Here is a 72,089-nt window from a genome sequence, read left to right as displayed (position 1 = left end):
CAAATCTGGTTAACAGGGAGCCTGGAAGCGCTGCAGTGCAACACAGTCTTCAGGGATCCCCGCAGCCTGGTGCCAGCCCTATGGGAGAGGTCACATCCGCAAACTCTGACCTATGTGTCCGAAACCCGCAATTCCCCCTCTCACTAGGGTCTCTTCTGTGGCTGTGTCACCAATTCGACTTCAGGACACCTCCCACCCTGCAAGCCCCCGAAACAGCCAGTTGGGGGCGCCTCTATATTGCAGCCAATTTAAGGATGCTGCAGATCTGCAGCCAGGCCTAGGGGGCAGGGCTCTAGCTGGAAGTGCTGTATCAGTGTCTGAAACTGAAAATCCCACGCCTCACAAAAGATTCCCCTAATCGGCTTCCAGACACCTCCCACCCTGCAAGCCCCTGAAACAGCCTCCTGGTGACATCTCTTCACTGTAAGCGATCCAAGGCCACTGCAGTTCAGCAACTAGCCTTGGGGGCGGCACTCTAGCTGGAAGCGCTATTATTCATGTCAGAAATCAAAAATTCCCCGCCTCGCAAAAAACTCCCATCTGTCTCACCAAATCAGTTTGTGAAGGCCTCCTGCCCTATTAGCCCCTTAATAGCCCTCTCAGGGCTTATGAATTCCCCAGCACCACAGAGCCTCCAGGAATTGCTGCCGCGGTGCCAGTGCCACAGTTCCACCTGCCCCAGAGGGAGCATCCCACATGCAACCCCTAACTCCATGTAAGAGAGCCTGAATTTTATCTTTTACATGAATTTTCTCTGTTACCTTCCCACGAAATCAATGCCCAGACACCTCCTGCCCCGCAAAATCCTGAAACAGCCTGGTCCTGAAGAATTTCTAACACTGCCCTGCTGCTTCTTTGCAGGAGTGACTATCAGGTGCGCTCACTCAACCACCACCTTTCCCTGCCCCCCCTCCTAATATATTTTTGTACCTGATCTAGAATAGAAAAGATAATGTTATAATTATTAGGCATATATTTAGTACAGGATAAAAGTACAGCACTTTAATATTAATTAATGTATTAGGATTCTGAGTTGCAATTAATAGTTTTAAATTTTAGGATTGTAATACTTTACATGTTATTTCTCCATGGGAGCAGGCCATAATGCCAGTTGTGTTTGAGTTTTACTTACATAATCCAGATATTATGGCTCTACATAGCATGTTTTTTACACAGTGAGCAAGTTGCAGCATCATTAATTTTAGAGAGACTTTCCAGTATTTTACTAGCCTGGTGCACAGTGCTCTCTGGCAGTATGGAACAGTGCCAGTCTGGAGGCAATATTTATTGTACACTTGGCTGTATTGAGTCATTATTAATTTGTTACAGGAGCTTGAAACTGCAACATAGTTTCCATTGACTTCAGGAGCAGAACCAGAGGCTGATATAGCAAATATTTTTAATTGAGGGGTCATGACCAGCGTAGCCAATAACTCACATGGAGAGGCAACTTGTAATGTATTCAAGGCCTGGTTTGAATGCACAAAAGAGTTTGACAATGTTAAAGTTTATTTCTTGTTTATATATATATATATTTTAAACAATTTAATGCAGCACATCATATATTAAATGACTGTTTACTTATACAATTTTATTATTAAGGTAATAGTAAGTATTTTACTTTAGTAAAAGAAGGAAAAAAACTATATTTCATTATTAATTTGAAAACAGAAGATTTCTAATAGAATCAAGATAACTTTTTAATACCATTTACTTAAATATGCACTTTGCTGGCCTTCAGACAGGTTTTATTACCACGAAGTTATTTTTTGCAACTAATATTAATTCAAGTTTTTAGTTAACAAAGACTTTTAGAACTAGAACTATTTAAACGTTTTAGTCCAGAAGAGGCTCTACTCTTTATAATTGATCATAACTACACTGACCAGTTATCTTATGTTTCAATAAACTTACTAAATTACAAACCAAAGAAATTCACTTTATTTATTTAAGAAAGCACATCTACAATCTTTCTTCTTTAGCTTAATTTTATTAACATAAACTTACAATTTTTATTACTCAAAAGAATTTGTACATACAATGCCAATATATTTAATGGGCACTTCATAAACTGAGGGAGATTACACCCAAGCTAAACAAAATCAAAACTATTATAGTTTATGCAAGGAATGCTCTTTTTTTTACAGGAAGCCTAAACTTCTTTTCTTTAAGTTATGAAAATGAATAATTTTCTAAAGCATACAGATTACCAGGTTTCAAAACACATTATACAATTACTTAATTTGTTTAATCATAATCCTGGAAAGATTTTTCCATAGTTTTTATGGACTTTTCTTTATTTACTGAAATTTGTTAACAGAACTACTAACTATTCTTATTTTATGGCTGTTAAAAGGTTTAAAATGGGAAATTATAGGACAAACTGATTCTTAATTTCCCAACTTAGTAGATAGGTTTAATCTGCCACACTTAGTCTTGCCTTCAAAGCTCTTGCAAAGATGAGGCCCTTTTTCAATAATTTCTATAATCAGATTTTATATGATTTTTCTACCCTGCTTAGTTTAATTTTGGCTTTAAGAATGTTTAATCACATGCATAACTGCATATTTAATTTTTAACAATTTGAATAGAACTTTTTAAAGAATTTTTATTTGTTAATTTAATATTATTATCCTGATGTATGAAGGTATGCACTGAGCAAATGGACAGACATAAATAGTTTGACACAGAAACACAACTCATTGATGTTACTTATAATTTGCATTACTTTATATACTGTTTAGCTTAATTTGGGGTCCAGAAATATATATTACTTATATAACTGCATATTTAACTTCAACAATTTGAGTAAATAGGCAGACATGAGTAGTTTGACACAAAAACATAACTTTAGTTACTTAAAACTTCCATTTTTCACAAAAAAAGTGTGACTGCAAAACATTTCAGACTCCTGAAACTTTTTAAATTTGCACTATAACTGTGCAGTTTTGCACAATAATTTTGTTTTTTTACTAATGGCTTGTAACCAAAATGTTCCCAATGCTTTAGCGCCATTTTCTTTTGTTTCCGAACTTTATATTTTACTTTGAATTTAGCAGAATTTTGGATAAGCAACAAGATGAATTCTATGTATATTTACCTAGGCTATTCAAAGCCTCAGAGAGACAGACTGGTTTCTCTCATGAATTGCCACTCTTAAGAACACTGACAGCTAAGGCAGGAGACTTTCTTCTTTTTTTCCCCAGTCCTTGAGATAATAAAACTCCAGTGGTTGTTTAAACCCAAGGGCTAAGAAATTCACCAGACAGTTATTTAGTTTACACTTGGATTCATAAGAGAAAGCAGGGTTACTAGTACCAGGACAGGAGACAGGGATATTCCAGCTCTTCTCTGAACTGTAGGGGCAGAAGTTATCATGAAACAACCGTAGGCAAAGACAAGGGGTGAGGTCAGGCTTGAAGCAATCATAAATGAAGGAAAGGTTAGTTTAGAATTTATACTTACAATAATAGTTTCAGGCTAAATTTACTCAGTTATAATTTCAGTTATTATTTTTCTGCTGTTTTATAATATAAATGCATTTATAAATGATTTTAACTCTTAGTTACAGTTTTTATTAATTTTTTAAACCTGTTAATTTTATAACACTTTTAAACACCTTTCATTCAACTTATAACATATTAAATGAACTTAACTATTACTTCTATTTTTCTTTTAAGGTAAAAGAACAAATCTCTTGCAGTTAGTTTGATATAAAAAGCTACTTTTCAGGATTTGATTTCTAGAACATTATGTTCTTTTAAAAGAGATAAGACCCTTTCTTTTTCAAACACTGAGGAAATGATGAGGTTAAAGCACAAGAAGCTATTTTGATAAAACAGACTTTCTTTGTATATTGATTATTCAGGAAACTTTTACTAAAAGAGACTAATGACTTGAGAGTCTTTGAGAAAGAACAAAATTTTAACTTTGCCTCAGTATACTACTTGATACTAAACTTTTTAAAACTTTATAGACATACCCATCAAATCTTACTCAATTTTAATCATAAAAATTTCTCTTCCACAAACCTTTCACACTTTCAGCACTCATTCAGGTTTTGTCTCACACTTTACTGTTCCCAATAATTAATCATTTTACCTTAGGGCAAAATCTTCTTTTGTTTCCCTAACAATAAACCACATTTTATACATCCCTCATACATAAGTTACCAGGCAAACCTCTTACAATGTATAATTACTATTAACATTAAGCTTTTTTTCACTCTAAACATAGTAGCATGCAATACCAAAAACAGTCTTCTAGGGAGCAAGTTGGCAGGGGAGGCTGACCACTGACAAGTTTTCCTGTTATAAAATTACTTTTTATCATTATTATTAATTCAGGTTTTGTTTAATAATGACATTTTGGAATTAGCCATTTAAACATTTTAATTTAAACAATGCTTTGTTAAACTTCTTATAATTATTTATACCCATATAGACTATAATTATACTACTTTAAGACAAATTTTATTTTCACAGAACACATTTTCTTACTTAAAATTACCACAATATCTTCTACAATTCACCACATGCATTTAAGTTTCATGAGTTTATGAAAATTAGTCATCCTATTTTAGGGCAAAACACACCTTTTTGAAAACTTATTAAATTTCAGTTAGCATTCCTACAAACTTTTTACTTTCTTTAATATTTATTTAAGTTTTACATCTTTAATTTTATTCTGAGGAAATAAACTATTCATTTCAATTTAGGTAAGAACTTTTTTTAAATGAAAAGACAGTAATTTTGTTAAGACTTACAATTTTTGTTACTGTATAAATCCATTAACATTCAAACTTATGTATTAATATAAGCACTTATTTAATATTTTGCTATTTGAATAGAGCTCTTATAAAAATCTTTATTTATTAATTTATATCACCATCTGGAAGTATCAAAACACACTGACATTGAACAAACACAAAACAATTACAACACATTAGCAGAAACAGTTTACAACTGATGCATAATTTTTCACAAATTACACAGAACAGAAATACAAAAAGACAAGACAGATGAAGAGACAAACCAGACAACCTGAACCAAGGTCAAGAGCAACACCTCGCTCTGAACAATGGGTGGGATCTATTTGCTGCATCCAGCAGATCCACTTTCCCACAATCCACAGACTCTGCAGAGGTTTTCCAGAAAACAGACTCACCTAGGGACACCCCATTTGCTGATCCTGGGCCCAGGAACTCCTGATGCTCTCCAGATAGAATTTAGGTGGAGACAAGTTCTAGGGCTGGGCGGTGTCCGGGGCAGAGGAACATCTCTCTCTCTGAGGCCTTCCCCTAGACAGCCGGTCCATCCCCGGAACGTACCAATCTCCCTGAGTCTGAGGAGATCAACCCTGCTGGAGTGGGAGATGTTCTCAATCTCGGAGGGACCTCCAAATGTTGTAGCCCAACAATATTGATCACACTCAAACTCAGAATTGGAAGCCAATTAGAGAGCTTTATTAGCTGTGCAGTGACTGCCTCTACTTGCATAGAGGAGAGAGCAGCCCCAAGTCTAAGGGAAGAGGTGGTTTTATAGCCCTTTATGAGGGGGTCGTCTACTAGTAAGTGAGCAAGCAAGCAGGCACAGAAGCAGAACACTGTGGTTAGCTGAATTTAGCATATGTACTTTTTTTAAGCCCTTTTTGTGAGCAGTCCCATGTTATTTATTGCTTCCTTTCTTGTGAGCAGCCCCGTGTTATTTATAGGTACCTTTCTTGGGAGCAGCCCCATGTTATTTATTGGTTCCTTTCTTGGGAACAGCCCCATGTTATTTATCTGAAGGCACTTGCAATTCCTATTTCCTAATGTAGTTCTATTCCTATTGTCCCAATGTGGCCTTACCCTTACAATATATTTATTCAATCAAGACTTGTTTTACCATATTTCCACTCTGATTTTATGAAAACAAACAAGCCATAGTATCTTAGGACAAAACACTTTGTTACAGACCAGTGATATTGACCAGACTCAGACTCTGAATAAAGTTCCAATGGAGAGCTTTATTAGCTGTGCGGTGACTGCCCCATCCTATGCAGAGGAGAGGGCAGCCCCGGGTCATGGGGGAAGTTTGCTTATATAGACCTTTAGGTTCAGGGAGGGGGGTGGCAATAGCTCAGCAAGCAAGCATGTATAGAAGCAGATGTTTGCAGTTAATTAAGTGCTGGGGATTCTATCGGGGAGACAAGCAGTTGGAGAGTTCTTGTTATTTACAAGGGTCTGGGTCAGGTTGGTCTTTTCACAGGGGTTGATGAGATTTTCTACAGGAGGAGGCCTTGAGATAAGGTTTTACAGTTGAGCAAGCTTGTTACAGAAGTGAAATATATGCGGTTAGGGGCCTGTGGAATTTTCCTCTCGGGTGGGGGTGGTCACAGGCTCCTACTTCTCCACAACTTTCCCTTAAACAAACATCAAATTTTAGTCAGCACTTCCACAAAACTTTACTTCTTTCCATATCCACTTTTTTTTAAAGATTTAGTTATTTATTTATTTCTCTCCCCTCCCCCCCAGTTGCCTGCTCTCTGTGTCCATTCACTGTGTGTTCTTCTGTGACTGCTTCTATCCTTATCAGCAGCACTGGGAATCTGTGTTACTTTTTGTTGTGTCATCTTGCTGTGTCAGCTCTCCGTGTGTGAGGCACCATTCTTGGGCAGGCTGCACGTTCTTCCATGCTGGGCAGCTCTCCTTATGGGGTGCACTCCTTGCATGTGGGGTTCCCCAACATGGGGGATACCCCTGCATGGCATGGCCCTCCTTGCGTGTATCAGCACTGCACATGGGCCAGCTCCACTTGGGTCAAGGAGGCCCAGAGTTTGAACCATGGACCTCCCATGTGGTAGGCGGATGTCCTATCCATTGGGCCAAGTCTGTTTCCCATATCCATTTAAGTCTCATATCCCTCATTCTGTTGTGGGGAAAAAAAACTATTTCTTTTCAGGTTAGGCAAAAAACAATTTTTAAAAGTAGATTTGAAATAATTTCTTCAGCCAAAAACTTACAATTTTCATCATCTTAAATGCAAATAATGCAAATTTATTTTATTAGTATCCATACTTGTTTACAAATAAAAGTGCTTATTTAATTTTTTGGCTGTTCGGATAGACCTCTTTTATGAATTTTCATTTGTTAATTTAACATTACCATCTGGAGATATCAAAATACTCATTGAAACAGATAAACACAAAAAGAGTTAAGACACAGCAACAGAAGCATAAAGCTCACTAATTTGATTCATAGTTCTTACTCCTTTGATAGGGCTTTTTCCAAGCTCTCCTTTGTTTCATATCTCTGATTTTTCCTGCTTTTAGGATCTCCTCTGGAATCAGTGTTGCCTATAATATGCAAGCCCATTCTTGAAAACACTTTAATTAGCAATCAGCAACCTGTAGGGATACATGAGCAGCATAAATACAGTCAAGCAATAATTTAGCAGTTTAAACAGACTGACATTTAACACACATATTTTGGATTACCACTTATTGGGATTACACTTAAGTTCAAAGTTCAGGTTTAAGCTATTGATTCAAAACTTTAATAAAAATTCTGATCAAAATATAATGTGACTAAATCTTAAAACATTGTCAAAGTAGCATTCCATTTAAACTTTTTTACAGTTCACACAAGTATTATGGGCATTCAGTTTTGTAATATATTTTTACTTACAGGCTTATAAAAGCTGTTAGCATTTTTCCTTTTTTTTTTTTTCTTTTTCATAGTGTTGTCCAGTTCAAAAGTTACTAAACTTTAACAGCATTAATTTTATTAATGTGGCTAGCCAGGCCCAATTAGAATTTTCATTGAAACAAAACAGAGAATATTAATGTTGCTAAGTTTTTCTACTTTTCCAGCAGCTAAACTAATTCTATCAGCTCTAATTAGCCCACAGTCTCTAAGCAGCAGGGGCTTTGCGGCATTGCTGCTGGAATGGTTTCCTTATCTCAGTTAACTCTTTGGTAGAATATTTTCTTACCTGCATGCTTGTGTCGAATGTTGCATCCATGATTTAGCCATGATTTAGCCTTCTTTGCACAAGCAACTTATTTATTAACATGATTTAAAAGTTCTTTTATAGTTTCTCTATATGAATTAGTATCTCTTTCTTATCTAGTTGCTCAGAGAGACCTGTCACTAAACAGAGATCCAATTCAATCTTAATTCTTCCCCTAATGCCATGCTTTAGCTATAGTGGCCAACTGTCTGTGCTGTGAGAAGTGGCCATACAACAGCAATAGCCAGAGCACATTCCTCCTTTTTCTTTATATAATTCCTCAATTTTCTTTTCCAGCTGAACCAGTCCCATGGGTATATACAGGGCATCCCCCAAGACTCTAATGAGTCTCCAATTATCTGAGTTAACCAGCTCATACCATATAGAGGAGTGGGGCCACCCTGGGATTTGCCCCACAGAATCACCAATAAAGGGTGGTATTTCCCCCCACTGATTTCCCAATAAAGAGCAAGAATTTCCCTGCATAATTCAGGGTTATCCATACTGACTTTCTAATACAGTCAAATATTTCCCCCATAGAATTTCCTGTGGCAGACATGTTCTCCACAGCACTACACTACTATTAGTAGTCTCTGGAATATCCTGCCAAACTACACCAACTGTAACACAGATGGTCAAGCACAGGGAACTTGGTCAAATATTTTGATATTTCAAAGAAACCACATGGGAGGCCAGCAGGAGTTGACATGTCTTTAATACTTACAGGACCCAGTGATGGCCAGTCAGGGACCATGTCACCTCTTGGGCACTACAGGTTTATATAGGGAAATACAACAGAAGGGGTGTGTCCATACAGAGAACAGAAGGCATAGGTAATGGGTATAATGTGAACAGGTACTGTTAATCAATCTGACTCTAGCCTATGCACATAAATACACATTAGACATCTTGTCACTCATTTTCACTGTTGTTCTACCTGAGAGTGTCAGGTTGCTGACCAATTCAACCCTACTATTCCCAGCCATCTACACAGATAACTGGTGGAAGGGAGAAGCAGACATTCCATCTCCCCACAGATGTCCACATTAAAAAAATAAAGCCTACAAAAAGTTCCAAAGCTAAAAAGCATTATTCATATGACAACAAAGCAATCTAATAGTCTAAATTCCAAAATATTTAAATGAAGTCCATTTGTATGTCTTGTTTTCTTTTCAAAGAAATATTGTATTTATTAGGTGAAATCACACTATTTTGGTTCTTCAGTCAAGTGTACACAAACGTTTTTATACAGTTACTATAATTAGGTGACCAAGATGAGTGAGCCAAAGAGATAGCACTCAGTTATATTTTGCAGATTTCTCAGAAAGAAATGTAGAGAAGGAAATTCTTAGATAACTGACATGTTTCCTTTTTCTTCCAACAACAGGACGTTGATTAACTCCATATTCACAACTTGATCCAGATCTTCATTAATGAGGTATGTTACATCTAGATCATCTTTATCTTCTAATATGGGTTTATCCATTTTCTTAGTGGCTTTCCTGACAATGGTTGTGTGGCTTTGGGAGGCAGTGGCTGCCCCAAAGCCAAGTACTGGGGTGGTCTGGTGATTTTTCTTGCTGGAGAAGTCTGGGGCCCCTTGCTGCTGATACCAATGGCAAGCAGTGGTCAGGTGTCCATTGAGAGGTACTGCATGTAGAGCTGGGCCTTCACATGTTTGCACTGCTTCCAGGGACAGAACATCATGTTGTTGATGATCAAGTCACTCTTCCACTTCTCTTTTGTCAGTACCAAGGGGTCTTCCAGGAACTCTCGCATCTCTGCAGGGTCTACACTTCTCCAATGCCTTCACAACCATCACTCACACAAATCTTGCTCTGCCTATTTGTGGTTGCTCATTATCCTACTTAGTGGGCATTGGGCAGCAGGCTGTGGCTGAGCATCCTGAAAGTGGCCACATGGACCCAAGTGGTGTCCCAAGACCCTGGCAATCAGGTCTATCTATGGCCAGCTAAGCAGCCAGATCCACTATCTTCACCCACCCAAGCCACATCTTGGGGCCTGGAGTTGTGGAAAGATTTTATTACTTGATTTTTATACATTGAGCCACTCCTGAATTCTTGGGGTAGATCCTACTGGTCATTCTGTATAACCATGTAAATAAACTATTGGTTTTGGTTTGCTAGTATGTTCAGGATTTTGCATACAAATTCAAAGTAGCTATTGATCTGTAGTATCTTGTGGAATCATTGATACAAGGAGAATGATGACATGAAATGAGTAAGGAAATTTCTCTCACCTTTTATATTTTTGGAAGAGTTAGGAATATATTAGTGTTAATTATTCTGTATATTTTCAGTATAATTCACCATGGAACCTATCTGCTCCTGGACTTTTATTTGTTGGGGAAATTTTGATTACCTGTTCAATCTCTTTTTATAGCTCTGATCTTATTCTGTTTATTCTTGACTCAGTTTGGGTAGTTTATATGCTTCTAGGAACTTATCTATTTTATCTAAGTTATGTAATTTGTTTTAGTGCTATTGTACATAATAATCTTTTACCATATCATTTTTTCTCTAAAGTCTGTAGTTTGAGTGTATTTTATAATTTTCACTTAGTTGTGACTTTTGCAGTTTTCTCTTCTTATTGGTTTCTAACTTAATTCCTTCCTGGATATAAATGATACTTTTTATACTTCAGTCTTTTTAAGTTTATTGAGTTGTGCCTTATATACCCTAATATATGTTCTATCCTGGAGAATGACCCTGTGCATTTGAGAAGAATGTGTATTTTATTCTATTTGGTTTAAGTGTTCTGTACATGATGTGAGGTCTAATTGGTTTAAAGTGTTGATTAAGCCCTGTATTTCCCTGTTGATCTTCTGTCTAGTAGCCCTAACCCTAATCAAACATAGTTTATTGAGTTTGATAAGCTTTATTGTAGAAATATATTTCTGCTTTCATTCTATCAGTTATTCCTTCATATTTTTTTCTGGCTCTTGGTTTTGTGCATATGTCTTCCTAATTGTTAGATATTCTTGATGCTTTGACCTTTTCTCCATCTGTAATGTCTTTTTCCCTCTTGTAAATATATTGTTCTTAAAGTGCACATTATCTGATATTTGCATTTGCCACACCAGCTCTCTTCTATTTCCTATTTCCCAGGACAATAATTTTCCATTTATTCACTCTCAACTTATGAGTATGTTTGAATCTACAAACAAATCTCTTTTAGGAAACAGAGTTGGACCATGTTTTATTTTTTATCACCTCTGCCAACCTCTGTTTTTAAATGGAGAGTTACCACTTTTACATTTAAATTAATTGCTGTCATTTCTTATTTTTATATGTCATCTATTATTATCCTCATTCTCCATTTTTCCTTCCTTTGTATTTAATTCATTTTGTTAATAATTCCTTATTTCCTTTTCTTTTTTTATCTTTTCTTCATGGTTATCCTGTGGATTGCAATGATATCTTTAGTTTAAGAGAAATCAGTTTGAATTAAAACCAACTTAACTTTAGTAGTATACAAATTCTCTGCTTTTATACATCTCCACCCTTCTCATTTATGTTGTTATTGACATAAATTGCATCATTATACTTAATGTGCTATTTAACATGATTTATAAAACTGGTTTTATGAATTTGTCTTTCAATTCAATAGGAATAAAAGAGGAGTTACAAACTAAAAATATAATAGTGCTACTGGTTTTCATTCATGCCTATGTACTTATCATTACTGCTGTTCAGTATTTATTCATATGTCTTGAGTTACTATTGCGTCCTTTTATGTCAACCTGAAAGACACTCTTTAGCCTTTCTTGGAGAGCAGAATGACTAGCAACATACTTATTCTGGTTTATAAATGGGATTGTGACTGAAAAGGGTGGTCTAGAGATGTAAATTTCAATTGAAAGAAAGCTATTGAATAATGTAGGGACTGAATAACACAATGAAGTGAGAGGTTTGAGAATTGTGGTTGATGGTACTGATGGAAGAGTGTTCATCTGTGAGTTAGAACACATGTAAGTTACTATTGCATGGTGGTGGGATTGTGGAGAATTATGAGAAAAGTACAATTGGTGTAATCTATGGACTGTGTATAATTCTTTTAATGTGCTTTTGGACTCAGCAATTATTTTGTTGAGGAATTTTGCATCGATATTTATTAGAAAAATTGACCCATAATTTTCATTTTTTGTAATATCTGTTTATGATTTTGGTATATTGGGCTCATATGATTTTGGGATATTGGGCTCATAGAATTAGTTTTTTAGAGTTCCTCCTGTATGCATTTTTGGAAACGTTTGGGCAAGATTGGTATGATTCCTTCTTTGAATGGTTGGTAGATTTCCTCTGCAAATCCATCTCATCCTGGGCTTTTCATTTTGGGGAGGTTTTTTTTTTTTTAACAAGGTAATTTTCTTTTTTTTAATGTTACATTCAAAAAATATAAGAGGTCTTTGGTAGGTTTTTGATAAGTGTTTAAATCTCTTCATTTGTTATTGTTTTTTTTTAACATTTTCTATTTACTCTATTATCAGTGTAGGTTTTTCATGTGTTTCTGGGAATTTGCTAAACTGTCTATGTTGATTAGTGGATACAGTTGTTCATAATATCCTTTTATGATTTCTTTTGTTTCTGCAGTGTCAGTGGTAATGTTCTTCCTTTCATTTCTGATTTTCTTTATTTTCATCTTGTCTCATTCTTTCTTTGTTAGCCCACCTGTTTGTTTTTATTGAACTTCTCAAAGAACCAACTTTCTTGTTTAAAAAATTCTATTTATTCTTTCTTCTCAATTTCATTTATTTCTGCTTTGTTATTTCTTTCCCTTTTCTTGCTTTATGTATAGATTGCTGTTTTTTTTTCTTGTTTGACAAAGTATGCAGTTAAGTCTTTGATTTCGTCTTTTCTTTTTCTTGAAAACATTGAGGATTATAAATTTCCCTTTCAGCAATATCTTTATGATATGTATCCCATGTATCCCATGATATGTTGTAGCCCATGACATGTTGTATCCCCTGATATGTTGCATTCTCATTTTCCCATTTGTTGTATCCCATGATATGTTGTATTCTCATTTTCATTCATCTCAAGATATTTACTGATTTATCCTGCAATTTCTTCTTTCAGTAACTGATTGTTCAAGAATATGTTGTTTAATCTCTCTGTGTTTTGTGAATTTTCCCTTGTCTGCCTGTTACTGATTTCCAATTTCATTCCATGGTGATCAGAGAAAGTGTTTTGTATAATTTCAATCATTTTTCATTTATTGAGATCTGTCTCATCACTCAAATTATGGTCTATCCTAGAGAAAGATTCATGAGCACTTGAAAAGAATTTATATCCAGCTTTTTCAGGGTTCAATGTTCAATAAATGCCCATTAGGTCCAGTTTATTTATCATATTACCCAAGCTTGTTGATCTTCTGTCCACATGTTCTATCCAATGATAAGAATGGTATATCGAAGTCTCCAACAATTAATGTAGATACTTTTATTTCTCCCTTCAGTTTTCCTAGCATGTGCCTCATGTATTTCGGGACATGCTGGTTATATGCATAAATATTTATTATTGTTTTTTATTCTTGTTATAGTGCCCCTTTTATTAACATGCAATAACCTTCATCTTAACAATTTTACATTTTAAATCTGTCTAAGATAAGTATCATTGTGCCTGATCTATGTTTACTATTCACATTGAATATTTTTTCCAACCTTTTACTTTTAGTCTGATTGTGTCCTTGAATCTAAATTGAGTCTTTTGTAGACAGTATATAGATGGCTTGTATGTTTTTATCCATTCTGACAGACTATGTCTTTTGATTGGGAAGTTCATTCCATTAACACTCAATGTTATTATTGAAAAGACTTTATTTATTTAATCCATTTTATCCTTTTGTTTTCCACTGTCATATCTTACTACTGTCTGTCTTTTTACATTTTTAATTACCATTACTTAAAATCTTCACTTCTACACTCCCTGCCAGGGTTCTCCCACTTGACTTTTCCATTCCAGCTGTAGAACTCCCTATTATATCTCTTGTAAATCCATTCTCTTGTTTACAAACTCTCTCAGTTTTCATTTGTCTTCAAACTTTAAATTCACCATCATTTTTGAAAGACACATTTTCAATATACAGAATTCTTGCCTTGCTGTTTTTCTCTATCAATACCTTTAATATATCATACCATGTTCTTCTTTCCTCCATGTTTTCTAATGAGAGATTGGCACTTAGTGTTATTAAGGTTCCCTTGTGTGATGCATTTCTTTTCTCTTGCTGCTTTCAGAATCCTCTGATTATTTTTGGCATTTGGTATTCTGTATAGAAGGTTTCTCTCAGTGTAAGTGTATACAGATTTATTTTGCTTGGAATGAATTGTCTTTCTTGGATATTGATACTTATGTCATTCGAAATTTTCAGTCATTATTTCCACAAATACTTTCTGCCCTTTTCCATATGCTCATTCTGGGGCATGTATAACACATACATTTTTGCATTTTGCACTGTCATTCAAGTCACTGAGACTCTTCAATTTTTCCATTCTTTTCTCTTTCTGTTCAATCTTCCAAATCAAATGCTCTGTCTTCTAATTCACTAATTCTGTTCTCAGGCAATTCAAATCTGCTTTTATATGCCTCTAAAGTATTTCTAATATTACATAGTGTCTTTCATCCTATAATCTCTACTAAATTTCTTTTCTGGCTTTCAAATTGTTCTTTAGGCTCACAAAATGTCTTTTTATATCCTTTATCTCTTTAGTCATATTTTCCTTCAAATTCTTGAATTGATTTGGGAGATTTGTGTGAACATTGTTGATTCATTATCTTACATTCTATATCTCAATCAGATTCTGGTTTGATCATTTGCCTGGGCAATCTATTCTTGTTTCTTAGTATGGCTTGTAATTTTGCTGATGTCTAGGCATCTGATTATGTTGGTTATTAAATTCTGTTGGTAAACTTGTCTCTCTTGCCTGGTGGTTTTGTTTCATGGCTCTTCATTAATTTTTCTACAACTTTTTCTTTTTTTTAAGATTTATTTTTTATTTCTCTCCCCTTCCCCTTCCCATCCCTCACCCCACCTCTGCTGTCTGCTCTCTCGTGTCCATTTGCTGTGTGTTCTTCTGTGTCCTCTTGCTTTCTTGGCACAACTGGGAATCTGTCTCTTTTTGTTGTGTTATCTTGCTGTGTCAGTTTTCCATGTGTGTGGTACCACTCCTGGGTGGGCTGTGTTTTTTCCCCCACATGGGGTGGCTCTCCTTGTAGGGCACACTCCTTGCACATGGGGCTCCCCTACATGGGGGACACCTCTGTGTACCATGGCACTCCTTGCACACAGCAACACTGTGCATGGGCCAGCTCACCACATGGGTCAGGAGGTTCTGGGTTTGAACCCTGGACCTCCTATATGGTAGGTGGATACTCTATCAATTGAACCACATCTGTTTCCCATACAACTTTTTCTAAACATTAAGATTGCCATTTAAATTATCAAAACAGGGCCAGTGATCCACTAATGGGAGCCTGGGATTAAGGACAAGACAAATATGCTTAGTCTTTATTCACTTACCCAGCCTCCCATCAGATGATAATCTTTACCAAAACATTGCATGAAGTTGATTCTTTCAATTTCCACTGGCTAGATATTCTTTGCCTGCAATTCAAAGCCAGGTCTTATTGTTTGAATTCACTAAAGAGAAACCACACTGTCCTCTGAAGCATCATCCCTTTTCCTAGGCCTGAAGATGCCCATTCCCCTCTCAGTTGGCCACCACCAGCCACAGGTTTTTCTGATACTCTTTGCCTTGAGGGTGAGTTATGGGCATGGTTCACACCTGTGGGAGCAATTAACTCAAATTTCCTTTTGGCCTCTTTGTCTCTCTGTCTCTAATCCACCTTGGACTATGTGTGTGTCTCTCTTCTTGTCTGCACATCCACAAAGTGGCTCCATTGGACAGCTTCTGACTTTCCTTCCCTGCTTTGTAAGAGTGCTATAACCTGCCTGACCTACTTAAATGCCATTTTCCTATAACTCCTGCTATAAACTTTGAGTGATATTCAGAGTTCTTTGAAAGTTGGAACTGGTTCTTCTTATATAGAGAGAAGGAGGAGGTTGGGACCTGCCTATTCCATCATCTTGCAGATGTGTCTCATCTTTTTTGGCATCTGAAATTCTAATTTGAGTTATTGTTTTCTTCAGCTAAGCTCTTATATCTTGTTAAGGAAAATTCTTATGGTTTGAAAACTCTTATGGTAATGAATTATACTTTATTGGAGAATTAATTCAAGAAATAAGGTTGAAAATTGACTATTCTTCAAAATTAAGGTTGGTGGTAATGGATTTTTCAAGAGACAACATAAAATAAATTAGATTTTACTTTGTGACTTAAGACCTAATTTTGCTGACATCAGGGGGCCTCTATAGCATAGCCCAGGCAGAACACACATGAGTGAAATTCATACACTGAATATTTTTAATATTTAAAGCTCTAATTCATCTTTATATTACCACTCCTGAGTATGAAACAATATTCAGGGTTCACCAAAAATCTGTGTAATGTCTCTGAAAAATAAAAAAGAGTTCAAAACACAAAAATATGGAAACATTTAATTTGCCAGAGGGGTTTGGTACCAAAGAGAGAAAGACAAAACATGCACATCAACTAGAAGTATGAAAATATGCACACAATTTAATCAGCTGCTGAAGTTGGAAGTGTATAATTCTGGGGGGAAAAAGAGAATATAAGCAGAATATTGCTGTTTCTGAAAACAAATACTATATTTCTTCTCATTACATATATACCTTGTTTATAATTTAAAACAAGAAATGAAAATCATACTGAATCAAATTATAAAGAGTAGGTTTCTTGATTAATGATAATGATTTGTATTTATAACATTGTACACATAAAGAAAGTAAAACAGAGAGATGTAACTCCTTCTAGGGGTCACAGGAATCAGATGATGCAGCTGCAGCACTTTCTTCCACCTAGGGTGGGCAGGTCAGGTATCATGGTGCACCACCTGCTACTTCTGCTTCCTCTTACGGTCCTTGACCACCTGGCACAGTTGAGCTCCTGGGATGGGAAGGATGGCCTGGGAGCTCATACACTGATGGAGCCCATGGTGGGTGCCAACATTATCAACATAGTGGTCCCAAGATCATCACCATCCCAGAGCTATGAGTTAGTGGTGTTACATGGGCCCTCTCTGGTCAAGTTACTTTGGAATCTGCTACTTTCTCCAATTCATGATGAATACCTCTAACCTCGCCCACCTCTCTGAATCCTGTGTGCATTTCTTGGGGTCCCTTTCTGCAGAAAAATTTGCAGAAATGTTGGTTGTGATACTCTTAAATAAGATGTAAGGTGACCTGCTGTGTTACATGACCTGGAAGGAGATAAATTATTCATCAGGCTGTGCAACATCATTGCCTGTGCCAAGCAGGACATCATCACAGCAGAAATCAGTGACCCCAAAAACACCAGCTTGGTTTGGGTTCTGTGCTATCTCCAGAATATCCACAAATCAACAGATGACAAGAGAGAAAAAGTGGCTGACTTACTCTGTGTAGAAGGGGCAGGGGACAGCATTGTTTGCCCTCCAGTCATCTGTCCTTGTAGTGGCAGAATGGCCCAGCACCAGTCCTAGAGACAGCATTCTCTGCTGAGGTAGAGTGTCAGATAAACTGAGGCACACAGAGCACAGGATCCAGACATCTGGCCTCTGCATAACAACACCTAAAAAGAATGTCCCCAGAAGACTATCCCCAGGACTGGGAGAGGGGTTGAGGCAGAGAGAACAAGCCTTGTCAGGGCCACCAATGGGAGATACTAGGATTTGCCCACTCCACGCTGGGAAACCACTCCAAGCTCTTTCTGCCACACTGACTGTGTGTTCCCCACAAAAGACAGAAGCAGATAATGGAAGTGTCAAAGTAAGATAGAAATATTTGCAAGCACCTCTGTGGGCTTGTTTACTTGCTGAAAGTTTCCTGAGCTCCCCCATGCACCAGCCCCTGGTCTGGGTCAGCTCATTAAGCAGCAGATCAGAGAAGCACAGGAAAGTGTTGACAAGCACTCCTCAGGAGGCCTCTGCACCTGGGAGGATCACAAGTGAGCATTCCAGGGTCTCTATTGTGGCCTGTCATTTTGGCTGGGGCAGTTTACACAAAAAAGCCTTTTCTGTATCCTGGGACTGCCATAACAAACTATCACAACCTGGGTGGCTTAGAACAATCTAAATTTCTCTCATAGTTTCAGAGGCCAGAAGTCCAAAGTCAAGGTGTCAACCATCTGCTTCCTTCTGGAGGCTCTGAGGGAGGACCCATTCCACACTCCTCTTCTGGCTTCAGGTTGTGACCAGCAGTTGGTTTTCCATGGCTTATAGCTTGTAGAACATCAGGCTCTGCCTCATTGTCACATAGTCATCTCCTGTGTATTTCTCTGTCCTCTCCTCATAAAGACATCAGTCATTGGGTTTAGTGTCCTCCCTGAACTCAGGATGATTTCTTCTTCAGCAATTCTTTTTCCAAGTGAGTCCATAGGCTCTGGAGGTTTGAACTTGGGCATGTCCCTTAGGGCCACCATTTAACGCTCTACAACAGGACAACACACCCTCTACTCTTGGATTTTGAGTTTTCTAGAAATGGCTGAATTTGTCTTCTCTGGTCAGGTTCCTTCAGTCACTCAAGATGTTCAGGCTACTGCTTCTCCTCACAGAGTTTCCAGAAAGGATGGCTCAGGGTCTGGGTCTCCCAACATTTCTGACTGGCCAGTTAGCCATGGTGAACTTTCTTCAAATGGTGATTCATAGATGATGTTTGGAAATAAATCTTTGCACATCCTACAGTTTGACATGGGCTCAAATTCCTTCACTTCCCAGTTGAAGTGATGCACCTCATACTACAACTTTTTGGGAAAGTTTTGTGTTGACTCTTTGAGAGGACAGCTGGTATCACAGATGGTTGCCCCTTCTCAGATACACTGTGTCAGTGATTAAATGCCACAAAACGCACTGCATACACAGTATCCAGCAGCCATAGAGGTACTTTTTTAAAAATTTACTTATTTCTCTCCCCTCCCTCCCCAGTTGTCTGCTCTCTGTGTCTCTTCACTGTGTTCTTCTGTGACCACTTCTATCCTTATCAGCAGCACCAGGAATCTGTATTTCTTTTTGTTGCATCATCTTGTTGTGTCAGCTCTCTGTGTGTGCAGCACCATTCTTGGGCAGGTTGCACTTTCTTTTATGCTGGGCAGCTCTCCTTATGGGGTGCACTCCTTGCATGTGGGGCTCCCTATGTGGGGGACATCCCTGCATGGCAGGGCACTCCTTGCATGCATTAGCACTGCACATGGGCCAGCTCCACATGGGTCAAGGAGGCTCAGGGTTTGAACCACGGACCTCCCATGTGGTAGGCGGATGCCCTATCCATTGGGCCAAGTCCACTTCCCTAGAGGTACTTGATATCAGCCCCACCTCCAGGGTACTTCAGGAGATTTCACAGATAATTTGTGATCCAAATTAATTGGCTTGCAGATGTTCCCCAATTCCAGGTGACTTTAATAAAGCCTGGTTGAAATAGCCTAGTTCTAGAAGAATCTTTTTAAAATCAATTTTCATCACACTTCAGCTAAGGGCTGCCCTCAACAGATTTCCAATATATATGAAGCAAAAATTGATGGAAGTGAAGGAAGAAATAGAGAGGTCTACAATAATAGTTGGAGACTTCAGTAAACTACTGTCAATAACTGATAGACTATCTAAACAGACATTTAATAAGGAATCAGAGGACTTAGCAACAGAATTAACCTATTAGACCTAATGGACATACAGATAGCACACCACACAATGAGAGCAGAATACTCTCAATGTCACCAAAGAATCTATCAAGGATGTCAAATTAGTACATAAAATGATTTCCAACAGCATTGGCTATTAGTGGTCTGCAATTTCAAATCATAAGATTATTTGACATAACTACTAGAATGACTAAAATTTTTAAAAATTAAGAAGTGACAACACCAACTTCTGGAGAGAATGTAGAACAACCAGGTCCTTTAAACACTGCTGGTGGGAATGAAAAATGGTACAGTCACTTTGGGAACAGATTGGTAGTTACCAACAAATTTAAATATGCACACTATATGACACAGCAATCTCATTCTTAGGTACAAAAGTTTATGTTTCCACAACCTGTAAACAGCTCTCATGGTGGTACTAATGATAATTACCCAAAATTGGAAATGATACAAATATACTTCCAAAGGTGATTGGGAAAATACTTACACATCTATATGATGGACTACTGCTCAGCAGTGAAAAAAGAGAACATGTGATCTTCCCAGCAACAGATAAATCTTAAAGGCATTATGGTGAGTGTGAGAAGCCAAACTCAAAGGTTAGGTTTTAAGAGTCCACTGATGGGACATTCTGGCAAAGACAGAACAGATAGGTGGTGGCCAGGAGTTAGGGACGGAGAGAGGGTTTGTTTCCAAAGGAGAAGCATGAGGGAGAGTTTTCTGTTAAATGAGTTTATGCGAGGGGCACTGTCACTTCATCTATATTATTTTATTAAATCCTCAAAAATACATTATGAAACTCATATTTTTATCTTCACTTTACATGTTAAAAAAAACAAACCATGGCGACGGACTTGGCCCAGTGGTTAGGGCGTCTGTCTACCACATGGGAGGTCCGCGGTTCAAACCCTGGACCTTCTTGACCTGTATAGAGCTGGGCCATGTGCAGTGCTGATGCATGCAAGGAGTACCCTGCCATGCAGGGGTGTCCCCCATGTAGGGGAGTCCCAAGCACAAGGAGTGCACCCCGTAAGGAAAGACACCCAGTGCGAAAGAAAGTGCAGCCTGCCCAGGAATGGTGCTGCACACACGGAGAGCTGACACAACAAGATGATGCAACATAGAGAAACACAGATTCCCATGCCGCTGACAACAACAGAAGTGGACAAAGAAGACACAGCAAATAGACACAGAGAACAGACAATCGGGGTGGGGAGGAAGGGGAAAGAAAGAAAGAAATCTTTAAAAAAACAAAAAACAAAAAACCATGGTTTAGAAATAATACATATATTTACAAAGGGATGAAACAAGAATTTGAATCCAAACTACTGTATTTAACCATTTGATATGTAAAGCCTATCTCCTCCTTTGTCTCTCTCTCCTCTTCCTCCTCCTCCACCTCTCTCTCTCTCTTTTTCTCTCAATTGCTTGTAACATAGTAATCAAAAGTGAAGGACCAAAAAAGAAGTTGAAAGACTGGAGAATCAGTGAACTACTTTGACCCCGCTTCCTCTTCAAACATTCCTCCACATGGCAAAATTCTCCTTGGAGACCCAGATTCCAATCTCTGCTCCAACACAATCTATGGTTTGATTTGGAATTATGTAAGTTTTGTGGCTTTGTTTTAGTTTCCTAGCTGCCAAAAAAATTACCAAAAGTAACGTACTGCCTTATACAATGGGAATTTATTGACTCACAGTTTTGAGGCTAGAAAGTGATACTTTCTCCCAGAAGACTGGAGCATTCTGGCACACACACAGGAATGTGTTGAGTTTAACAACATGCTTTTTCTCATACATACAGCTCCAAACCACCACAGTCCTCTTCTGCAAAAGTAGAGGGTAACTGTATGTCAGAAATGCTCTGAATGTCAGATATCACGTATATAAAGGAACTGGAAAGTGTCTGGCTTTTCATAATTAGCAACCCTACATAAGGCCTTTCTTATTTTTAACCTTAATCCAATCAATCACTGACACCAATGCAATTTTGTGTGGTTACATCCAGAGTGAACAAAATTTTAATTTAACATCATGAGGTCCCACCTTCTGAAGCAATTTGCTCCAAAAAAGTAATGTTACTACCCAACCCAATCACCCTAGTTTGTGACAGAGCAAGAGCCACATAGTATAAATCTCCATGCTGAGCAACTGCTAAACCATTTTCCCCCTCTTATCTCACAGACTCCGTTTCTCTTGTTCTAGAGGCTAAATGCACAGCTGAGCTTTTTTGTACCTGTGTGAAGCAGGCATGAGGTTCTACACAGAAGGTTCCAGTGCTTGAACTGCCTTTATTTCTGACTTCAGAAGATTTGAGGCTATGGTCCCACCCACTCTACCCTAAGCTGGAGGAGCCCTTTGGGCACAACCCACATTTCAACTGCCAACTACTTTACAGTCCTTGTGGACTAATGCACTGGGCTTGCCTTTGACACACAAATATGCCTAGGACCCACAGCATATCAGAACCAGACCCAGATCTGCTTGCCTGGGGCCCAACGCCCATGACCCAGACAGAGCCACTCAGGCTCAAGAGAGGGAGGCACTGCAAAGCAACAGACACCTACCCCAGCATGCTTTTTCCACCAGCCATACACAGCTGCCTACCCAGAACCACCAGGACTTCTCAAAGGATGCACCACTTTCACCAACCCTGATTCCCACTGAAAAGCTTCCCTTTTCTCTAAAGGAAAAGACAGACAAGAATGTGTGTGTTGTACTTACATTTGAATCTCTGGGCCTGATGACTGTTTTAGGATTTCTGAGCTTTCAATCTGGGAGTCTTTATTTGTTGTTCCTCATCTAGAAAAAACTAAAACATCATTTACCCAATATTAAGGCAATAAATGTTTTTTTGTAGTCCTTTGTAAATATTTGTTTCTCTTTCTCAATTGCAGACATAAGAGAAAAGGGGGGGGGGGTGGAAGGAGAGAGAGCAGGCTTTGGTGGGCAAGGAAAGTAGGCAGTCCTGGGCATTGGGTTGGGAGAGGAATTGGGCGTCCAGAGTGGGAAATGGCAAAGAAGCTACATTTGTTGGTCTCAAACAAAACCTGCCTAAGAAGCTGAGCAAGTCAGAGCAGGAGTAGGAGGGGGTGGGATAGGGGAAGCTTTTCATTCTCCCATTTCTCTGTTGTCTCCACCACCACCACTACTCACAACCACTAACCATTTTCAAACTACTGATGCCCAAATCCCAGTGCCCAGTAGTGATTAGGGGAATCCTGGGAATTGGTGCTCCTGGCTACTGTCTTGGGATCTGTGTTAAAGAAGTGAACACATATAGAAGGGATCAGAATATTTAAATATCTTATTTATTTCTCCATGAGAAGGCACATAAGAAAGGATAATAGTAAAATTTCAAGAAGCCCAAGTGGAAATTTTTTTTGTATTTGATCTTTTTTCTCATCTAAAAATTATGATCAGCATAAAACACTCTCAAAATAAGCATATAGAAACCTCTTTTACTAAGGAAATCTAGATTCATTTTTTAAAATTTTGTCAAAAAGCAAAAAGACATAATAAGCCAGGAAAAAAAAAAGTTGAATATGATGTTATGGTTCTATTTCCTTTCATGTTTTTTAGGAACAGAAACAGAACACATTCAAATACTTTCAGCATAAAAGGATTTATTCAGTGATTTTAAAAAAACCATAGTATCTCAGAGAGAGCTAAAGACAGATGTTTTTTATTGTGGTAACATATATATCACATAAAATTTGCCATTTTAGTCATTTTTAGAATACAATTCAGTGGAATTAATTACATTTACACTGTTGTGCTACCATCACAACTATCCATTATCAGAACTTTCTCATTACCCAAAACAGAAACTCTGTGCCAATTACAGAATAGATCTGCATTCCTCCTGTCCTCAGTTCTTGTTAACTTCTAATCTACTTATAACATATAACAAATTTGCTTATTCTAGATATTTTGTTTCAGTGCAAACATACAATATTTGTCCTTTTGAAAAGATACAGATTATAGGAAAGTGGAATTGGTTCAACTGATAGAGTATCTGCTTACCACATGGGAGGTCCAGAGTTCAAACCCAGGGCCTCCTGACCTATGTGGTGAGCTGGCCCACACACAGTGCTGATGTGCACAAGGAGTGCCATGCCATGCAGGGGTGTCCCCTACATAGAGAACCCTTATGTGCAAGAAGTGCACCCCATTAGGAGAGGCACCTCACATGAAAAAAAGCACAGCCTGCCCAGGAGTGGTGCCACACACATGGAGAGCTGATGCAGCAAAATGATGCAACAACAAAGAGACAGATTCCCTGTGCCACTGATAAGAATGCAAGTGAACACAAAAGAACACACAGTGAATGGACATTGGGGAGCAGACAATGGGGGGAAGGGGAAAGAAAAAAAATTAAAAATAAATCTTTTAAAAATAATACAGATTATGGACTGAATTTCAAGAATGTCTCTCAGACTGCAAAACTGGCTCAGCAAGGGTGATTCTTCAAACCACACTGCACTTGTGATGTTGGTGAAACTAACAATGGTTAGAGTACTGGGTCATTCCAAGTGTCTGTGAAGGATGCATGCCTAGAGTAGATCCTATGCACTTTTGCTGAAGGGTGAATGCCACATTCATCCTAAAATGCAATCTGACAAATTCAGTAAGATATGGTGCAATTCTGCTCTAGGGTATATGTCCTAAAGGAATTCTCTCAGATGACTGCAAGGGACTATTAGGTGTGAGGATGGTGAGTGAGGGACAATCTGGGTGGCCACCAGGGGACAATGGATAGGTGAGGTGTGAAGAGATTCATCAGAGGAGACTATGCCAAAGATGGAAGCAGCAGATGAAATATATACATATATTTGCAAACATATATAAATGTATATTATATATAAGTCATATAATTATGTACATATAAATGCACATATTTATATGAAACAGGGTAGAGGTCTTGAAAGAAACACTGTTGAAAAAGTGATGCTAACTCAACCCATTTGACCATTAGGTATGAAAACATTCAGCTGATCTAGTAGGGACAAAAATAGAAGAAAATTCAATTCTAACTAAATCATGGGCTTCTCCATTTCCCTCCCCAATCTAATTATTTCTTTACTCATTTTCCTACCTGATATACTTGATGAGGTTCAGCATGAATTAGATCTGTGCTTTTGCAGGGCATCTAATATCACTTAGTCTATCTCCAAAATTAATAAGTACCTCTCTGATGCCTAAGAGAATTAGGCACATAAAGTTTAATACCCAGTGCCTGACACATGAAGAGACTGTCTATAGTGACCAGAAACTGCCAGCAATAGACCTTATCCCATCCCACCATGGAGTTCCTTCCTTTGCCTGACCACTGCCTGATTCAATCATCACAATTCGGACTACCAATAGAGCCATCCAGAATGATATAATTTTCACCTTAGTCATATCAGCTCCAAAGCAATTTGCAAGCCACCTCACTGTCAATCCCCATGCATACTTTAGAAGTTGGCTTCTGTCTACATAGACTAGATAGGACACTATAAAAACCCAGTCAGTACCCAATTGAATCATTTGCTCCTTTTCCTAGACCAGCCACATGTCTTGGCCTGGTCCAGAGGCTGAAACTGTGGATCTCTGACCTTCTACCTTGGAAGAGGTGCCTTATGAGTAGGCAAGTCCAGAGCCCCATGTGCAACCCTGCCTGACCTGAGAACTGGCCTGGGCTTGGGCAATGGGACAACTTTGAAGTACTTTGCCATCACTGCAGGGAAGGTCCTGAGTTTTTCTCATATATGAAATACCATGTGTGTGGGTGGCAGTGATGTGCTTTCCCTGCACATGGGATGTTTTGAAGTTCAGTGGGGCCCAAAATGCTGTTAAGACCTGTCTGTCATATATATATATATTTTTAATGTAATATTATAACAAAATCAATAAAATAAAAAAAAAAAGACCTGTCTGTCCAGAGAAAGACTGTCACCATGAAGGAGCTATAGTCACCTCTGGAAGAAGTGAAAATGGCAGATAGTACTGCCCAATGGGGCTGGAAACAGCAGAAGATGCTGACACCTTCTGAGGTCAGCAGGCACAGATCCAGAACATTCCCTTTAACCCAGGCCACCCCCAAAAGCTGCTGAAAACCAAGGCTTAAATCAGGGAGGAATCCAGAAAGGAGAGGAACCCCAACTTTGCTCATGGCCCACAGCATCACCGCTTTGGCTGATGCCCAAAAAGGAGACTGAGACACCACTGTGGGGACCCCTGAGCTGCCCCTATGGACTGTAATGCAGGAACTGTGCCCTACACACCTAGGCAACTTGAGCTCTGTGCAGTGGAGAATATTTCATATTTTGTTGTGGGATCAGGATTGAGAGGGGTGTATGGGTGGGCCTGGAGCTGGAAGGAGAGCAGGGATCCAGGTCAGAGCTGGAGTCAGGACTTAAGGGGCATTTGACAAGGTGTGGAATTTACTGGAATGAGGAGTAGCTGGGTCAGTTTCAGTTTGCCTTGAAACTGAGTGCAGCTCCATAGGTGAGGAAGCCCATTAGGGGCAGACACCACCAAATGTCCCATGAATGGTCTAAAGGTTACATTAAACAATGGGTGGGGTGGAAGAAGAACTCTAGTCCTTTGTGGCCTCTGAGTGGACAACTGTGGAGTTCCAGGGCATCAGCTCCTTGTCAGACAAATCAAGGCAGCTACAGATTTCTTCTCTGCTACAGCCTGCCTAGTGCATAATCAGCTTGAATTGTCCTTCAAGATCCAGCAAAACTGAAGGCTCATGGGTACTGTCACTTGGCCCAGTAAGGATATGTATTGTCAGCTTCTGGCCATCTCAGGGCCTGCAGCATCTGAGACTCAGTACTTCCTGCAGCTGTCCCAGGGTAAGATGTATATATCCCCATTGTTTCAGCTCCAGCTGGCCTAAAAGACATATAAAAAGCAAAAAGTATCCACCACATTCTGGATTTTTAAACATTTTCTTCCATATATACTAGAAATCAAAACCAAAAACTAGGTGTTGACATTTGGTCTACTGTCAGAATATTTTCTCTTTCACACAATGACAGGTCTTCATTTCAAAATGGAGTTGATTAGGGATTGGAATGTAGGGCATAGATTGTCTTCCTACCCCTGTTTACTAGACTGATGAAATGTCAATTATCCCTATCAGAGAATGGAAATGGATGGTGAAAGAGGAATTGAAGTGTTTTTGTCAGTTTGCATCTAGGGTGGACTGACCATCAGATAAGATTTACTTCCTGTTCAGAAGTCTCATAGTCTGCTTTTCTTTCTTTCCCTCTCTTCATTAGCTTTTTCTAACAACAAAGTCATGCAGTAGTTTAGCTTATACATGGTCAGGGTTATCTTTCCACCATGGCAGAAGAGGGGTCAGGAAAAGCTTGGCTAGAATTCCAGTCACCACAGGGAACTGAGCTTACATCTCCCATGTAGGCCATTATGGCAGAGCAGATTGAGGTTCCAGTGGAACTGGGCTGTGGAAAGCAATGCAAGAACTGCAGACAGAGTTAAAATGTGGGGGCCCTGCAAATAAGAAATCAGAAGAACAAGAAGTTGCATGGAAAATATAAGATAAAAAATGAGATCAGAGAAGAAATGATTCAGGGACAGAAATATTTGGGAATATAACAGAATGATTCTGTGAAAACAATATGAAATGAAGAAGAAAAGAAAAATGCTTTGGATGTAAATGGTAATGGAGCAAGAGTAATTTAATAACAGGAAATGAATATTATGTGTCTCTAAAAATTATAATAGCTGAATATTAGATTTTGTCGAGGTCCTAATTTTTCTTTTGAATGACAACCTTGACAGTGCTTAATCTAATCTTATAAACAAAAAAAAGTAAAATAGAAATGCATGAATTAATTAGGAAATTCTGTCCTTATCTAAGGATTATGATTAACCAATTAGTCAATGTTATGCTTCTAATAGCCAATTTTTAAAAATTAATTGATTGAAATATATCACCCACAAACATAAACAATATGTGTATAGTAATAGTTGTGAACTTACAAAACAAACATACATAGCATCATAAAGGATCTCACATCTCACCCTACCACCAACACCTTGCATTGTGAAACCTTTTTAACTAAAGATTAAAGAGCATTGTCAAAATATTACTACTAACCAAAGTATTTCCCAACCCTCATTATTATCTTTATATCATTTATATATGAACATATATAAACAATTAAGAGTATAGTAAAAGTTATGAACTTACAAAGTAAACATGCATAACATCATACAGGGGTCCCATACATCGACCTCCACCAACACCTTGCATTGCTATGAAAGGCTTGTTACAAATTATGAAATTGTCAAAATCTTACTATAATTATAGTCCTTATCTTACACTTGATGTGTTTTTCACCCAACCCACCCTGTTATTATTTAAAAAATATATTTATTATGACAGAAGTTGTAAACTTATAAAACATGATTATAAAACAATCATGCACATGTGCAGAATTCCCAAACAATACCCTTATATCGACACATCACACTGTGATGGAACATTTGTTATACATAATACCATCTGATTTTTACCATGTCCATAGTATACATTTGGCTGACATCTTCCATACTGCATCATTATCAACACTGTATATCTTTGGCATGGTGCAAAAGCACTATATTATTACTGCCAACCACAGTCCATAGGTCACTACAGTTATATTTTTCCCATGTGTTCCCAACACCCTACAGGAATGATGAACATCTGCTCCAACCTTCAAGAGACACTCTTGCATCTGTACCATCAACCACAATTCTCATCCATCTCTTGGTTTACTGGGCTATTCTGTTCCTAGACTATTCTCTAGCATTCTGTTAATTGGCATTTACATACCCAGATTGCCATTTTCAGCCACATCCCCATTCATAAACTAGCTGTTACTATTTGTTGCTATCCATTCTATACATTTCCACATCTTTACAGTAAAGCTAATTAAAACTTCTACATATATTAAACTTCAGCAGTCCACCTCAGTCCTCCTTTTATCTCCTTTAAGAATCCAGCACCTACAACCAGGGCTTGGAGATATTTTCCAACAATTTCTTCTAGAATTTTCATGGTTCTTGCTTTTATTTTTAGGTTTTTTATCCTTTTTGAGTTCATTCCTGGATAAGGTATGATAAAGAGGTCCTCTTTCCTTCTTTCAAGCTATGGATATCCAGTTCTTTCATTACTACTTTGGTGAATGGACTGTTCTGCCAGAGTTGTGTGGGTTTGACAGGCTAGTCAAAAATGACTCGACCATACATGGGAGGGTCTGTTTCTGAACCATCAATTTGGTTCCATTGGTTTATGTGTCTGTCTTTTTGCCAGTACCATGCTGTTTTTAACACTGTACCTAGGTAATATGATTTAAAGTCTGGAGATGAGGGTTCGCTTTTCCTTTTTATGATGTTTCTGGCTATTCAAGACCCCTCGCCCTTCCAAATAAATTTGATGATAATGTTTTCAATAATTTTTTAAATGCTGGTGGAATTTTTATCATGATTGCATTGAATCTGAATATCAACTTGAGTAGAATTGACATCTTAGTAATATTTAGTCTTCCAATCCATGAGCATGGAATGTTCTTCCAGTTATTTAGTTTTTTTAAAATTTGTTTTAATAGTGAACTGCAGTTTTCTTAATACAAGTGCTTTATATCATTGGTTAAGTTTATTCCTGACTATTTGAGTTTTATCTGTCATATTTTATTTTCATCACTCTTTTGACACTTTTAGTTACTTTTATTGACATAATCTTCATTTCTACACTCTTTTAGGCCCCTCTCTCCTGTCTTTTCTTTTCAGGCTCTAGCACATCCTTTAGTATTTCCTGAAATTCTGGTCTCTTGCTTACAAATTCTCCCAGTTTCTGTTTATCTATGAATATTCTAATCGTGCCCTCATTTCTGAAAGACAGTCTTGCTGGATATAAGATTCTTGGCTGGAAGTTTTTCTCTTGTAGTGTCTTAAATATATCAGACCACTGTCTTCTTGCCTCTGTGGTTTCTGGTGAGAAATCAGCATTTACTCTTATTGGGTATCCCTTATATGTTATGCATTGTTTTTCTCTTTCTGTTCTCAGAATTCTCTCTCTGTCTTTGGCATTTCACATTCTGATTAGTATGTGTCTCAGAGTTGGTCTATTTGCATTTTGGGAGTACATTGGGCTTCTTAGACACAGATGTGTCTAGGATCTATGTCCTTCAGTAGGGTTGGGAAATTTTCTACCATTATTTCTTCAAATATTCCTTCTGCCCCTTTTCCTATCTCTTCTCCATCTAGGACACCCATATCATGTATGTTTGCATGCCTTTTACTGTCATTTAGTTCCCTGAGACCTTGTTCAATTTTTTCCATTCTTTTCTTCATCTGTGCTTTTGTATGTTCACTTTCAGAGGCCATTTCTTCAAACTCACCAATCCTTTCTTCTGCCTCCTGAAATTTATTATACAATTCCAATCTTTTAAAATTTAATTTTTGCACCTTTCATTTCCATAAGATCTGCTATTTTTCTATGTATGCTTTCAAATTTTTCTTTGTCCTCATCCAGTGTGTTCTTAATATCCTTCATATCTCTAGCCAGCTCATTGAATTTATTAAGGAGATTTGTTTGAACATCTATGATTAGTTGTCTCAACTCCTTTATATCACCTGGAAGCTTATCTTTTCCTTTAACTGGGCCATATCTTCCTGTTTCTTGGTATGGGTTGTAATTTTATGTTGGTGTCTTGGCATCTGGCTTACTAGAGTATTTATTCTGGGTGCAGTTTTTCTCTTTATTTAGTGCTTCCTGCCCTTTCTCCCTTGCTGGTTGTGCAGTAGGAGCCAATGATGTAATTAGTTCTATAAGCTATGGGATCTCAAGTTACCTTTATTGCCCCAGGGACTGTTGAAGCTTCTCCCAACTTTCTCCTTTGCCAGGGGTAGGACAGAGTCACATCTGTGTGGAATAATCCAAGTCATGCAGGTCTAGACTGTAGTTGCCCAGAGAGAATGATGAAGCTTCATGCCCCTTTCTCCCCTGCCTGCGACAGGGATGGAGCTGCAGGAGGGAGCAGAATCTATGTAGTGCGATTCCACAATGAACACAGTTGCCCCAGTAGACTTCCGATTATTCAGTCTGCCAGACAAAGGTACCTGCAGTTACCTTGATATGGTGGTGCAGGGATTTCTAGCCTCCTCCCTGCCAGAGGCGGAACTGAAGCCTAGTCTAGGGCTACAGGCTAATCTGGGTGAAAAAAACTGGTTCCTAACATAACTGTGATTCTCAGCCCTGACTTTTTCTTAGGCTGGGGATGGAGTGAAAATGGCAGCCACTGGCCTCTTTCTGACTTGGACAGATTCACACCCCAGCTCTTCCTAGGGTTATACCTTAGACTGCCAAGTCTACCAATCAGTAGCCAAAATCTTTAGCCAGCCATCTCCTCCTCCTCTGTTCTATGGAAATGGAGCTTCCAATTCCAGCCACAGAACAGGTCCTGGGGCAACTTGTGCCACCAAATTAGGACAATTACCAACCTCTGCAGCTTGGCTGGTAATTTCCTGGAGAGACTGGCACAGTTTCCCCCAGCTTCCTCCCTGCTGGAGGTGGGTCTTGGGGCTAGGCTAGAGCTACAATCTGGCCTGGATGGAAAGAAGCCAGTCACAACTAACAGTATTGTGATTTCCAGTCTGCCCTGCTTCCCTTCATGCCAGGTGTGAAGTTAAGATGGAAGCTACCAGCCACTGTGCTTCCCAGAGCAGAGGCCAGATGTGCTTCCCAACCGGATGCTCAGCATTGCCCAACACGGGGCTGGTACCAGGAAAGTAGGCTGAAAAACAAATGAAGTGCCCACCATCCTAAATCCCTTACCATCACCTCTGCCCCGGGCCGGGTGAGGGTGCCTCCTCTGGGCTATGATCATCCTGGGTAATGACTGTGTCCAGGCCCGGATCTCCTCCTCCCCTAATCCCAGCCCTTGTTCACCTCCCTGTCCCTGGCACCCAGCACTGGAACCTCCAGTGCACACTCACGGCTGGCTCCCGTGTCTGTGGGTCACTTTTCCTTCTGATCATACCAGCCTGGGTTCCCAGGGCCGCATAGGTCCTGGGGACTTTCTGCCACTGGGCTCCATCGATTGGAGGTGCCTCCTCTGTGACGCCTCCCTGCAGACTCGGGGTGGGAGGCATAAGGGAGGGGTTCAGAGCCTAATCCAAGCTCTGGAACCTGGCACCAGGGAGGCCTCAGGAAACGCTGCTGAGATCCCGCTGCGGTCTTCGCCCTGCTGAGAGGGTCACGTGGTGACGGACCTTGGCCCAGTCGCTTTCCTTCCCAAGGACGAGTTTCTTGCCCACCCGCCCGGCACAGGAGAGGGAATGTACGCGCCTCCCGGGGGCTAGCATGCCTCTAACTAACCTCCAGATCAAAAGCTACACGTGGCCCGCCTGGGGCGGCCACTAGATCCTGGCTTATTACAGGACAGGGGGGTGGAGGCGGCCTGGGGGCTGAGACTGTCCCCTCCGGGCCGCCAGCCCCCTAGGGGGCCTCCACTAACCCGCAGTCGCCACCACTGCCGGCCGCTGCGGAGGACGCACTGAGGACAAAGGTGGCCCCGCCCCAAGGAAGACCGCTGGAATGGGCACCCTGAGGCCCAGAGTCCAAGCCCGCCGGCGCGCGCTCCTCCAGGTGCACCCCCAGCCCCCGGGCCCGCGCACATGCGCACTCCCTGCGCCCACCAAGCGCTCCCTCAGTGCCCTTGTGCGCACTTGCAAGTATCGCTTGGGCAACTCTGAGCCTGTTCCCCGTTAGGAATATGAAGTATTTGTCACAGCTCTTGTCTCAAACATCGACTCAAAAATAAATGATATTCTAAGAGAAAACAGGAATATTATTTTCCCTTAGAAGGCTTTTCCTATTTGATTCTGAAAACTATGTATTAACTACCCTTATTAAAAATAATTAAAAATGAAATGTAAAAAATTAATAAAGGATGTATTTTCTTATTCTTAAGGCGTTTTTCTACATGTTGGCCTTGCCAAAGGCTTCTCTCCCCAGCTCTTCAAATTCAAATATGAATGTAAACTCAGAACATATGCATTTGAATACATAAATGTTAGGACTTCTTTGTTCTCCGTCTCCTTAAAACACACCATGCACACATACATCATGTAAGGGTAAGGCCACATTGGGAAAATAGGAATAGAACTACATTAGGAAATAGGAATTGCAAGTGCCTTCAGATAGATAAATAACTTAGGGCTGCTCCCAAGAAAAGTGCTAATAAATAACATGGGGCTGCTCACAAGAAAGGGCTTTAAAAAAAAGAAAAAATAAATACGCTATCTTCAGCTAACCACAGTGTTCTGCTTCTGTGCCTGCTTGCTTGCTTGTTTACTAGCAAACCCCCCTCCTGAAAGGCTATAAAAACACCTCTTCCCTTAGACTGGGGCTGCTCTCTCCTCTGCGTAGGATGAGGCAGTCACTGTGTGGCTAATAAAGCTCTCAATTGGAGCTATATTCAAAGTCTGAGTCTGGTCAGTATCGCTAATCTATAACATTTGGAGGCCCCAGCGAGATTGATCGACAACATCCCCCACTCCAGCAGGGTTGATCTCCTCAGACTCAGGGAGATGGGTATGTTCCAGGAATGGACTGGCAGTCTAGGGGAAAGCCTCGGAGAAACGTTCCTCCACCCAGGACTCCGCCCAGCCCTAGAACTTGTCTCCACCTAAATTCTATATGGAGAGTGTCAGGAGTTCCTGTGCCCAGGATCAGCAAACAGGATGTCCCTAAGTGAGTCTGTTTTCTGGAAAACCTCTGCAGAGTCTGTGGAATGTGGGTAAGGGGATCTGCTGGATGCAGCAAATAGATCCCACCCACTGGTCAGAGTGAGACATTGCTCTTGACCCCGGTTCAGGTTGTCTGGTTTGTCTCTTTGTCTGTCTTAATTGTTTGTCTTTTTGTATTTCTGTTCTGTGTCATTTGTGAAAAATTATGAGTTAATTGTAAACTGTATGTTTCTGCTAATGTGTTGTAATTGTTTTATGTTTGTCTGTTTGTTCAATGTCAGTGTGTATTTTGAAACCTCCAGATGGTGATATAAATTAATAAAGATTTTTTTAAAAGAGCTCTATTCAAATGGCCAAATATTAAATAAGTGCTTATATTAATACATAAGTTTGAATGTTAATGGGATTTCTACAATGACAAAAAATTGTAAGTCTTAACAAAATTACTGTCTTTTCATTAAAAAATAGTTCTTACCTAAATTGAAATGAATAGTTTATTTTTCCTCACAGAATAAAATGAAAGATGTAAAACTTAAATGAATATTAAAGAAAGTTAAAAGTTTGTGGGAATGCTAACTGAAATTTAATAAGTTTTTCAAAAAGATGTGTTTTGCCCTAAAATAGGATGGCTAATTTTCATAAACTCATGAAACTTAAATGCATGTGGTGAATTGTAGAAGATATTGTGGTAATTTTAAGTAAGAAAATGTGTTCTGTGAAAATAAAATTTGTCTTAAAGTAGTATAATTATAATCTATATGGGTATAAATAATTATAAGAAGTTTAATGAAGCATTGTTCAAAATAAAGTGTTTAAATGGCTAATTCCAAAAAGTCATTATTAAACAAAACCTAAATTAATAATTATAATAATAAAAGGTAATTTTATAACAGGAAAACTTGTCAGCGGTCAGCCTCCCCTGCCAACTTGCTCCTAGAAGACTTTTTTGGTATTGCATGCTACTAAATTTAGAGTGAAGAAAAGTTTAATGTTGATGATAATTATTTGTTGTAAGAGGTTTGCCTGGTAACTTACATATGTGGAATATATAGAATGTGTTTTTATTGTTAGGGAAATGAGAAGATTTTGTCCTAAGATAAAATGATTGTTTATTGGGAACAGTAGAGTGTAGGACAAAACCTGAATGAGTGCTGAAAGTGTGGAAGGTTTGTGGAAGAGAAATTTTTATGATTAAAATTGAGTAAGATTTGATGGGTCTGTCTATAAAGTTTTAAAAAGGTTTAGTGTCAAGTAGTATACTGATGCAAAGTTAAAATTTTGTTCTTTCTCAAAGACTCTCAAGTCATTAGTCTATTTTAGTAAAAGTTTCCTGAATAATCAATACACAAAGAAAGTCTGTCTCATCAAAATAGCTTCTTGTGCTTTAACCTCATTTCCTCAGTGTTTGAAAAAGAAAGGGTCTTATCTCTTTTAAAAGAACATAATGTTCTAGAAATCAAGTCCTGAAAAGTAGCTTTTTATTTCAAACTAACTGCAAGAGATTTGTTCTTTTACCTTAAAAGAAACAAAAGTAGTATTTAAGTTCATTTAATATGTTATAAGTCGAATGAAAGGTGTTTAAAAGTGTTATAAAATTAACAGGTTTAAAAAAATTAATGAAAACTTTAACTAAGAGTAAAATCATTTATAAATGCATTTATATAATAAAACAGTAGAAAGATAATAACTGAAATTAAAACTGGGTGAATGTAGCCTGAAACTCTTATTATAACTGTAAATTCTAAACTAACCTTACCTTCGGTTATGGTTACTTCAAGCCTAGCCTCACCCCTTCCCTTGCCTTTGCCTATAGTTATTTCATAATAGCTTCTGCCCTACAGTCCAGAGAAGAGCTGGGACATCCCTGTCTCCTATCCTGGTATTAGTAACCCTGTTTTCTCTCATGAATTCAAGTGTAAACTAAAGTACTGCCTGGCAGAACTCTTAGCCCTTAAAATTAAATGACACTGGAGTTTTAGTATCTCCAAGGCCTGGGGGGAGGGGAGAATAAAGGAAGTCTCCTGCTTTAACTGTCAGTGTTCCTAAGAGTGGCCATTCATGAGAGAAACCAGTCTTGTGTCCCTGAGGCTTCGAATAGCCTAAGTAAATATACATAAAATTAATCTTGTTTATCTGAAATTCTGCTAAATTCAAAGTAAAATATAAAGTTCTGAAACAAAAGAAAATGGTGCTAAAGCATTGGGAACATTTTGGTTACAAGCCATTAGTAAAAAACAAAATTCTTGTGCAAAACTGCACAGTCATAGTGCAAATTTAAAAAAGTTTCAGGAGTCTGAAATGTTTAGCAGTCACACTTTTTTTGTAAAAAATAGAAGTTTTAAGTAACTAAAGTTATGTTTTTGTGTCAAACTATTCATGTCTGCCTATTTGCTCAAATTGTTAAAAATTAAATATGCAGTTATATATGTGAATAAATATTCTTGAAGCCAAAATTAAACTAAGCAGGATGGAAAAATCATATAAAAATCTGATTATAGAAACTATTGGGAAAGGGCCTCTTCTTTGCAAGAGCTTTGAAGGCAGAACTAGGTGTAGCAGATTAAACCTTTCTACTAGGCTGAGAAATTAAGAATCAGTTTGCCCTGTAATTTCCCAGTTTAAACCTTTTGACAGCCATAAAATAAGGGTAATTACTGGCTCTGTTAACAAATTTCAGTAAGTAAAGAAAAGTCCATAGATACTACGGAGAGATCTTTCCTGTATTATAATTAAACAAATTAAGTAATTGTGTAATGTGTTTTGAAACCTGGTAGTCAGTATGCTTCTAAAAATTATTCATTTTCATAACTTAAACAAAGAAAAAGTTTTAGCTTCCTGTAAAGAAAAAAAAAGAACATTCCTTGCATAAACTATAGCAGTTTCAATTTTGTTTAGTTTGGGTGTAATCTCCCTCAGTTTATGAAATGCCCATTAAATAAATTGGCATTGTATGTATAGGGTCTTTTGAGTAATAAAAATTATAAGTTTACATTGATAAAATTAAACTAAAAGAAGAAAAACTGTAGATATGCTCTCTTAAATATATAAATTTCTTTGGTTAGTAATTGTAATTTAATAAGTTTATTTAAATGTAAAGTAACTAGTCAGTGTGGTTGTAGTCAATTATAAAGAGTTTGTAAAACATCTTCCAAACTGAAAATGTTTAAATAATTCTAATTCTAGAAGCCATTATTAACTAAAACTTGGATTAGTATTAGTAGCAAAGAATAACTTCATGATAATAAAACCTGTCTGAAGGCCACCACAAGGTGCATATTTAAATAAATGGTAATAAATAATTATCTTGATTCTACTGGGAGTCTTCTGTTTTCATTTTAACAATGAAAAATAGTTTTTTCCCTCTATTACTAAAGTAAAATACCTACTATTATCTTCATGGTAAAATTGTATAAATAAACAGTCATTTAGTATATGATGTGTCACATTAAATTGTTGAAAATATATATAAACAAGGAATAAACTTTAACATTTTCAAACTCTCCTGTACATTCAAACCAGGCCTTGAATACATTATAAGTTGCCTCTCCATGTGAGTTATTGGCTAGGCTGGTGACTGACCCCTCAATTAGAAATATTTGCTATATCAGCCTCTGGTTCTGCTCCTGAAGTCTGTAAAAACTATGTTGCAGTTTCAAGCTCCTGCAGCAGCCCATAATAACTCGGTATAGCCAAGTGTACAATGGATATCGCCTCCAAACTGGCACTGTTCCATAGTGCCAGAGAGCACTATGCACCAGGCTGGTAGAATACTGGAAACTCTCTCTAAAATCAACGATGCTGCAACTTGCTCACTGTGTGAAGAACATGCTAATGGAACCATGATACCAGGATACTGTAAATAAAACTTAAACACAATTGGCATTATAGCCTGCTCCCATGGAAAGATAACATGTAAAGTATTACAAACCTGAAACTTGAAACTATTAATTGCAACTCAGAATCCTTATGCATTAAATAATACATTAATTAATATTAAAGTGCTGTACTTTTATCCTGTACTAAATATATGCCTAATAATTATAACGTTATCTTTTCTATTCTGGATCAGGTACAAAAGTACATTAAACATGTTAAATTCCTGATAACTTTATTTTCTAAATAATTAATAAATGTGTCTATAAAATAATGTAGCAGTCTCAGCCAGGCTCAGTCAACTTACTATTCTACTGTACTCTACTGTGTAGCAAAAATAAAACTTGCTTGCCAATAATGAGTCACTTGTTGAACAGTCAAAATTACCAGATATTGTACAATTAAAACCAAAATGTAAAAACCTTTATTCTATAGTTTTGATCACTCCCACAGCCAAACCTAAGAAAATTTCCAACTTGGTGTACTAATCCTGAATGAAAACAATTGCCCAAAGGATGCCAGTTCACCAGGAGCATCTGACAGAGGACATGAGTGCCAATCATTAAACAGCTTGAAATGTGTCTTCAAACAAAGCTAAGTATCTATTGCAATTTCTCTCTGAAAATAAGTATATATATACTGTTCCCAGCAGCTTTTAAAAAGGGGGTGCCATCTTTATAGGCACCTAACCTTGCCTACTTCTGTGATCCAATGTCCTCTTTTAAAACCGGATATTCCAAAATTTTAATTAAGTTTCTTTCAGAATGAACATCTTATTAACTATATGAAAATTTGATCCAACTTCATGCAGAAGGCCAGATACATCTTCCTCCAGTTAAAATAAAATAGAGTTTTACACCTTGTTAGGCAATGACTATAGCCCATGGCCAGCAGGAAGCAGTTACAGAAAGGAGATCATCTCCCTTCAGCACCCCTTTAAGGTTAAAGGTGTAAACTCTTTAAGGGTGAAACAGGATTGACAGATGGATCTAGAGCCTGGCTAGAGATCTACATGGGCGCCGGTGGCCCCAGGATGACTGCAGGGGGACCCCTGCCCCAGGATTCTGCTGTCCAGAGTGAAAACTTCTAAACTTCTGGGAACCGGCTATTGGATGCTACACTGAAAACTGATAAGTAAAATAATCAGTCAAAACAACAAACAGCCATCCACCTCATAGCTCCAACAATAATTATGCCAAAGCTTAGCAAGTTAAGCTTTGGCATAAAAAATAATAATAATGTAAACTATGAGTGGAAGGCTCTTTGTTTCTTCAGAAATAGCTGTAACCTAAGCTGTCTGTCCTAACTTGTAGGTGTGGAATAAGGAAAAGCTGCAGCCCTGCCCTTAGTGGCCGTGGCAACAACTCCCATCCCGAGAAGCAGTTTAGCGGTGTAAACTCTGTAAGCTTTGAGTGTTCAGAAAAGAATTCACTCTACAATGGCAGTTGCCACGACCACCCCACCCCCCCAAGCAATCTTAAAAAATCTGCAAGGGCAAGGATTATGCCTCTTAATCAGAAACTATTCCTTGACTTCTTCCCCATATGCTGCCTCCTGTGGACACCGGGCAACTATACACCGAACAAATTCAGACAAATCCTGGGTGTTGGTTGCGCCCCACCCCGGGAACTTGGTTGGCCTGCATCTCAGGACTAACCCCTTGTATTCTTCCCAACTCCAACAACCTCTGTGTCCTAATAAGTATAATCCCCCAGGTTTATTACTATCTGGGGCTTAGGGGCAGGGAGCTCTTCAACTTGCTAAAAGTACCAGAACCAGGTCACTGAATATATGAGGGCCCCCTTTCTTGTTCTGCTGCTAGTGGGTCTAGGGGTAGCAGGCTCTCTCACAGTAGGATCAGCAGCCCTAGTGAAAGGAAACAATAACTTAAACACCCTGTCCTCCTTAGTTACCCAGGACATTAAAACCCTTGAATATCAAACAGGCCATCTAGAACAAGCCTTAAACTCCCTTGCTGAAGTAGTTATCCAGAATAGGTGAGGATTAAATTTACTGTTCCTCCAGTAAGGAAACCCGTGTGTAGCCCTTGGAAAAACCTGCTGTTTTTATACTAACCATTCAGGAGTTATTAAAAAAGCCTAGCCTTAGTTCGCAAGTGATTGAAAAAGCATAACAAAGCCCAAGAAATACTTGCCAACTAGTATCACAGCCTTTTAACTAGTCCTCTTGGCTCACAACCCTCATCACTGCTTTAGCAGGACCCCTGTTTATCCTCCTTCTTACCTGAGGCCCATATATGATCAGTCATTTAAAGAAATTAGTACAAAAAAAATTCCAAACTGTTAAACTTATGGTTTTAAATGCCCCCTACCAGTCAGTGCCTACCCATGAAGAAATTCAAATATTTGAATTACCATAAACGAAAGGGAGAAATATAAGGGTAAGGCCACACTGGGAAAATAGGAATAGAACTACATTAGGAAATAGGAATTGCAAGTGCCTTCAGATAGATAAATAACTTAGGGCTGCTCCCAAGAAGAGTGCTAATAAATAACATGGGGCTGCTCACAAGAAAGGGCTTTTAAAAAGAAAAAATAGATACGCTACCTTCAGCTAACTGCAGTGTTCCGCTTCTGTGCCTGCTTGCTTGCTCACTTACTAGTAAATCCCCCCTCCTGAAAGGCTATAAAACCACCTCTTCCCTTAGACTTGGGGCTGCTCTCTCCTCTGCGTAGGATGAGGCAGTCGCTGTGTAGCTAATAAAGCTCTCAATTGGAACTTTATTCAAAGTCTGAGTCTGGTCAATATCGCTGGTCCATAAAAATCATATGATGAGAGGAGTACATAATATTCTCTTCCAGAATGGCATTAATAAAAACTGAGTTGCTGGTGATTTTGGACAAAACTAGGGAGAATGAGGACTTATCTAATTTAGGCTCCTGTAATGGTCCATGGAGGAGGTTGGGGAGTGGAGAAGCACATGTAGGCTCAGGCTCTTGCCTTTATTATGACACAGAGGGGAAGGGTAGGGTTTGCCTGTGGATACTTGGAATTGGGTGCAGAATGAAAAGCAAAAGGGGCCAGGTCAGTTTATTATCACCCAAGCCATATGGAGACACAGGATTTGCTATTGCAGTGTAAAAAGGCAAGGGACCTTTTGGAGAAGAAGTCGCAGAGGTCATTTGCAGAAAAAATATTAGTCATTCAGAAAAGCTATGGATGTTTCTTAATTTTCAATTTGTATGTAGGTACAGGCCCTGCTTAGTTGTGGTAATGTCCAGCATGGGGCTAACTGGGGTGGTCACTCAAAAGGAAACACCTCTAAGGGATACAACAGTAGTGAAGGCATTGGTAAAAGAGATCACTGAAGTTTGCTTGCAAATGTTTTTACCTTTCCTCCCTAACTGTGTTAGATTAAATGTTCCATACATCAGCTGAACTTTTTAGCTTATTTCATGACACACAATTTTTTCCTGGATTGAGTAGAAAACACAGATACTGGAGGCCAGCAGAAATTTTACTTAAGAATAATAGTTTGATTTAGGATTGTATAAATTGTGATTTCTTAATAAATCATCTCCTGCCTTTATCAGTAGTTCCTATCTAGGGGATTTGAATGGAATTAGTGCCATGGTTTGCACTCTTTAGAGTGAGAGCCATGTTGGGAAGAGGGACTACCCAGCAAGGGTTTGGCTGGGTAATGTGGCACACCACTGGGAAACACTACCCCTCTGTGTGTTATAGCCAGCTGGGGCACTACTCTCTCTACAAAACAAGCTTCCCCTATTTTGGACATGTTTTCCACTTACTTTATTCAAACATACAGTATTCTTTTTAAAGTAGCATGGTAATCAAATTTATGGGTGCATCATTTTTTCCAAAATTAAAAGATCCTAGTACAGCCTAAATTCCTAGAAGCAGAGTTATCATTAATGAGAATACTTTATAATCCTTTAGAAGAAATGAACCTTTTGCAATTAATACTTAGAGAATAATAATGATTTAAATCAGAATCTGAATATTCACTATGTACAATAACCAAAGCTAACCAAATTTCATGGACTCTCCAGATTATCTCTCCTTTAAAATCATAGTGGGACTTCTATGTTTATATTTGAAATGTTCACAAGGACCTTGTGAAATTGGAGCTAATTTGACTTCAATTAAAGAGATGATAAAATGAAATCTGGATAACTTGCTGAGGGACACACAGGAAGAAAGTGACATAATGGCTCTTTAAACCAGTCTGCTTTTGGAGCCTGAAACCTAAATTGTTTGCACTAAAGCACTTCCACACACATTCTGAAGACCTTTGAATATAACAGTTCAACAGGAAAAGACAAACCAGAACAGTGAAAATATAAATTAAGAATAGGGCAACTACACCTGTTGGGCCCTTGTCCACAATTAGAATATAACTTTATGCATCCCCTCAGCATTCACCTGCTTACAGACCTAGACTCACCAATGTGTCCCAACACTAGTAGTAGGATGCTCCCCCCAAATAGTTTTCCTTTCCCAGGCCCACTAGTACATTTTCTTTTAACCCCATAATCTAATCTATTACCAATACAGCTTAACTGTTGATAATTTGGTCCAAGATTGTTGGATTTTCAGGTTAATACCATTAAACCCTTCCTTCTTAAGAAATTTTCTGTTATTAACATCCACATCAGTTTCCTCCTAACTTTAGAACTGCCTAAAAAGGAAGAAGTGCGTAAAAATGTACCTGCTGGTGGCTTCTGCTCTGTACCTACTGGCCTGAGACTGAGTTGGTGAAGTAGCATTTTTCCCACTGTAAAAGGCAGGCCTGTAATTCTACAAGACGAAGCCCCAGGGCCCCAGAAGATTCTAGTCCTGAACTAAGAAGGCTCTAGGTCATGGCTACTCCTTTTCTTACCCCAAGGTACACAATCAGCTCTCTTGGGGTAGCTTTTATTCTCTTAACAACGTGTATCTACATAATTAAATTTCATTTACCAATGCAAACTTCCATTTGGGGGTTTCAATTTATTTATTTCTCACATCATATTGATACAGGTTTCCCAACTTCTACATTTTGGCAATAATCATCCTCAACATGTGTAATTTTGGTTTGTGTATGTGAAACACATTAACAGGTGTCAAAGTTTTGGGTTCCAAGAATATGTGCCATGTAAATAACTTCAAATATTCCTATTGTCCTTTAAATTACTGCACAAATGCAACTTCTTCCAGAGTTACACATGGTATAAAAAGTGGGAGAAAATGGATTAAAAATCAGCTTTGTTTCACATTAATGCCTTTGCTCTGAATTATAACAGTATCTTCTGCCAAATTCTCCTTTGCCAAATGCACTCCATTCCCTAATTTTCTACTGATCTACCTGTGTTTTTAGGGGAAAATGTTATAAATAGTTGACAGAGACATTTTATGAGCTCTTATTTTCTTTTTTAATTGGACCTTGGAAGCACAGCCCTGTATTGCAGATTAATAATAATCCTAGGGAAGCAGACATGGCTCAACTGATAGAGCACCCACCTACCATATGGAGGGTCCAGGGTTCGATAACCAGGGCCTCCTGACCCATGTGGTGAGTTGGCCCACCTGCAGTGCTGGTGCATGCAAGGAGTGCCATGCCACACAGTGGCGCCCCACATAGGGGTGCCCCATGTGCAAGGAGTGCACCTCACAAGGAGAGCTGACCCATGTGAAAAAAAGCACAGCCTGTCCAGGAGTGGTGCCACACACACAGAGAGCTGATGCAGCAAGATGATGCAACAAAAAGAGACAGTTTCCCAGTGCTGTCTGACAATGCATGCAGATGCAGAAGAATACACAGCAAATGGACACAGAGCAGACAACAGGGGGGAAGGGGAGAGAAATAAATAAAAATAAATCTTTTAAAAATAATAATAATCCTGAATTCAGGATTGTGATGCATTTAGTTTTGAGGTGTTCAAAGCTGATTAAGACATTTGACCATTAATTGGCACTAACACAGAGAATTCATTGGCTTGCACTTGAACAGGCTGCCAGGGAGGGGTAATTCTTCCCAAGACTGGACCTTCTAGATGCCACAAGGGACCATCAGAAGGGGAAGAGGGCAATGGGAATGGAGGCTTAGCACTCTCTGTCTGATAATCAGCATGGTGTCTCTGGGTCAGAGATTTCCTAGGCACAGAATTTATAAGAGGATTTTACATTTTCTATGACTTGCTAGCAGATATTGGAAACGGCTTTGTAGGGTATGCAAAATAGATCAACTCTAAATGAATAAGAAACACTTAGTTGGGTTATTTTTAATCCAATTGGATGTGCAATGATTTAAGTTTTGCAATGGGTGGGTTTGTGGGGCTAAACTGCCCCAGGCTTCTGTGAAGAGCTGAACAACACACAGCACACAGGGGCCATCTTTGGCTCATTTTTGTACCAATTACACAATTCCATCATGACCTTCCCTCTTAATTTCTCTGCTCACAATCTCTTCCTTTGGAATAACATAGGCAATACCTATAAGCTTTCCACTGAAAACACAAACTACGTCCTTGACATTTAAAAATTATCAACAATTCCAATACAGAGGCATAGGATATCCAATCCCCGTGTTTAATTTATCTCACTTCTGCCCCATTCACATCCTGATTTTTCTTTTCCATGCTTCATCCCACTCTTTTCTCCCTTTGAAACTTTCACAATCATAACCTCAAACCTTTAAGTCCTTGCATTTCTTTCCTCTCTGACTGTAAGGAATGAAATTGGAGAATTGGAATGTAAATCTCAGTTCCCTGTGCTTATCTAAGCATGCCTAGAAATCAGTTAAGGACTTCACTGCAATGTACTTCCAGGCAACCCATTTCAGGCAATCCAGATTCACTAGGCCTGGGATGGGCCAAGGCAATTTGCATTTTTAACAGTCTTCTTTGAGAACCACTAATAGAAAATATATGTAGGAGAGATGTTTCTGTATTTTGTAATTATCATTCATACCTAGTCCATGAATTTTAACATTTTTTCCTTAGAATTAATTTCCTTGTATAATAGCTATCATTAGAAGATATGTTTTGTGTTGGATTATGACTCTATTTTTCCTTTCAAATAACCTAATTTGCTTTTGCCAGAATTTTTGTGGATAATTGTTTTTAAAGATTTATTTTTATTTTTGTTTAACCCCCCCTTGTGACTTGCTTGCTGTCTGCTCTCTGTGTCCATTCACTGCTCATTCTTCTGCTTGTCCCCCTTTGTTGCATCATCTTACTGCATCAGCTCTCCATGGGCATGGACCATCAGCTCTCTGCAGGCATGGGCCATCTGTCTCCATGAGTGTGGGCCAGCTTGCCTTCACAAAGAGACCCTGGGACACAAACCCAGGGCTTCCTATATGGTAGATGGGAGCACAATTGTTTGAGCCACAGCCACTTCCCTTTTGTGGATAATTTTAAAAGAAATTCTAATTCAATATATTACCAGGGCTTCACTGAACTTCTTTTGATATAAATCATAATTCTTTCAATCTAAGGAGCCAGTCATTGTTGTGTCATTATTTTATATATCTCTAGAAAAGAAAATTGCTGTTTAATAAACTATGACAATAAGAAATAATTTTAAGATACCACATATACTTATTTCAAAGATACTAAAATGAGAATAAAATGAAAAAAAATTCATCTCAGAATTTGTTAAAGTCAGGTATATCTTTGTCTACTCTTTTATTTCAGAGCAAGCATCATTTATTTACCTCCTAAAAATAGCATAGAACTTAAAGATGTAATTTTTTAACCTACCAATGTTATTATATTTTTCCTTTCCCAGGGTGTTCAATACATTGAATTGATTTTCTAAGTTTGAAAATCATCTTTCCCATACCTCCAGTTGCTATCATTTACTATTTTCCATACAAATTTTAGTTTCATGCCTCATCTTTTAGTTCTCACCATAGAGTTTGTGTGAATTATCTGGTTGTAAATTTGAGAGGGGAGAAGGACATGAAAAGTTCAGTGTCTTCCCTTCTACCCTCTTCTTGTAATCCAGCTGCCACTTAATGCACACTTTCTACCATGCTTGCCTCTCCATGGTCTGCATTTCATAGACACATCAACATCATTTGGGGAGGTCTGAGGTTATAAAACTCTGACTGTGGCTGAATAGGTAAATGAAAATTTAAAATGAATTGTTAATAAATCCATTGTTGTAGTAAATATAAGGCTATCTTTGAATCTACTTTTTAGTGTATGTGTGATTTTCCTGTTTCCTAATTTTCCAACCCTTAGGTTCAAAACAGCCAACATAAATACTGACTTGGGTATTCCATTACTTATTTATGGTTTTATTTTATGAATATGTAGCTTTTTGTCCTCTAAATATTAGTATATGTTGCTAAAATGCAGCCATGATTTTGAACATTGTTGTAGTTTATTTTCTTTGTGAAATATTACATACTGTAATGTACCATAGTTGATTTCATTCTCTCTCCTATTAAAGAACATTGGTTCTTCTTCCCAACCAGGTTTTTGTTCTGGGAACAGTAAAGATGTGGACTTTCTCTTGCTTGTTTCCTAGTATATACATGAAAGAATTTTTCTTGGGTGTACACTTTGGAATGGAATTGCTGGGCTTTGAGATATTTGAAATGCAGCTTCAAAAGATAAATTTTTCAGGGTCTAACAAATTGCATTCCCATTGGCGATACATTAAAAACTCTAAAGATCCACATGTAATCCAAAACTTGGTACTGGCAGGTATTTTTACTATTGTCCATTGAGAATGTGAAAGTAGTATCCACTGGAGTTAAAAGTCACAAGCATAGCTAAAGTGAAGATGCTACTATGAACACTCTGGAACTGGCATTTGCTATGACTAACAATTCACAGACAAGGTAAGCCATCATTTGTTCCACCTAAAATGGAATGTGTTGTTGCAAAGAAATCATATGCACAGCTGTATCTGCCCTTCTAGGTTGAGAAATCACAACAAAAGTTAAACAGAACATGCTCAGCCTAAACCTGGGACTTGTTAAGAGGAAGTAATTGTAGGCACAGCAAAAAAGTCCCATGATTAAGTGATAATACAGGGGTTCTTAACAAGGGGTTCAGTGAGCTTGAATTGAAATTGAAAAAAAACATTCTTGTGCAGATGAGTTGAGGTGGGGGAGATATATTTATTAAACAATGTACAATAGCATGTGGACTTAGTAAGAGGTCTGTGGTTTTTACCCACCTGGCAAGGGGGTCTGGGGAACAAAAAAAGTCTAAGAACCACATATGGTGCTAAACTGTGCTATCCAAAGAATAAGTAATCTGCAGGACTGATGGCCTCTCTAAAATAAGAACATGTACTCTACAGTGTGCTCAGAATCCTGCAATATTTACCACAAAGGAAAAGCAAACATTCATAAACTGGGCAGTTCTGTGACTGAGTAATATTTGTGAGTTTAAAATACCTTCAAATACTGTCCTATAAAATAAAGATACTTTAAAAGAAGTTAAAAATATGCTGAAGGTGGCAGACTTGGCCCAGTGGTTAGGGCATCTGTCTACCATATTGGAGGTCCACGGTTCAAACCCCGGGCCTCCTTGACCTGTGTGGAGCTGGCCCACGCTCAGTGCTGATGTGCACAAGGAGTGCCGTGCCACACAGGGGTGTCCCCCCATAGGGGAGCCCCACATGCAAGGAGTGCACCCCATAAGGAGAGCCGCCCAGCGTGAAAGAAAGTGCAGCCTGCCTAAGAATGGCACCGCCCACACAGAGAGCTGACACAACAAGATGACACAAGAAAAAGAAACACAGATTCCCATGCTGCTGACAACAACAGAAGCAGACAAAGAAGACAACGCAGCAAATAGACACAGAGAACAGACAACCAAGGTGGGGGAGGATGGAGAGAAATTAATTAATTAATTAATTATTTTTAAAAAAGAATATAACTGGATAGAGGTTAAAAAAAAAACAAAACTACCATCTGTGGACTTACCAAGTATATTATCCACTATCCACCTCTATGGTATTCCACACAGCATTGCTTCTGATCACTTCACAGCAAATGATGTGTCAAAAGGGGCACATGCCCATGGAATTCACTGGTCTTACCATGTTCCCCATTTTCCTGAAGCAGTTGAATGGAAAGAACAGTGGAATAGCCTTTTGAAGACTCATTTATGGTGCCAATTAGGTGGCAGTGCCTTGTAGGGCTGGGGCAATATTCTCCAGGAGGCTGTGTATGCTGTACATCAGCATCCTCACTATGGTGCTGTTTCTCTCATAGCCAAGATTCATGGTTCCAGGAATTGAGAAATGGTAATGGGTGTGGAATCACACACTATTACCCCTAGCGATCCACTGGGAAAATTTTTGCTGCCTGTCCCTTCAAGCTTAAGCTCTGTTGGTCTACTTGTCTTAGTTCCAAAAGGAAGTGTGCTTCCATCACAGAGCACAACAATGATTCCACTGATCTGGAAGTTAAGACTGCCACCTGACACCTTGGGCATCTGTGCCTATGAATCAACAGGCAAAGAAAGAAATTGATGTACTGGATAAGGGGGTTGATCCTACAATGGAGGTAAAGAAAAGTTTTCCTGGAATGCAGGAGATCCCATAAGGAGTCTCTTAGTATTACTATGCCCTGTGAATAAAGTCAATGGAAAATTGCACGACACCAATCCAAGCAGGACTAACAATGACCCAGAATTTTCAGGAATGAAAATTTGGATCAGATCACCAGGCAAAGAACCACTGCCAGCTGAGCTGCTATCTGAAGATAAAGGGACATGGAATGGATAGTGGAAGAAGGTAGTGATAAATATGAACTTCAACTACGTGGCCAGTAGAAGGGAATGAAAACTGTAATGGTTATGAATATTTCTTCCTTGCTTTGTTATGAGTATGTTTCTATATGTTGTACATAAAATGAGTATCTTTGTTTACTTCCCTACCTTTTCATCTAATCATATGATATAAGTTGCATTAGTATCATGGCATAATAATTAAGGATGTCATGTTGAAGGCTGAACATTACCCAAGTGTTTGCACCCTATTTTGGAGGGATTCAGTGCATTTCCAGTGGTATGTAGGACAGCTGAGTATTTGTTAGGCAGAAATATATAATTGCTTTTATTTGAAGACTAAGTATGGTCTAAGGTGATGTGTATGGCTGCCCAGGTAATAAGAGGTGGACAGTCAGTCAAGTAATGGTGCCCAGTAGTTCTGTCAAGCAAGCACTGGGTTAATTGTAATATAAGAGCATTTCATGGACTCAAATCATCAGTAAGTTTATTGCATAGATGGGTAGTTACATCTACAATCAACTGAGAAGATTGCTGGAGCTGGTGCTGATTGTAGAGACCATGTAGCAGAATACAAAATATAGCCTGCAAGTACTGGGTGGGAACACAAGGAGGAAAGTGTAGGGAGGTTTCTGTGCTACATTGCAGTTAGTACACTGACTCTTCTGAAGGTTGCTGGAAAGGTGAAGTGAAAGGAAAGAGGGCCATGATGCACTTCATCTTGTGCATTCTTGGAAATTGCTTCTGCTGGTGACACATGCCCAGCATGAAGATGGAGAAATAAAGTCATCATTATTCTGGCTGTCTTTTGCTGTATGTGTGTGCAGGACTGTATGCAGGAGCATTTGCATCTTCAAGGACACTAATTTCTAGACATGCAAGTACTTGTCTGATGTACATGTGTGGGGACATGAGAACCCACTCTTGTGCATCTGTGCACATGTATGCATTTTGATCCTTTTTGCAGGGTTGGGAAAGCGTGGGGAGGAATGTGGCTAGGACCGAGGAGATGAAAGAATGAGTCAAAGCCACAAACTGGTACCATGGAAAGGAGGAACCTGCCATGCAAACCCTCCTGGCCCTGGCATTTCTCCAGGTAGGACAAGCCACACTTGGTCCAACACACAAAGCTTAGTAGATGGGGCAGTGTTATGTCCCTTAGGTCCCTGGACAGCAGGGCCCTTCCCAGATCATTTCTAGCTGCATGCTTGACAAAGGGGACCCCAACATAGGAAAGGCCAAGGAGGAGAAGATGCCCCAGATTGTCACCAGAGAGCCTTCCAAAGAGAGAGACTCTTGTTCTGAAAGGATGAATGACATGTGACCCAAACTTCTGCTCCCTTAGAGCCACAGATGTCCTATGGACAGAACTTGAGGACAGGGTCCTGGACTCAAGTTTGACAGAGGGGTGGCCAGCAGGCACCTGGAGAAGGGAGGGTGCAGAACCTTGGAACTATGAATGCAGGGGTGAGTGAAAGTCACAAATGCCCAGGGAATCAGCTTCTAAACCACTTCTGGGAGAAGCAGGGTTGAGAATTTCCCTCACGCTCAGATCTGTGAGTGCTTTCACCACGAAGAAACTGAATTACATAATTCAACTCTCACCCACCAATATGCATTATGCCCTACCATGTGCTAGACATTCTAGAAGCCTCCTTGAGATGAGCCAACAATCCAGTGGAGGTGATAAAGAGGCACAAGTGGGAGTATGGCAAATACACAATGAGTCTGAGCACATGATGAGAGGGAAGAAGAGACCCCCTGAGCCTCTGAGGGGAGAGCTCAGGAGGCACCATATTAGGATCCTTAAAAATAGGTGGGGTGCTCTTGAGAGCACATCCAAGGGTGGCAGGAACCCCAGTTAGAGGACAGGTTCAGGAGCCAGATTCCAGGCTCCCAGTCCTAGACCTGCCACCTCCTGACTGCATGTCCTTTTGCAAAGTACTTACCCTATATGTGTCTCAGCTTCATCAACTTCAAATACCATAGACCTCAGAGCATTTCCCTGAGAGTTAAATGAGCTAGCACAACTCAGCACTGGGAAGGGTATCCCTGCATGTCTTCATATCATCTGTCACCAGGCTGCATTGTAATGGGTGGGGTGGGGGCTGGGGAATTTGAAGGATAAATGGTGGATGGATGAGCATCCCCTCTACCATGCTGCTCAAGGGCTTTTAAACAGGGTCCAGATGTTGGACAGATAGCTCCCAGGTCTGCAGCTTCAGGGAGAACCTGGATGGGATTCATCCTGGAGGCTCAATACACCCCTTACACAGTCCCCACCTGGGGTGTCCAGAACAGACCTTGGGGTCACCAACTTGGACATGAGCAGGTGATATTTCTGGGTCACCTGCTAATCAGGGTCATTGCTTGGTCATCCACCACCCCTGATATCAGCTCAGGCACCAGTAAGATCTCAGAAGGAAGAAGCCAACATGAAGCCTCTTAGAATACAATATATGGGAAGCTGCTGTGGAATCTCCTTAGAGGAAGATTAATTAAATATGGAACCCAGAACCAAATCATGTAGGCAAAGCTTGATAAATATAAATGCATTAAAAATTGAAAGCATCTGTAAGAAGTGTGACTATAGCTCAGTTGTTCTCATGTATGAAGTCCCATGTTCAATCCCTGGTAACTCCTAAAAACAAGGTATCTGAAAAATAAAATAGTGGGAAGCCAAGATAGTGGCAGAGTAAAGAGATGCTGGAGACAGCTTGTGCGGCAGGGCAGTTAGTAATCACCCAAAGCTACATAAAGCACCTGTTTGGGGAACCGAGGAGACCAGAAGAGTATTCTGCAACATCCTTGAAAGCATGGAAGGATGAGATTGCACATTTGCAGAGAGGATTCGTGAGTAGAGCCCTCCATGTCACAGAGGTCAGTGCCCATGGTGCAGGCCACCTAGGGAGCTATTCCACTGCTGGAGTTGGAAGCTCCATTTCCCAAAAATGGTGGAGAAAGACACAGTGTGACATCAACTTCAGCCACTGATTAGTAAATTTGGCAGACTAAAGTGTAGTCCTAGGAACAACTAAACTTTGGGACTGTCCAAGTCAGAAGGAGGCCAGAAACCACCATTTTGACTCTGTCCCTGGCATGAGGGGAAGTAGGCCTGACACAAAATCATAGTGCTGGTAAGGACCAGCTTCTTTCAACCCAGGTTGGATTGCAGGTCTAGCCTAAAGCCCTGCCCCACCTGACAGGAGTGAATCTGGGGTGACCTGCACCACCTCTCTGGGAAACTGCAAGTCATGCAAAAGAGGCCAGTGTGTATCCTACTCTAGCAGCCCAAGCTGCCTCAGGAGCTATCCCATGGCTGGAGTTAGAAGCTCCATTTCCCATAAATGGTGGAGGAAGAGACAGTTGTTCACCGACTTCAGCTACTGATTAGTGGACTCAGGTGGCTAACTAATGATCCTAGAAACAACCAGGGTTTGAGCTTATCCAATTTGGAAAGAATCCAGAAGCTGCCATTTTGACTCTGCCTCCAGCATGAAGGGAAACCTGGCTGACTGAAAATCCAGTGAAGTTAGGGACTGGCTTCTTTCAACCAAGACCAGACTGCAGCCCTAGCCTAGGATCCAGCCCCACCTCCAGCAGAGAGAAAGCTGGTGGGACATGCACCAGGCTCTCCAAGCAACAGCAAGTGCTTTCTGCTGGCACAGACTGGATAGTCAGTTACCTGGGGCTGCATGCCCACACCCCAATAGTATAGAAGAGGTGCTGGGTATCCTTGGCCTTTCTGGGCAATCACAGTTTTCATCCCACATGAACTGCTTTGTTGAGTGCCTTCAAGTCCATCTCTACCTCTGTCCCCCAATAGGATAGGAGGGGGCTGGTATACCCTGAGTCTCTCAGGGCAACTTCAGGCACTTTTGGCCTGTACAAACCTGACTATTGGATGCCTGTGGCTCCACTCCCATCCCAAATAGGACAAGAGATATACTTTGTTTGCCCAGTATCTCTGGGTAACTGCAGGTGATTTGGGGCCACACAACTGGGATGGTGGGTACTTGTGGAACCACCCTCATCCCCTAATAGAAAAGGAGGGGGCTGGTGTTTCCACAGCCTTTCCAGTCTATGCAGGCTGTGAAAAGAGTCTGCATGAACTGGACTTTCAGTTCTCTATGGATCCATCCCCACCCACAAAATGATAGGAGGGGTCTGGTGTTTCCATGGCGTTTCTGGACAAGAGTGGGCAATTTTGCCCTAAAGGAACTGAACTGTTGGGTACCTGTGGATCCACCCCTACACCCCAATAAGGTAGGAATGGGCTGGTGTTCTTTTAGCATCTCCAGGCAATGGCAGGTATTTCTCAGCCTGAAGGGACTGAACTGTGTTGGGTGCCTGTAAAACCACCACACCACCCAATAGGATAAGAGGGGGCTGGTGCCCTCTCAATTTAGGGGTGGAGTGGACATTGCCATCGCAGGGTCCTAAGGATGGAGGAATAAAATATGAATTAAGGTGAACTTACTGGTATTCTACTGCAGAATTACTGTGATTCTATCAATGGAAGAAACTGTATCATTTATATGGAGACAGTGGCCATGGGAGTTGCTGAGAGCAGGGACAGGGAAGAAGAGGAGTGATATGGGGGCATTTTTGGGACTTGTCCTTGTCTTGAATGATATTGCAGGGACAGATGTAGGACATTATATATCCTTCCATAACCCAATGAATGGACTGGGAGAGATTGCAAACTACAATGTAAACTATAATTCATGCTGTGTAGCAGTGCTCCAAAATGTATTCATCAAATGCAATGAATGTACCACACTGATGAAAGAGGTTGTTGATGTGGGAGGAATGGGGGGAGGGGGGCAGGGGGTCCTGGTAATTAAAGCTGCTATAAGCAGTCTTCTACAGGTTTTCACTTTGGTAAATAGCTGAGTAGAATTTCTGGATTGTATGATAAGTGTGTTGAACTTTAAAGAAATTGTCTACTGTTTTCCAAAGTTGCTGCATTATTCTGAATTCCCATCAGCAATGGATGACTATTCCATTGCTGTCCATATTTTTGAGTCATTATCAGTCTTGAGCCATTCTAGTAGGTGTGTAGTGGTACCTCATTGTGGTTTTGATTTTAATTTCCCTGGTGACCAATGATGTTGAGCATACTTTGATGTGCTTACTGCTATCCATACATCTTCTTTGATTCAGTGCTTGTTCAGATCTTTGGTCCTTTAAGATTCTTCTTTTTTTGGTGCTAGTGTAATATCTTTATTTTTTTTCCTTTTTTTTAATTGACGTTGTAATAATATTACATTAAAAATATATATGTGAGGTCCCATTCAACCCCACCCCCCCACCCCACCTCTCTCCCCCCCAGCAACACTCGTTCCCATCATCATGACACATCCATTGGATTTGGTAAGTACATCTTTGGGCACCTCTGCACCTCATAGTCAATGGTCCACATCATGGCCCATACTCTCCCCCATTCCATCCAGTGGGCCCTGTGAGGATTTACAATGTCCGGTGATTGCCTCTGAAGCACCATCCAGGGCAGCTCCATGTCCCAAAGACGCCTCCACCTCTCATCTCTTCCTGCCTTTCCCCATACCCATCAGCCACCATGTCCACTTTTCCCAATCCAATGCCACCTCTTCTATGTGGACATTGGATTGGTTGTGTCCATTGCACCTCTATGTCAAGAGGAGGCTCAGATTCCACATGGATGCTGGATGCAATCCTCCCACTTTCAGTTGTAATCACTCTAGGCTCCATGGTGTGGTGGTTGTCCTTCTTCAACTCCATCTTAGCTGAGTGTGGTAAGTCCAATAAATCAGATTGTAGGTGCTGGAGTCTGTTGAGGCTCAGGACCTGGCTATCACATTGTCAGTCCAGAGATTCAAATCCCCTAAATATATCTTAAACCCCAACATTAACTGCACTTCCAGCACATTAGCATGAAAGTCTTATGAAGGGAGATCCCATCTGAGTCCAGATTCATCACACATAAACACCATTTCCGAAGAGGGGCCATAAGATTCTTTTTAATAGTATTATGTTTCAGAAGCTCTTTATATGTTCTGGACACTATCCTTTAACAGATATGTTATTTACAAATATTTTCTCCTTGGGAAGCAGACTTGGCCCAGTGGTTAGGGCATCCGTCTACCACATGGGAGGTCCAGGGTTCAAACCCCGGGCCTCCTTGATCCATGTGGAGCTGGCCCACGCTCAGTACTGATGCGTGCAAGGAGTGCTGTGCCACGGGGGGCCCCTGCGTAGGGGAGCCCCACGTGCAAGGAGTGTGTCCCGTAAGGAGAGCCGCCCAGTGCAAAAGAAAGTGCAGCCTGCCTAAGAATGGCACCACCCACATGGAGAGCTGACACAACAATGACACAACAAAAAGAAACACAGATTCCCATGCCGCTGACAACAACAGAAGCAGACAAAGAAGATGCAGCAAATAGACACAGAACAGACAACCGTGGTGGGGAGGGAGGGGAGAGAAATAAATAAATAAATCATAAAAAAAAATATTTTCTCCTAGTCTTTGACTTTTCTTTTTAATTTCTCAACAAAGCCTTTGACATTGAAGAAGAGAAGTTCTTCATTTTGAGGTCCAATTTGTTGATTTTTCCTTTTCAGAGATTGGACTTTTAGTACCATGTATACTAAAGTAGAAGTCAGCCATGAGAGGGTACAAACTACTGATACACAATGACGTGGATGAGCCTCAAGGGCACTAAGCTGAATGACTGAAGACAGAATTAAAAGGCTACACTCTGTGTGATTTTGCTTTTATGACCTTCTGGAAAAGGCAAAATTAAAGGCACAGAAAATAAATCACTTGTTGCCATCAGCTGTGGGGAGGTGTTGACTATAAAGGGTGAAAAGTTTGTTTTTCCACAATGGAACTGTTCTGTCCCTTGGTTTTGGTGCTGGTTAGGGCTGCAGGCTGATCTGAGTGAAAGAAGCTGGTTCCTACATCACTGTTTTCAGTCAGCCAGCTTCCCCTCATGCTGGGCGTGGAGTCCAAATGATGGCTACCTGCCTCTTTCTGACTTGTACAAGTTCAAACTTTAGCTCTTCTTAGAGTTATACTTCAGCCAGCTGAATTTACCAATCAGCAGCTGAAATCAGTGGCCAACCCTCTCTTCCTCCCATTTTTGGGGAATAGAACTTCCAACTCAAGCCAAAAAAATAGCTGCTGAGGTTGGCTTGTGCCACCTTAGTATGAAGATCACTGGCCTCTGAGTCATGGCCTGTATTTTCCCAGAAAGTCTGGTGCAGGTTCCCCCAGTTTCCTCCCTGCCAGAGGTGGGCCTGAGGCATATGCTATCAGCAATCTGATCTGGATGGAAAGAACCCAGTCCCTAGCAGCACTGAGGTTTTCAGCCTGCCCTGCTTCATCTCATGTCAGGGGCAGAGTTAAAATGGTAGCTACCAGCCTCTTTTGGACTTGGACAGGTTCAAACTTTAGCTGTTCTTAGGATTATATTTTGGCTCAACAAATTTACTAATCAGAATCTGAAGTTGGTGTCTAACTCTCTTCTTCCCCCCTTTTTGGGAAATGAAGCTTCCAATTCCAGTATGCAATAGCTCCTCTGGTGACTTGTGCCACCAGTGGAAGATAGCCACTGGGTTCTGGGACATGGAGTGCTTTACTTATGAATCTTCTCTGTAAATGGGCAGTCTCCTTCTTCCATTCTTTCAAGTATGTTGCAGGATGGTCTTTTGGTGTCCTGGAACTCCAGATAGATGCTTTACATAGCTCTGGGTGATTACTAACTGCACGTAGCATGAGCTGACTCTACAAGCTCCTTACTCTACCACTATCTTGCTGGCCATGCCTCACTCTTTCTTGTTGTTTTTTTATTTTTATTTTTAATTACCTCAATTTGAGTGTTTGATTTCATTCTATTTTTCCTTTGTAAATCATATCTACTTCTATGCTTTTTGTTTCTCCCTAGAGATTTTAAGCTGCATATTTAACTGGTCAAAAATTGTTAATAGACATATTTTTCTCTACTGCTGTAATTCAAGGATTCAGACACAACCCTTCTCTTTGCTCATATACTGTGAGAGATACTGCTGCTTGTTCACTGAAAATCCATTGTGTTTTTCTTTTGGTGCAGTCTTAAGCTACACTTTCAAGAGTTTCTTAAAATTAGCTACAACCAGGTGACAGAGAATTGGTACATTCCATCTCTAGGCCTGGCTCAATAAAATGTCCCTTGCTTGTTGTATAGTTTAGCTTTACATATATTTTTAATTCTCTAAGATATTATTATGATTTTTAACATCCAATATTTGGTTACTTTTACCTCTATTTAACATTTTCTTTGTTTATCATTTCTTATTTCATCTCAGACCTTCCTTTTAGTATCTTGTTTCTTTTTCCTGAAACATACCCTTTAGATGTTCTTAGCAAGGGTCTGTAAAATTTTTAATGGCAAACAGCTTCAATTTTTATTTATCTGAATATTTTTTCTCTTGAACAAGATTTTAATATGTCATTCAAAAACCAAAAATTGTAAAACATTTTTTAAAAGAAATGCAATCCATCTTCAACAAAACCCACAGAATTTTGCTGAAAGTAAAGACTAAAAAAGGGAGTGTATCATTTTATGAATTGGAAGACTCTATAGTGTTGAGATATAAATTCATTCCAATTTGATCTATACATGTAGTGTAATCCCAATGTAAATTCTGGCAGGATTTTTGGTCAAATAAGTAAGATTATTAAACTGAGACTAAAATTTTTTGTGAAAGTAAAAATGACCTAGAATGTTTAAAACAATTTTAAAAAAGAACAAATTTGGAGGACATATATGACCTGATTCAAAGATTTACTATAGCGGAAGGAAAAAAGGGAGCCTTTAAAAAGGAAAACTAACAGACCCAAGAAAACAAAACAAAATAATAATGTTTATATGTTCCCTGTTATAAGGTATCAGCTGGGTACTGATAATCCAGTGACTCACTCTCTGGATCACTTCTCTACATAAACTTGGGGATTAAACCAATGACATCATACACAGAATTACTCCACTGAACTCAACTGGCTCCACAGGTTAACTGGGTTTCATAAAGCTTATCTGACTCAATCTGCCCCCTTTTTCCAGGTGGAATAGAATTGCTAGAGCCCTGCTGAATTGGCACCCATCTCTGCCCACTCTCTAATCTAGTTCCTCTCTCACACCAGGGGGCTGGGAGTGACAGCAGGCTTGAGCAGATCCCCATCTTTTCTACCTTTCAGGTTGGGGTGCCTTCCAGGATTCATAGGGGGCTCAGCTAGATAAACTCATTGGAAAACAACCACTCTGTCAGCTCTCTCTTCCTTCTTGGGAACACTCCCTCCCACTCTGTTGGCAGCAGCAAGTCAGGGGCTCCACGAAGTCCACTTTCCCTGATGGAGGAGCATAGGTCCTGCTTCCAGCTATAGAGGCAAGGAATAAAAGTTGGAGACTTCAGCACACTACTCTCAGCATTAGATAGAACTTCTGGTTAGAGGATAAATAAGGAAACAAAAAGTTTGAATAATATGATAAATGAAGTAGACTGAATATAATTTACAGAACATTACATCCCAAAATATAATATACATACATTCTTCTCCAGTTCTAATTGAACTCTCTCCAGGGCAGAACTTTTGTGGGGACATAAGTCAGATCTCAATAAATTTTAAAAAATTGAAATTAAAGAAAGAACTCTGATCACAATGGTATTAAGCTGGAAACTAATAACAGGTGGAAAAAGGAAATTCATACCTATATGGAGATTGAACAATACACTCTTAAATAATCAGTGATTCTAAGAAGAAGTTGCAAGCAAAATCAGTAAATATCTCAAGATCAATGAAAACAAAGACACAGTATATAAAACCTCATGGCCATGGAGCAGATATAGCTCAAGTGTTTGAGCATCTACTTCCAATGTATGAAGTCCTTGGTTCAATCCCCTGTACCTACAAAAAAATTGTGGCAGTCCTGAGAATAAAATTTATAGTCTTCAGGGCTTACTTTTAAAAAGAAGAGCTAAAATCAAAGATCTAACTGCACATCTGGAGGAACTAGAAAAAGAGTTGAAAACCATCCCAACAGGAAGGGGAAGAAAAGAAATAATGAAGATTAGAGCAGGAATAAATAAAATGGATAATAAAAATAGACAAAAGAGAAACTCACTAGAACCAAAAGTTGGTTCTTTGAGGAGATGAACAAAATTGAAAAATCCTTAGCTAGTTTAAACAACAAAAAAAGAGAGAAGGTGCAAATAAATAAAATCAGAAATGAGATGGGAACATTAACACTGACACTGCAGAAATTAAAATTTCAAAAAAGGATACTATTAACAAATGTATGGCACCTTATTTGACAATATTCATGAAATAGATGAACTGTAGAAACCCATAAACGACCCACACTGACCCTAGCAGAAATCAAAGGCCTCAACAAGCCAACCATAATTTTAAAAAGGAAGCTGTTATCACCATCCTCCCGATAATGAAAGGCCCAAGACCAGATGCCTACACAGTGAATTCCAGCAATCATTCAAAGACAATCTAATAACAATCTTGCTAAACCTCTTCCCAAAAATTGAAATGGAAGGAATGCAACAAAGTTTAGTCTCTGAAGCCAATATCACCTTAATACTAAAGACAGATAGAAATATTATGTAAAAAGAAAATTATAGACCAACATCTCTAATGAATATAGATTCAAAAATCTTCAATAAAATACTTCCTAACCAAATTCAAAAACAAATTAGAATTATACACCATGATCACATATATTTTTTTGATTTGAGGTATTGGTGTCAGGGATTGAAACCACAACCTTGTATGTGGGAAGTGGACACTCAAGCACTGAGTCATGTTGGCTACCCTGAGTTAGTTTTTCTGTTTGAGTTTTGTTTTTGTTTTTAAGAGGCACCAGGAACTGAACACAGGACCTCTCATGTGAGAAGCAGGTGCTCAACTACTTGAACAACATCCACTCCCTGAATATATGAGTTTAATAAGAGTTATGCAAGGATGGTTCAACATGAGAAAATCAATCTGTGTAATATACCACATTAATAAACTGAAGAAAAAAATCACTTTATTATCTCAAATGATCCAGAAAAGGCATTTGACAAAATATAAAATCCTTTCTGATAAAAACTCTCTGAAACATAGCAACAGAAGAAAACATTTTCACTATGATAAAAGTCACTTATGAAAAACCCATGACTGACATTATACTGAATGGTGAAAGACCATTTTCCCCAATGAAATTGGGGGAAAAACAAGGATGCTCACTCTTTCTGCTGTTATTCAATATTGTGCTAGATGTTCTAGGTAGAGCAATTAGGCAAGTGAAAGATAAAAAATGTACCCAAACAGGAACAGAAGTAAAACTTTTACTATTCCCTAATATGATTATATCTTAGAAAATCCTTAAAAATCCACAGAAAAACTGGTAGAATAGACAACATCAGCAAAGTGGCAGAATACAAGATTAATTCTATACACTACGAATGAGCAAACTGAAGAGGAAGTTAGGAAAAAAACTCCACTTACAATAGTGACTAAAATAATCAAATATTTAGGAATAAACAACCAAGGGAAGAAACCAAGGAAGATCTCAATAAATTGAAGGGCATAGTGTATTCATGCGTTGGAATACTAAATATCACTAAGATGTCAAATTACCCAAAATGATCTATAGATTTTATGCAATCCCAATACAAATTTAAACAACTTTCTTTGTAAAACTGGAAAAGCCAATTATCAAATTTATCTTGAAGCATATGTGTCCCTGAAGAGCCAAAACTATCTTTAAAAAAAAGAATGAAGTTGAAGGATTCTTATTCCCTGACTTTAAAGCATATTGTTTACCTAAAGTGGTAATAAACAGCATGTACAGCTATAAAGATTGATTGATGGGATTGAAACAAGGTTTTAAAATATACCCTCACATCTATGGCCAAGTGATTTTTGACAAGACTGCGAAACCAACCCAGCTGAGTTAGAGGAGCCTATTCAACAATTCGTGCTGGGAAAACTGGGTACGCATATCTCAAAAAAAGAAAAGGATTCCTACCTCACAGCTCATTAACTTAAATTAACTCAAAATAGGTCAGGAACCTAAATGTAAAAATCTAGAACTATAAAACTTCTAGAAGAATATGTAGGGAAATTACTTTTAAGATCTTGAGGTAGGTGGTGGTTTCCTGACCTTTACACCCAAATCACAAGCAATGAAAGAAAAAATAGATAAACAGGACTTAGGACTTCCTCAAAATGAAACACTTTTGTTTTTCAAACAAGTTTTTAAGAAGGTAAAAATGCAGACTCTTCAATGGGAGAAAATCTTCAGTAGCCCCATATCCAACAAGGGTTTTATTTCCATGTTATACCAAAAAAATCACATAACTCAGTGATAGAAATATGAAAACCTAATTTAAAAATGGACAAAAGACTTGAATAGACATTTTTCCTAAGAAGAAATACAAATGGCCAATATAGCTTATGAAAAAATGTCCTGCATTACTAGTTATTAGAAAATGCTGATGAAAAGTACGAGATAGTTTCATGCCTTATAGAATGGTAATTATTAAAAAAATTAAAAGCTATGTGTGCTGGAGAGGATGTGGAGAAATATGAACACTCCTTCACTGTTGGTGGGAATGTTAATGGTGTTTCTTTTGCTGAGGATAATTTGATGGTCCCTCAGGAAGCTAAATAGAGAACTGCCCTCTGCTTCAGTCATCCTAATACTAGGAAAATACATGCAGAAGGACTGAAAGCAAAGATGCTAAAAGATATTTGCACAGCCATGTTCATAGCGGTAAAACTGACACTTGCTAAAAGATGGAAATTTTAAATGTCAATAAACTGATGAATGGATAAACAAAATGTGGTAAAGACGTACTATGTAATACTGTTTGGGTGTAAGAAGAAATGTAATCAGGATTCATGTGTCAATAAGGATGAACCTTGATGATACTATGTTGAGTGAAATAAGATAGAAACAAAAGGATGAATATTGTATGTTCTCATTGATATGGACTAAATACAATCAGTAAACTTAAGGAATTACATTATAGTGTATAGATTAGGAGACAATGCTGGTTAAGAACGGGAGATGATACTGAATGTATATAGAATGTTTAATTGAGGTCAATTGTAAATATGCTGTAATGGATAGAGTTGATATAGCACATTATAATGACTATTACACACACTGCTTATTTATAACCTGGGATTGAAGTTGAAAGATGTAGTCTAGAGAGGTTAATGTTAATTGAATGACAACATAACGGTAATCTAGGAGTTGCATAAAATGGTGATTTTGGTGGTAGATGAGGATTGTGGTTAATACTATAAATACAAGAATATTCTTCAATGACAAGATGTTAAGAATTTTGTGATAAATAGGAAAAATACAACTAATAAAATTTGTAGCCTATAGTTACCAGTAATATTGTAATATTTTTGTAGAAGTGGTAAAGAAGGTGCTAAATTGCTGCTAAAGGGAAAAAATACATGTTTAGTTTTATGAACTATGAATAAGAGCAGAGATTTTTTCTTCAATTTCTTCATTAAGAAGGAGATGTTGGTCATGACATGTAACCTATGTCGAATCATTTATATATCTTTTTTTATGAGCTAAAAATAGCTTATTTCAAAGGCTGTGGCAGAACTAATTAAAAGTAGGACTTTTCTGCTCTGGACCTGTAAATGAGCCCTCAACAATTATGAAGCACAAAACCCAGTATCCACTTATTCTTCCATCCCGCTGGTCAGAAAATATCTGATTAATAAAATATTCAGTAACATAACCCATTGTCCAAGAGGCTCAAGTATTGGAATTCCTTTTCATCCTGGCTACTATTTTAAAAAGTAAAAACAATACTACTACTACTAGTAGTAATAACATTGACGCCTCACCAATAGATTTATTCAATAACACTCCGACCAACGAAAAAGACCACCATCCCCTTTCAGGAAGCGGACAGGTGGGCAGGCGGTAGGGCTCCACCTGGAGAACCAGGCAGCCGAGCACCGGGCGGCAGGAAGTGTCGCAGGGCAGGGCCGAGGCAGGGGCTAGATCTAAGGGCGCCCCCCACGGAGCCACCAGTGCGTGGAGGTGGGAAGAGAGCAGCCCTTTAGCCCTCGGCACCGCCGCGCCCGTGTTCCGTCCACCCCGGCTTGGGCCTCGGCCCAGGGAGAGCCCGAGCTTAGAGAAAGTCCCAGCGCCGAGCCCGGGCCCCGGCTCTGCCCTTAGCCGGGAGCAGGGGAGGCTGGAGCCAGGCACGGCGCCCGCGGACCCGGCCTCCCGCCGCCTCCCGCGGAGTGAGAGGGGTCTGGGGGCCCGGCGCCCCCCTCCCTCCAGCCGAGGCGGGGCCGGCGGGACGCAGCCCGCGGGGCGGGAGGTCACGGCTGCGGGGCCCAGCCGAGGGCAGCGGCCTCAGCGGTCCCTTTGGCCTCGCGGCCTGCGGGGCCTCGTCCTCCTCCCGCAGCAGCTTGGACGGAAGGAGCTGGGGCTGCTCGCTCAGCTCCTGAGCCTCCAGGCCGGAGCGCGGCGCCGTCTCCACCGCGGGAGGAGAAGCCGGGACGGCTGAGGGGGCGGCGGACTGAGGACCCTCAGCGAGGGCTCCTGGCGCCGCCGGGCTCGCGGAGGACGCAGCCCGAGAAGCCGCGGCGGCGGCGGTGGTGGCAGCCCCGACGGGTCCCGCCTCCTCGCCCGGCCGGCCCGGTCCCCACTGACGGAGCCTGCGGGTGACGGGGAACCCATTTATGTGTCTTTCTTAACACTGGGGAACCAATCGTTTGCTTTTAGGATAAATAAGATAAATGTGACTGGAAAGAATATTTTAGATTAATGCTTCCCTAAATTGTTAAGCTTCCTTTTGTCTATTTTTAATTTTTTGAACTTGAGCTAAAGTTAGAAAAAATCAGGGGGGGAGGTGGTTCCCTGCTTCCCATGTGGGAGGTCCTGGGTTAAATCCCTGGTACCTACTAAAAACAAAACAAACAAATGAAAAAATCGACTGGCATTGGGAGCAGATGCAACTCAGTTGGTGAGCGCCTGTTTCCGTATTCAGGTCTTGGGTTCAATCTCTCCTACTTCTTAAAAAAAAAAAAAAAAAATCAGTGGAGGGTGACGTCATCAACACAGCGACGGAAGTCATATCCTGGAAACACCTCCCCCTGTAGTTTGAATTATTTGAATATAATGGGGATAATAATGGAGAATGTTATGCTTTGCTTTCAAGAATTTATATCCTTAATTGAAGGCCTAAAAGAATATCGTAATGTGTAAAATGAAATATTGCCAACATGCATTTTTTTTTCTAATTATATTAAGTAAAATAATTTGAGGGCTTACCTAATGAAACTTAAGTGGTTCTCTAATAAATTACTAGACAATGGATGTCTTTCAATTATACATGTGTTAATATTTTCTCAAGGTATAAGGGTTTACAGTTATTAAACAAAGACTGCCCCAATACCTGGAATTATAACTATGCCCTTCTAAGATCATTTTGATGTTATTTTCACACTAAAAGTTTTATCTAACTGAAGTTGTGGTTCAAAATGATTTTTAGAAAGTTAGGATAGGCGGTGGACTTGGCCCAGTGGTTAGGGCGTCTATTTACCACATGGGAGGTCCACGGTTCAAACCCTGGGCCTCCTTGACCCATGTGGAGCTGGCCCATGCGCAGTGCCGATGCACTCAAGGAGTGCTGTGCCACACAGGGGTGTCTCCCGCATAGGGGAGCCCCATGTGCAAGGAGTGTGCCCCGTAAGGAGAGCTGCCCAGCGCGAAAGAAAGTGCACCCTGTCCAGGAATGGTGCCACACACACGGAGAGCTGACACAACAAGATGATGCAACAAAAACAAGAAACACAGATTCCCGTGCCGCTGACAACAACAGAAGAAGACAAAGAAGAAGACGTAGCAAATAGACACAGAGAACAGACAACTGGGGTGGGGGAGGGGAGAGAAATAAATAAATAAATAAATCTTAAAAAAGAAAAAAAAAGAAAGGATAGTCCTGATTCTGTTCCACTAAAAGTATCTTGGTGCAAAAGATTTCATAACATTACTGTGGATTTCATTTGGTTTCATTATTTATTGAATTTTAGACTTTTAAAATTCACACTTAAATAATCACACAGGTATTCACTATTTGGTAGCTTTATTTTCTTGTTTAGACATGCTGATATAGTTATTATAATAAGACTTGGCAATTTTGAATGTCAACGTTTTCCACTAATGCTTTGAAAATGTAGTCTTGACCGTGTCACTCTTTTAACACATGGCATTTTATCAACTACTCTAGAATGTCCATACCTGGCAGAAAATAGACATTTGTGATGCTAATATGTTAATTGCTTGATAATAAAGCAAAATCATTATATTGGTATTTATATAATTATATAAAAAATAACTTTTTGCCAAGCTCTTAAAATTTTGTATCTATATTTAGACCATGATGTGGAAAGTAGCTTATTACAATTACTTTAAATTATCTCTTTCAATATCATATTTTGATGAAACAAGAGTTAATTGTTGCATTAACGGTTCTTATATTACTAAACAAAGCAGGAAAAGGTTATATTTACAGTGGGCTTTATCTGTCATATTTCTGAAATGTAAATATACATTTACAATACATACTTAAGTAATATTTAAGGAAGTGAAACAAAGAAATGAAAAATTGCATTTAAGTACATACTATCATTAACAAATTAAACCATGGGTGGCCTTAACATCTACTTTTGATCCAATATAAACTTCAGTGCAGTAATTCTTGAAGTATATTTTTAATTTAATATAAACCTCTGAGAATTTAAAAAGTAGATATATGTGCATATAAAAATTTGGCCAGGATGTACTCCAAAATGTTAATAGGACTTTTCTCTGCAAGGCAGAATTACAGTTGGATATTACTTCCTTTTCCATATTTTTTGTGCTTTCCAAATTTTATCTAATGAATGTGCCACTTTTTGAGTCAGCAAATAAGCCATTAAAAGCTTACAAAGCTTTGGAGGAATGATCATCTTATTCTTTGGGCAAAAAGTCCTCATTGATAGGAGGACTGAAAAGCAAGCGGGAGGAGATAATGGATCTTAGAGTTTGAGGAGAGTTAATAAAAAATTTGAGTCTGGTAAAGATCACTGTAGGTATGGTGTGAATAATGGATTAGAAGGATGTAAGAGAGAGGCACAAAGTCTAATTAGTAGGCACTTAAAAGAATCTGAAAGGAAAATTATGAAGTTTTGTTTATATTGAGGCACAAATCTTGTGGATATCCTTAGTTGCCCTTATGCCTCCTCTTTCTTTCTCTAGGTTAGGGTTCCCCCTGTGCCACGTTAAGGCTCTGCCTTTGAAGTTGGATGAAGTACCGTTGCTTGGGCATGGGATCTGCCATCTGGAGCAGCCCAAGGGGGCAAGTGATACAACCCAGATGTTTGGGGGGCATTAGCTCTCCAAGGAGTAAACCTTTACCAAGGGCAAACAGAGTGGGAAAGGGGCAGGGAGATACATTCCCCCTTCTTTCTCTCTTTTGTGGTTTTGTCTGAGACACATTTTGTCCTTGTTACACTTTCAGAGAACTCCCACCCTGCTGAGGGATTTGTTATTTACTACATGGCAGTAGCCAGTGTAGTAACACAGTGCATCTCACTGTACCCCACCTTCCCTTACTTCACGCTGTCTTTTCGCCTCACTCTCACCATCCCAGTCTTGCAGTCTTAAGGAGAATGCCTCAGGCTCTGCTCTTGGTAGGGTTTCCTTTGATTAAAAGGTTTTTAATTTTTGTGAGAAATGATTTATTTTTATTTTAATGTCATATCTAAACATCAATTGCCACATGAAAAGTAATGAAGAATTTCCCCTATATTCACTTGTAAGTGTGGTATAGTTTTGCTCTTACATTCACATCAGTAAATGACAAGTATTCAAGGTAAAGGTCAAAATTCATGCTTTGCCTGTACATATCCAGTTGTTCCACCACCGTGTGGTGAAGACACTGTTCTTTCCTGAGTGCAAGACCATGATAGTATGTATGTTAAAAACAAATAGATGATATATATATAGGTTTATTTCTGAAGTGTCAATTCTATTCTATTGTTTTAGGTGTTTACCTTTATGCCAATATCACACTATGTCAATAAATGTAGCTTTGTTATACATTTTGAAATATAGAATTGGATACCTTCTAGTTTTGTTCTTTTTCAGTATAATTTTATCTATTAAGGTGTCTTCATAATTCCATGATTTCAAGGGTTGGCTCTTGTATTTATTTTGTTTAAAACAAATCAAGTTTATGGTACATATTAATAAAGAATAAAATTCTTCTGAAGTGTAGAGTAAGTGGTATTTGGTAGAATCACAGTTGTGCAATCATATGTATCTTTATTAGAGCATTTTCATTAAGAGAGGAAGAATTTTCTTGTTTTTTTATTATTTTTTTAAGTGGCTATGAGATTTTGATAAGCATTCATTGTATTTCTAAATGTTCTGAGGGTAGAATTGCCACCTTAACTCTATTAAATCTGCCATTCAATTAAACGGGATAGCTTTCCATTTATTTAGATCCTCTTTATTTTCTTTCAGCAATATATTATAGATATTATACAAATCTTGTATATCTTGGTTAAAATTATTCATAGCAATTTTATTATTTTGGTGCCTCTGAAAATTATATTTTTCTTAATTTTCTTTTTGAATTCTCACAATCTGTTTGCCTAAATACAACTAACTTATGCATGTTAATCTTTTACTCTGAAACTTTATTGCATTTATGTATTAGCTCTAATAGATAGGGTGTGTGTGGTTGCTATAGGATTTTTTACTTATAAGATCATGTCATCTCAAAATAGAGATAATTTTACTTCTTGTTCTAAAATATATTTTTATTAGGGTTGTGAAATTTCAAATCAATCATGAACATGTGTGGAATTCCCACACAACAACCATCCATCAACACACTATATTGTTGTGGAACATTTGTTACATATTATGAGACTTAAAAATGAGAATATTATCGCTAACTGTGATCTATAGTATTCATTTTGTATATATTTCCATTCTCCCTATTATGAACATAGTACCTCTTTGTATTGACACAAGAATATTACAGTATTGTTAACAATAATCCATAGGTTAAATTAATTGTATTTTTTTCATGCTTCTCCACATTCTTACCACCTTGCAATAGTGATGTACATTTTTGTATTTCATGGAAGAACTTTTCATATTTGAACTATTAGCCAAAATTCTCAACCACCTCTGGGTTAACTATGATATTCAATGCCTAGATTATTCTAGAGCTTTAATTCAGTTCATATTTACATCATGAGACTACCCTTTTCAGCCTCAATTATAGACCAGTTACATTAGTACTACTCACTATATTTTACCATCAAACCCATTTCCACACATTTACAGTCAAGTTAATTTAAACTTCCACATATATTAAACATCAGTACACCTTCTCAGTCCTCCTTTTTTCTCCTAAAAACCTTTACTCTAGATTTTAACTTCAAGCATTTATTCTTCATATTTAATTCATAGTAGTGAGACCAGACAATATTTCTCCTTTGTCTCTGGCTTAGTTCACTTAAAATAATGTCTTAAAGTTCATCCATGTTATCATATATGTCCCAATTTCATTTTTTCTTAAAGCAGCTTAGAATTCCATCATATCTGTATACCACATTTTGTTTACCCATTCATTAGTGGACGGACATGTGGCTTCCATGTTTTGCACCTATGTACATTGCTGTGCTAATGTCTGTTTGCATCACAGTTTTCAGTTCTTCTGAATATATTCCAAGAAAAGGAATTGTTGGATCATATGGTAAATCTATATTTAGCTTCCTGAAGAACTCCCAAACTCTCTTCCATAGAGGCTGCACCATTTTACAATCCCACCAACAAATGAAAGAGCATTCCTCTTTCTTTCCATCCTCTCCAGAACTTAACTTTTTCTTTAAAAAAATGGCCATTCTCTGTGGTGTGAGATGATATCTCATTTTCATTTCAATTTGATTTTTCCCTAATAGCTACTGATATTAAACATATTTTCATGTCCTCTTTGGCCATTTGTATTTCCTTGGAAATACAATTTGGAGAAATGTCTAAGTCTTTTGCCCATTTTAAAAATTGGATTCCTTACTCTTTTTTTGTTGAGTTGTATGATCTCTTTAAATAGAATGGAAATCAAACCTTTATTGGACATATGGTTTCCAAATAGTTTTCCATTGAGTGGGCTGCTTTTTCGCTTTCTTGGCAAAGTCCTTTGAATCGTGAACGTGTTTGTAAGTTTGAGGAGGTCCCCTATCTCCCATTTTCTTTCTGTGCTCATTATTTCAGTGTAAGGTTAAAGAATCTACTTCATACCACCAGGTCTTGATGTTTTCCTATATTTTCTTGTAGGAACTTTATTTCTAGCTCTTATATGTAGGCCTTTGATTCATTTTGAGTTAATTTTGGTATAAAGTTTGAGATAAGGTCCCCTTTCCTTCTTTTGGCTATGGATTTCCTGTTCTTCCAGCACAATTTCTTGAATAGATTATTCTGCCCCAACTGGGTGGCTTTAACAGCTTTGTCAAAAATCACTTCACCATAGAAGTGATTGTTTCTGAAACATCCATTTGGTTCCATTGGTCTGTGTTTTTATCTTCATGCCAGTACCATGCTGTTTTTTTATTGCTTTAGCTGGGTAATACCATTTAAAGACCAAAGTGAAATTTCTCCATCTTCACTTTTCATTTTTCAGGTGTTTTTCACTATTTAAGGCTACTTGCCCTCCCAGATAATTTGAAAATTGTGTTTTCTGCTTGTTTACAAAATAATGATGTAAGTTTTGTCAGGATTGCATTGAATCTATATATCAATTTGGGTAGAATTGATATCTTAATAATAATTAGTGTTCTAGTCCATGAGCATGGAATCTTCAATTATTATGGCCATTTATTTATTTATTTTTAATTATATTTTTTCTAAAGATACGTAGATCACAAAAATGTTAGATTAAAAAATATAAGAGGAGGGAGGGCCAAGATGGTGGCTGAGTGAACTTGCCTTGTGGTCTCTCCTGGGAAAAGGAGGCTGGGCACCGCTGGAGATTCTCCGAGGCCGGGCTTTTTCAGGATTTTTGCAGGGCAGGAAGTGTCTGGACATCGATTTGGTGAAAAGGTAATGGAGAGGATTGGTCTATAAGATATAATTTGGCTTCTATTGCCCAGAGGTGAGACTGGCAGACGGGTTGCTCACTCCTTGGGGGGGCAGGGGAGCCATGGTATCGGCGCTCTGGCTGCACTTATGGCGGCTCTGCGGTGCTGGGGAATTTGCGAATCCTGGGCGGGCTGTTGGGAGGTTGAGGGAACGGACGCCTTTGCGAATCGATTTGGGGAGACAGACGGTGTTTTGTGAAGCTGGGGAATTTTTGATTGCGGACACAAATAATAGCGCTTCCGCCTGGAGCCCCGCCCCCCAGGCCCGGCTGCCAATCTGCAACAAAATTAGATTCTTAGTAATAAAGGGACGTAATTGGGAGGTAATTTCAGGGTGCGGTGAGGGAGGGGGACACGTCAGGAAGCCAATTGGGGAATATTTTGCGAAGCTTGGGAATTCTGGTTTTGGAATCTGTTTTCGGCATTTCCAACCGGAACCCAACCCACAGCGGGCTTCGGATCTGCTTCAGTAAATTGCCTGAGGTGTAGAGGCGCCCTCAGCTGGCCGTTTTTTGGAATCACAGGGTGGGAGCTGTCCAAAAGCTGAATTTTTGATTTACCCACAGAAACAAACCTTACTGAGTAAGTGAATTGCAGGGTTCAGACATAATATAGAGTTTGCAGATCTGACTTCCCCTGTAGGGCTGACACTCAGCTGCGGGGCTCCCTGAGGGCTGTGTGACACTGCAGGGCTCCTAGGCTTCCTGTTGACCAGATTTGACGTTGCCAGGTCTGAATCCCCTAAACTCTGGTGGCCCATGCCCGAGACTCACACCTCTTGAGTCTTCAATAACTCAGACTTTCCACCCCTTAATCCATCATGCCCTGAGGTCCATCTGAGATCCTTGAATGCCCTAGCCTTCAACATTTGCATTTTTTCTTTAATGTTTCATTTTGTTTTGTTTTTATTTTCATTTTACCTTATTTTTTAATTTTTTTTTAATGTCCTGATTGCTACTATTGCATTATCCCCTAGTCTTTTCTCCCAGTGTATCCCCTAAAGTCTTTTTTTAAATTCAGTTATTTAGGGGTTTTTAAAATTTTTTTTTCTACTTATTTCATTTTAACTCAATTATGCACTAAGTGCTGCAGGGAACACCTCACATTTGCTGGGTTTTCTTATCCTCCACTGCCTCATTTCTGTGTGAACTGATTTAGGCTACCAACGCTATCCCTTTTCCCCTACATCTTGATATCCGCCATCATCTACTGTCTCTCCTATATTCCACCTCCCACCTCCCTTTCTTTGATCCACAAAGTGTCTAACTCTTAATTTCTAATACCTCTGTTTTGTGTTCTGTCTGTTATCCACTCTTGAAACTATTACCTTTCTTTTCTCTTTCCCTCTCTCATGAAAACAATAGCTTTTTAGCGCATACCATATTCCTCCCATATTCAGTCATCTACCTCATAATAGGTACTCTACCTACTGCTATAACTCTACACAATTTACACGAATCTAACCTCCACCCTCCCAGATCTCATATTCTTGCTTTGTTAACATATATCACCAATATTACTTTACACGTGTTCCTTGCTTACACAATTGCCTTTCCCTGGCATTAACACTTTCCTCTAAAGTGAACTTAACCAGCAACAAGAAATTAGAATAAGAAGAACAAAGTGACAAAGAGAAGGTATAACACTTACGCAAAAACAACAACTAACTAATCTCCAAGAGTAGACAAAGAAGCTAAGGAACTGAATAAACCCATCAAGATAAAATAATGATGAGACAGCAACAAAAAACTAGAAATCTAACCAGTAATCAGGAAAACATGGCTGAATCCAGTCAACAAACGAAAAATCAGGAAGGGGAGCAGAACTTCGCACTAGCAATGAAAGATCTCAGAACATTTATGACCGACAAATTTGATGAAGGAATGAAAGAGATTAACAACATGAAGACAACACTTGGAGGGGAAATTACAGACATACGCAAAAAGATAACAGATATGATGGGAATGAACACCACAGTTCAAGAAATCAAAAATACACTTGCAGCCAATAATAGCAGACTAGAAGAGGCAGAGCATCCAGAGAATTAGTGACGTGGAACACAGTACATCAGAAATCAAACAGATAGTGGAAGGGGTCGATAAAAAGATAGAAAAAATCCAGCTAGGACTCAGGGACCTGAATGACAATGCAAAATGCTCAAACATATGTATTATAGGCATTCCAGAAGGAGAAGAGAAGGGAAAGGGGGCAGAAGGAGTGTTGCAGGAAATAATGGCTGAAAACTTCCCAAATCTACTGAAAGAGACAGATGTACATCTCCAAGAAGCACAGCACACTCCACTGGTCATAAACCCCAACAGGCCCACCCCAAGACATATACTTGTCAAATTATCCAATGCTCAAGACAAAGAGAAAATCCTAAAAGCAGCAAGAGAAAAGAAAACCATCACATACAAGTGAAGCTCCATAAGATTAAGTGCTGATTTCTCATCTGAAACAATGGAGGCAAGAAGGCAGTGGTATGATATAGTCAAGGTACTAAAGGAAAAAAATTTCCAACCAAGAATACTCTATCCAGCTAAACTAGCATTCAAACATGATGGAGAGTTCAAAATATTCGCAGATAAACAAACTGAAAGAGTATACCAACAAGAAACCTCCCCTTCAAGAAATTCTAAAGGGAGTTCTGCAGGAAGAAAGGAAAAAACAGGAAAGGCAGAGTTGGAGGAAAGTATAAGAGCAACAAAAAAAGACAAAAATGGAAAAAAATACAAAATATGACAAACACAAATACAATCAAAATATGGCTAACACAAACAATTCCTTGAA

Source organism: Dasypus novemcinctus, chromosome 22 (genome assembly GCF_030445035.2).
Source record: "Dasypus novemcinctus isolate mDasNov1 chromosome 22, mDasNov1.1.hap2, whole genome shotgun sequence".
Lineage (NCBI taxonomy): Eukaryota > Metazoa > Chordata > Mammalia > Cingulata > Dasypodidae > Dasypus > Dasypus novemcinctus.
Note: the sequence above shows the minus strand (reverse complement) of the source record.